This window comes from Barbus barbus (assembly GCF_936440315.1).
Source record: "Barbus barbus genome assembly, chromosome: 5".
NCBI classification, from domain to species: Eukaryota; Metazoa; Chordata; class Actinopteri; order Cypriniformes; family Cyprinidae; genus Barbus; species Barbus barbus.
The window spans coordinates 8,052,852-8,113,799 of NC_136733.1; the positions used below are offsets into that span (position 1 = coordinate 8,052,852).

The following is a 60,948-nucleotide window of genomic DNA, read 5'->3' on the forward strand; positions in this document are numbered from 1 at the left end:
GGTGGAGGGTGGTATTTTTATGAGGGGCAATAAATCTAATTTTGGACACATAGTGCACTACTTCCTCTCTAATATCATATGACGTTCACCAACTCCTCCCATCCAACACCCCCATTTAGTGGCAAAAAAAATACATTTGGCTCCTACAAAGCAAGCTAACATGCAGTACTATCTGTTTCTTCCATTCTATCTAAATATAAAATGCATTTTAATTATGTATTTTTGTAATCGCCATTTTTGAAAAGTGCGCATGTATACCCCGGAGTATGACGTAAGAGGGAACTCGCGATGAATCAAACATCAAATAAAGCAAAATGACAGGGAACAAAAAATAGTAAATTAGTCAGTAGGTGCCATGTTCAATACAGCAGCCTCTTAGAGATCTCTAATCAGTTAAATAGCAAAAGTTATTCCTCCACCACATGAGTGTGACGTCATTAACAATGGTCCTATGCTGTTGAACTAATGTGGTTCAAACGACGGAGATGCGACCGTGTTCGGGAAACAGTCGAGACTAGCTAGTTTGTTTCCACAACAATGCATCGTACTATTGTGGTTAAGCAGTGAGTTACGGCGTTGTTCAGGAAACGCACCCCAGATAACAACCATTGCCATAAGAGCACCAAATAACAAACCACTCATTTGGGTATTTTAGGCTGGTGCTTCATTCACATCCCTCATATCACACGGACACTGCCACACTATATCTAGTTTCATTCAAATGCAACTGCTATCATCTTGTGCCTCAGTTATTGGCTGCTGTAAAATGAAACCAGAGGACTTGTTGCCAGAGTGACTGTTTTGTACACTGTAATAAATTTAAGATAATAAACAGGTAAGATTTTAAAACACTTTCTTCTCATAACGTCATCGTCTTAATGTGTTGAATGTGTAATTAGTGATACAACTGTGCATTATTCATTAAATGTCTGTCTTGTATGAACTTCATTAAGGCTCAAAGCCATTTGTTGGGAGCTGTTTTTCTTTCTGCAACTTTGCATTTAAAGAGCTAATATTTTAACTCAAATCAATATTTTTTATGTAATTATTTACTAATGTGGCAAGTAGCCATGTAATAAGCAGGATAATGTCCAGTTGGTTGTTATTGCAGAATAAAACCCCTTCAGGGTGATGCAATGAGCCCTCTGTTTTGTGCTGGGGTCCTGATTACCCTGTTGGGGTTTATTCTGCTATAACAACCGGCTGGATGTACATTATCCCTTACAAAAAACCAGTCTATAACTCTTGAGTCTATACCTGCTATTTCTTTGAAACTAAAGAGCAGCAAGATCATTTAAGACCTTCCCCTTTATTTGATTGCATAACTTTTGCATGTGCAGGCAGCAGTAGCTCCTCCTCCACATGCTTGTTCAGTCTTACAATGAGTGTTGCTCACTGCCGCCATGAGTCCCAGAGGAAGCGTCTGTCTTTTCCTGTTTCTTCTGTTGAACCTGAACCTCCAGTGTGTGTCAGGAGGTAATGTCATCGTCTGGCCTTCAGAATTCAGCCACTGGCTCAATATAAAAGTCATCCTAGATGCATTGATCGCAAGAGGACACAATATCACAGTGGTGACCCACACAGCTACTCCGTCTGTCAAAACCACCCCATCCGTGGGCTACAATGTGGATATTCTACAGGTGCCTCACACAAAGCAGGACATCCTGGAGAATATGGAAAGAATGCTAAAATACTGGACTCATGATCTACCCAATGACAACATCATCAAGGCTTCAATGAAGGTCAAGGAGATGATTGACTTTGGCACAGAACAGAATCAGGCTGTGTGCCGGGAAGTCTTTGCCAGAAAAGACCTGCTGGAGAAGTGGAGAAAAGAGAAGTTTGACGTCTTACTTGCAGACCCCCTTTTCATGTGCGGGGAGCTGCTGGCACAGAAGCTAAACCTACCGTTAATCTTCAGTCTCAGGTTTACCTTTGGTAACACTGTTGAGAGACTCTGCGGCCAACTGCCGGCACCACCATCCTACGTCCCTGCCGTCGTCTCTGAGAATACAGATGAAATGAATTTCTTGCAGAGACTGAAAAACTTTCTCTTTTATGGCACACAGGATGTCCTGTTTTATCTAGTGGCTAAATCAAAGTGGGATCACTTTTATACAGAAGTCATGGGTATGTAGACATAAACTTCATTTATGTGTCAGCATTACATTGCTGCAATGACAAAGGCCTTTTTCTGTGTTAGATATAATAGATCATAATGTATTATCTGGTATACATAAACATATTACATAAATAAGGGCTAGTTGTTACACATTTTTTGAACACAAATGAACACACTCAAAAATAATGCTTAGGCTCAAATGTGTTTGAAATGCATATAAAATTAATTCAGTTTGGAATAAGTGGTTTTACATTTACATTACATTTACATTTAATTTAGCAGACGCTTTTATCCAAAGCGACTTACAAATGAAGCAATCAAAATCAACAAAAGAGCAATGGTATGCAAGTGCTATAACAAGTCTCAGTTAGCTTAATGCATTACACGTAGCAAGGATTATTTTATTTTTACATATATAACAGATAAAAAGAAAAAGAATAGAGCAATCTAGTGTTAGAGTTTTCTTTATATTTATTATACAATTATCAAAAGCAAAAAAGGCCTCTAACACTAGCTTGCTCTATTCTTTTTCTATTCTATCTGTTTTTCTTTTTATTTATTATAATTTACAAAAAAAAAAAAAAACTTGCTACGTGTACTGCGTTAAGCTAATTGAGATTTGTTATAGCACTTCCATATCATTGCTCTTTTGTTGATTTTGATTGCTTCCATTGTCCTCATTTGTAAGTCGCTTTGGATAAATGCGTCTGCTAAATGATTAAATGTAAATGTATAACCAGGTTTATATTTATCATCAATAAAACCAATTTGTTTTAATCTCATATATTTGAATAAATTCAATATTGTATTTTTCACAGCTAATCGTATTATAACCATATTCATACTTTTTTTAAATAAGTAAATGTAATTGTTTTTACCACCTAGTCTCATGGCATTTACGTACCTGGGTGCACTTTTTAGCGAGACACGAAATACGTACCAATAACTACATATTACTGCAGTTTCAGGTTCCTAAAGAAACAAACACTAGAGGCAGTAAAACTCCAACACCTTTTACTCCTTTTCACACAGAGCTTTCACATTTACAGAGATTTGATTAATAAAGTGTATTTTTCACACAATTACTTTAAGGATATCATGTTACGACTTCAAAACAATATAAATATGCTGAGAGATTTGAAAACTGATGCTTTTGAATGTTAGCATCGCACATATCCAGCCTCGTATCTATGGGTTTTCATGGATGGAAAGTTTGTTCGGTAGCTAACGGAGTACGGAGCCGTACTTAGAAGGCGAGGAGCTCTGGTTCGAATCCCGTGTAACTACGGTTCGACAAAACAGTTCAAAACTGCATAAAAGGAAGTTGAAATGGCACGGTTGCATCAACAAATACGTTTTTATGCCAGTTTTGCATTTGTTAACACTATCGGGTAGGTTTCGGGTTGGGTTTGGTGTAGAGTATATTTCCAACACGATAGAGCATTAACTTTTAGGGACAGACCCCAGATATTTGAATTCTGAACCGCCGCAGTACGTACCTGTAGCAACATAATAAAAATACAGCAATATGTACCTATATCTACGTAATAAAAACTTGCCAGGCTTCACGTATTTAACCTGTGTTTTAGTGCCACTCAGTGGACATTTCTCTTTGAAACTGTGGCGAAACGTGCAGTAAGGTACATAAAACGGTGTCACACAGAAAGTGCACAGAGGTACGTATTTTTATGAGACCAGGCTGGTTTTTACAATGAACAGACTTGTGCTGATTCTAAGGGATTTGAATATATGCATTTTAAAATAAATGATTATTGACTTAATCAAATAGCCATAAAACCTTATAATAAATTATGCCTTTTATCCAGAAATTCAGTTTAGAAGTTCAGAAATCTTAACTGTGTCTCACCTCACATTAATATATTACTGACAAATATGTATTACATTAATCTTTTAACTTTATGTTGTAACTGTGTAATCCAAATGGATGGAAATTTATATGCAGTTCAAAGTAATTTGCGTATATTAGACACACACCTTATAGACACACGAAAACTGTTGAATATTTCCACATTTCTGGCTTAATATAAATAAAATACATAAATTAAAATACAATTAATTACATGTTGACCAGTTGTGATCATATGCCCTTGTTGAGGTGCACTGATGAAGAAAAGCACACTTCTGATCCTTGCACTTCAAAAATATGCACTCCCTGCAAAGGCATGTCACCAAACCCATACAAAATGATTTATATTCTGTACTCTCTGATTGGTTAAGAAAGCTCAGGCCAGTTCTTGGACTCTTGATTTTCAGAAATATTCACATACTTACAAAGGATATAAATCTGTCACAAGGAAACTGTGTGTAAGCCTTTATCTAATGATGTGTGTGACGTACAGTATTTGTGCACATAAAAACACAAGCAAGATAAAACAAGCTCTTGGGTAATTGGACTTTTGACTCCTTTTAAACATTACAGTTCCTCAGATATAGTCCCTCTTAAGTCTCAATGTAACATAAAATTTTATGAATCCTTTTAAATTATCTTTATTCCTCTATGAAAGGCTATTTTTCACTTTAGTTCAAAATTTAACCAAGGTAATTTATAAAAAGAAAATCATATCTGCTATAAGAGCAGTCTGTGCAAGCATTAGGAAATATTGTGACCAAAACTCTATCAAGAGTATTTTCCCATTTTGAGCCACACCACTGTTTGCTTAATTCCTGTGTTCTGAGTCAGTGTCATGTTACACTTATACAAAGAACTAGATAATACAAAGCCTTCACAAATCGTCTTAAACATGAACAAACAAATTCTGGGTCACCAGATAAACTGACAGCTCTGGCAAGAACTTCTAACAGTATTTTACTGCAAACATAAATGTAGCCATATTCCATTGAAGAATATGATGTTTTATTTCTATAGTCAACATAAACAGTTCTGGCTAATAAAAAAAAAACAGAAAAAAAAAATGGTATGAAGGTTGTACAGAGTCCAAAACCACTTTGAATAGCTTCCCCGAGGTTATAACACATCATTGTGAATAGCCTCAATCTTTCCAAACAATACAAGAAACATAAAACCACTGATAAGGTGCACTTTGCCACGCAGTTATTTCACATTCAAGTGCACTGGAGCAGCACATCCTGCAAATTACATAATATTATCATGAGTTTTTGTTTTTTTCATAGTTATTCCTATTAGAAGGTTAAATGGGCCATTCCTACACTGTAAAAAACAAAAAATCTGTAAAATATACGGTAAAAAAATGGCAGCTGTGGTTGCCGGAATTTTTCCGTAAAAATTACGGTAGCAACATTTTAGGTTTTATGGTTTTAACTTAAATTTACATTTAAATACAGTAGTTTCATTAACTGACTTAATGTTAATATACCAACCTATTGAAGTATTGAAATCTGTTTTTTACCTTTGTAATACAATGATAACCACCAAAAGCAGGTGGTGATTAGAAAGTCACATGATAAACCAAAGCTCATCAATCTTGCTCATTCCACCAAAGCTCATTCCAATCTTGGAAACATGCTTTATAGGCTATGCATTGAAAGTGAAACTTAAAAAAACAGCACGTATAAGAAAGCGATTGCACGCGATCACAGATTACACGCTTCCCAGCCGAAACAACCCCCCACGTGAAACTGAAATAATAATCTCCGGTATTTTGGCCATATTGCCCATCTAATGGTGCGTTCACACCGGACGCGACTTGTGCGAATAAATCGCGCTATTCGTACGTAGTTGGACGCGTGAACATTTTGGGTTTAGTCGCTTCATTCGCGCGTGAAATTCGCTTCATTCGCGCGTGAAATTCACTGCACAACAGACGCGAATTCGCAAACACGCAAAACACTCGAAACGCTCAATTCGCGCCGTCATTCACGCGAATCGCGTCATTCACGCGAATCGCGTCATTCGCGCCGCCTCATTCGCGCGAATCGCGCCGCAGGATGTCTATTCGCGTCTTTGCATTGACTTAACATGTAAATCACTCGCGCTTAACGCTTCATTCGCATCTGGTATTCGCGCGTAGTTGGACGCGTGGACATTTTGGGTTTACTCGCTTCATTCGCGCGTGAAATTTGCTTCATTCGCGCGTGAAATTCACTGCACAACAGACGCGAATTCGCGTCATGGGCGGGGCTTCTGCCAGGGGGCACAATGACTGCCACAGAGAGGATATGTATAGAATTTGGCAAATAAAATCAGCCCTTTATGTGCTATGGAAACACTGGACGCGTGTATTTCAGCCGAGAATGTAGTTGTTTAAAACTCAAATCTGCGGTTTATTTATAAAAACAGCCCCTATTTGAAAATGTGCTTCGCCGATTTCGGAGCCGTGAGCTCCAGGCGATCACCGGGCGCTCGTGCTCATGTATCCCGAAGAGAGGAGCATAACCTCGGCTAGTCCTTCTGACATTTGCCGCTGGCTCTGATGTCTCTGTAGTGGATAAACATAAGATATAATTTGTTTTGGGTAAATCTAACAGGTAATCTTTGGTCTATAGTACAGCTCCGGATACAGCTACGATGATTTAGTCCTCTATTGTTGTTTTGATTTCTGCCTCGCTCGTAACACGTCACTACTAGAGCAAGCTCCTGATTGGTTAGCGCGGCTCGAATATCCGCCAAAGTTCACGCGTCAAACGCTCGAAACGCTCAATTCGCGCTGCGTCATTCGCGCGAATCGCGCCGCAAGATGTCTATTCGCGTCTTTGCATTGACTTAACATGTAAATCACTCGCACTTAACGCTTCATTCGCGTCTGGTGTGAACGCACCATTATGGTGCGTTCACACCGGACGCGACTTGTGCGAATAAATCGCGCTATTCGCGCGTAGTTGGACGCGTGAACATTTTGGGTTTACTCGCTTCATTCGCGCGTGAAATTCGCTTCATTCGCGCGTGAAATTCACTGCACAACAGACGCGAATTCGCGTCATGGGCGGGGCTTCTGCCAGGGGGCACAATGACTGCCACAGAGAGCATATGTATAGAATTTGGCAAATAAAATCAGCCCTTTATGTGCTATGGAAACACTGGACGCGTGTATTTCAGCCGAGAATGTAGTTGTTTAAAACTCAAATCTGCGGTTTATTTATAAAAACAGCCCCTATTTGAAAATGTGCTTCGCCGATTTCGGAGCCGTGAGCTCCAGGCGATCACCGGGCGCTCGTGCTCATGTATCCCGAAGAGAGGAGCATAACCTCGGCTAGTCCTTCTGACATTTGCCGCTGGCTCTGATGTCTCTGTAGTGGATAAACATAAGATATCATTTGTTTTGGGTAAATATGGCAGGATTGGCATTCCATATAAACCTGATTATTTTGTGAAATGGATTTAAAAAATACCTTTTATTTACAGTTTTCTTCAGTATTCATGAAGGCTGCTGTAAATAAAGTAAAAGAAAGCAAAAATATTAAATAGTTGACAGGCTGTATCAACAAGTACAGTGAGGGAAAAAAAATTTGATCCCCTGCTGATTTTGTACGTTCTCCCACTGACAAAGAAATTATGAGTCTATCATTTTAATGGTAGGTTTATTTCAACAGTGAGAGACAGAATTATAACACAAAAATCCAGAAAAACACATTTAAAAAAAATTATAAATTGATTTGCATTTTCATGAGTGAAATAAGTATTTGATCCCCTATCTTTCAGCTAAATTTCTGGCTCCCAGGTGTCTTTTATACAGGTAAGGAGCTTTGATTAGGAGCACTCTCTTAAAGGGAGTGCTCCTAATCTCAGTTTGTTACCTGTATAAAAGACACCTGTCCACAGAAGCAATCAATCAGATTCCAAACTCTCCACCATGGCCAAGACCAAAGAGCTGTTCAAGGATGTCAGGGACAAGATTGTAGCCCTACACAAGGCTGGAATGGGCTACAAGACCATCACCAAGCAGCTTGGCGAGAAGGTGACAACAGTTGGTGCAATTATTCGCAAATGGAAGAAACACATAATAACTGTCAATCTCCCTCGGACTGGGGCTCCATGCAAGATCTCACCTCGTGGAGTTTCAATGATCATGAGAACATGAGGAATCAGCCCAGAACGTACACGGGAGGATCTTGTCAATGATCTCAAGATAGCTGGGACCATAGTCACCAAGAAAATGATTGGTAACACACTATGCCGTGAAGGACTGAAATCCTGCAGCGCCCGTAAGGTCCCCCTACTCAAGAAAGCACATGTACAGGCCCATCTGAAGTTTGCCAATGAACATTTGAATGATTCAGAGGAGAACTGGCTGAAAGTGTTGTGGTCAGATGAGACCAAAATCGAGCTCTTTGTCATCAACTCGACTCGCCGTGTTTGGAGGAGGAGGAATGCTGCCTATGACCCCAAGAACACCATCCTCACTGTCAAACATGGAGGTGGAAACATTATGCTTTTGGGGGTGTTTTTCTGCTAAGGGAACAGGACAACTGCACCGCATCAAAGGGATGATGGATGGGGCCATCAAGGCCAGGACATTGAAGCCGGCCAGGGCAATGAAAATGGGTCGTGGATTGGTATTCCAGCATGATAATGGCCTACAATACACGGCCAAGGCAAAAAAGGAGTGGCTCAAAAATAAGCACTTTAAGGTCCTGGAGTGGCCTAGCCAGTCTCCAAGGCCCGGTAGCATGAAAGTCCTTAAATAATTTGACTTAGAGGTATCCCTGAGGGGAAAAAAATTCCCTGAGGTAAGGGATTTCTTTAAGAGCGTTGCAACAAACGTCTCAACTGTCACCCTTACCTAAGTGTTTATACTAAGCGTTTCACGGTAGTCCCTGGTAGAGGTCTGCACGGGCTTTAAACTGAAGCCCGAACCCGGCCCGTACCCGCGATCATTTAACCCGACCCGACCCGACCCGACAAATACATTTACATGTTAAGCCCGAACCCGAGGTCCACTCTATTTCTCACAGCAAATAAATACCATTTTTGCAATATGTTATATTTTCTCACGGCAAATAAATAATGTCGTCTCTCAGTTGTTGAATTTCGCGCAGACGTTGCCACAACGTAAATGTGTTTGCTCAGTCCGATCTCATGAAAGTGCGAATACCACGAATTGTATCTGTAGTGCTTATGATACGCAGTTTTCGTGTGCATATGATACGCACTTTATGGGGTGTAATACGCACTCCGCACCCCTAATCCTAACCAAGGGGTTTACAGTACGTAGCATATGCATGCAAAAAAAAATTTTGGTGTATAAATGGCACTAGAAATTAATTTGTGGTATAGATACGCACTTTCATGAGATCGTGTTTCATAATCTGCTACTGGGCCGGCCCTCTGTCAAATTTTAAAACCCAGTGTAGCCCTTGAGCCAAAAAGTTTGCCCACCCCTGGGCTACACAGACCACAGACACACAGGTAGAGCCTGTGTGTCTGTGTAGCAGATGCACATTGCACATCTGCGCACGCAACTTTCTCTCTCGCGCGTGCCGGTCACCACAACACAGCAAGCAGGCAAAGCACACGGCACGCAAACTATATATAGCCCATTTAGTTTTTCTTAGTTACAAACCCGAACCCGACCCGAACCCGACGCTGTTCAATAAACATTAACCCGAACCCGACCCGAAACCCGCACATTTTTCGGGACCCGTCGGGCTCGGGTCGGGTAGCAGACTTCTAGTCCCTGGCAACATATGGCAATGGGCGCCGCGGTTGCTATAGTTACTACATCGCACAATAAATATAGATATGTATATCTCTGACAATAAATGGAACATAACGAAATACAAACCTAACAAACCAAAACACGAACAAATAAACGAGCGCTGCCTGTCACTGTGCTGTTTTGTGAACAGTTGTTACCAAGGAAACCGCTTTGTATCTGCAGTTAAAGTGCCTCCTGCTGACCAATGACATAAAATTTACCAAATGTGAAAATTAACCCATGTTTTGATGCTGCAAACACGTAGAGTTGTAAATGAGAACAGGTGGATCGCCAAGAAGATAATGCATTATAAAAATCTAAAGAGTTAAGGCACACAGTATATTGTATTTATATTGTTATTTAATTAATGTAGGCTAATAATTGATTAATAGTAATTGTATAAATGAATATAATAATTGAAATAATTAAAAACATTATATAAAACTTTGGGTAACACTTTATAATAACGTCCAGTTATAAGTAATTTATAAGTGATTAGTTAATGATTAACAAATCGTTTACAAAACATTCATAAGCAATTAATAAGTGATATGCTAACAATTTGTGTATGTTTTGTTAATTCATTTAAAAGTCATTTACAAGTAATTAGCTAATGATGAACTAATCGTTTACAAAACATGACTATGCATTCATAGATGATTAATAATTGATATGTTAATATTTTTATCTATGTTTTGTAGAATAAGTTTTGAATCATTTACAAGTGATTAGATGATGATGAACTAATCATTTACAAAACATAACTATACATTCACAAATGATTAAGTATATGCTAACAATTTATAAATCTGTCATAAGTTATCTTTAAATATAGCATCATGAAATAATCAAACAGATCCTTAATGGTTAATAGTTAATAGTTAATATATTATTAATCACTTATAAATCATTGAAATGTCAACATTGTACTATTATCTCAATAATCATTATAAATCATTTACAAATCTTTCTGCATCCCCTAATCTAAAGTGTAAACTAATCATCAGTTGTAAATGTTTTACAAACTTTATTGTTTCCAGTCGTGTGTGCGTAAATATATATATATATATATATATATATATATATTCACAAACAACCTGTAACCTGGAAGGTTTGTAAAACATTTACAACTGATGATTAGTTTACACTTTAGATTAGGGGATGCAGAAAGCTTTGTAAATTATTTATAATGTTTATTGAGATAATAGTACAATGTTGACATTTCAATGATTTATAAGTGATTAATAATATATTAACTAGTAACTATTAACCATTAAGGATGTGTTTAATTATTTCATGATGCTATTTATAAAGATAACTTATGACAGATTTATAAATCGTTAGCATATTACTTAATCATTTGTGAATGTATAGTTATGTTTTGTAAATGATTAGTTCATCATTAGCTAATTACTTGTAAATTACTTTTAAATGAATTAACAAAACATACACAAATTGTTAGCATATCACTTATCACTAATCGCTTATGAATGTTTTGTAAATGATTAGTTAATCATTAACTAATCACTTATAAATGACTTATAACTGGACGTTATTATAAAGTGTTACCGCTGGAATACACTACACGACTTTTAAAATCTGAACAGATTTTTAAAACATTAGGCATCATACACTTACCGACTTTGTAAATAGTGACAAAGGGAAAAGTACTCGGTTACTATCGTACTATCCCTGAGATATGGGAACGAGTACTGAGTCGTAAGACGCTTGTATGGGAAAAACTCTTTTTTTCCTCTTCAACTGAAGCCTTTTCAATCACGCAGTGAAACTGCACGTCCATTGGTTCGTGCAGTGCTATAAAATCGAACCAATGGCTCGGCGGCGGCGCTGAGCGAGCCTATGGCTATGCAGCCCGCCATAGCCTGCCAGAATGGGCGGGGCCTCTGGCTATATAATCGCCCGCTTCGCTGCCGCATCTCAGATTTCTTTGAATGAAGCAACTGAGGCGTGCAGCTCATAGCACATCCAGGAACGCAGTACTCATTCCCATATCTCAGGGAACGTTCCCTTTCGATATTCCACTCGTACTGCATCGTAAGACGCTTGTATGGGAACCAGTCCAATCACGCCGTGCTATGATGGGGAACGACTCAAACCATGACTCACGTGGGAGTAAGACCCAGGGGAGTTAATAAAATACACCAAGCACAGGCTGAGCCATCAGGGTCATCCGTGGCCTTGGTGTCGTCCCGTAAGGTTGATACTTGGTGTCTATATAATATGGACCGCCCAAGTGAAGGAGGGACTTGAACAATGTTGGTCAAGTGCATCCATGAGACTGCTTAACTAGCCGGAGGTGGCGAACTAAGCAGAAAGGACTCTGGCCTGCAAGGCAGGGATGTCCAGGTTGTAAAGCCTTACAAATGTGGACGACCAGGACCAGCCGGCCGCCTCACAAATTTCCGAAATGGACACCCCGCTGGACCATGCCCAGGAAGAGGCAATGCCTCTGGTGGAATGGGTTCTGACTCCAATGGGGCACTGCAAGCCCAAGGAGGAGTATGCTAGGGTGATAGCATCCACTAACCACCTGGAAATTCTTTGCTTCGTAACAGGGCGATCTTTAGCGCGGTTACCAAAGCTGACAAAAAGCTGTTCTGATCTCCTGTATGAGGCGGAGCGCTCGATGTATACCCCCAGGGCCCTGACGGGGCCAGCCTTGGTTTCAGGACGACCTTGAAGGGCAAGCAGGGTTGATGGAAAGGGCCTGTAGGTCTCCTACTCGCTTAATTGACGCCACTGCTAACAGCAGGACGGTTTTAAACGAGAGTGTTCTGAGGCTTGGATTGCAATGGTTCCAATGAGGGGGCCTTCAAGGCCTTCAGTACGGATGGTAAGTCCCAAGGTGGAACTGTACGAGGATACGGGGATAATTCACCTGGCGCCTCATAAAAACTGGACCACCGCACTATTCCTGCCCACTGATTGGCCAGCAATAGGGGCATGAAAAGCCGCTATGGTTGCTGCGTAAACTTCGATGGTGGATGAAACGCTGTTTATCCAGCATCTCCTGCAGAAATGAAGAACCACTGATACATAGGATACATTGGAGGTACTTTCCGCCTCTTTCATCTCCATCAACGTGAGCCAAAGTTGGCGTTCCAATACTACCCTGGACATCAACCGACCGATGGCCTGGGCTTTGGTGGCGCGCAGGGCCAGGTCCGTCGTGCTCCTCAGGTCCCTGAGCGAAGCTGCATCAAGACCGGCCTCCTCGCTGGCGAGCATCTTGGCCTGGAAGATCTGGAGCACAGCCATAGAGTGCAGTGCCGAAGCCGCTTGTCCAGTCACCAAGTAGGCGTGTCCAGCAAGTGCAGACGTGGCTCTGCACGGCTTGGACAGATGGTTCCCTCACCTTCCATCCGATAGCTGTGGGCGGGCAGAGATGCGCGGCCACGGACTCATCCAGAAGGGGCAGGTGTTTGTATCCCTTTTCTTCAGCGCCGTCAATGGACGTAGCAGAAGGTCGGATGCAAGACGAGTAGGGGGCACGCCATGATTTAGTGAGCTCATCGTGGACTTCAGGAAAGAAGGGGGACGAGTGTTGGCGGGGGGCTTGCTGGCGCCCCGGGAGAAACTACTCGTTCAGCCTGCTGCGAGATGGCTCCTCAGGCGGAGACCACTCGAGCCCGAGCTCACTGACGGCCTTTGGGTCTGGCGCTGCGTGAAGAGGATGGCGGCAAGAGGGCAGGCTCAGTCACCGAGCCCGATAACTCCTCCGCGTATGAAGCCACCAGAGAAAGGCTGTCCAACTCGTGGACCCCCCACCGAACGAGATCATGTCGCTCGCAGCTGCAGAGCTCGCAGCCATTGGTTCGATTTTATAGCTCTGCATGAACCAATGGACGTGCAGTTTCACTGCATGATTGAAAAGGCTTCAATTGAAGAGGAAAAAATAGTTTTTCCCATACAAGCATCTTACGACACCGTACGAGTGGAATATCGAAAGGGCATCATACATTACGTGACTGAAGATCATACACTACCAGGCTTTAAAGTTGTTCCGATCACAATGAACTCACGCAGAAACGTGCGCCTTGTTGCTAGGAGACGCATGACAAATGAAAACATATGCGTTCCAAAATTGGCTGAAAATATCAAACATGTTTGATATCCTCCGACTGGATAGAATCAAAGACTGAAGCTAAAACGTCGGAGTCTGTGACCATGATACACTACACTATTTTCTCTGGAATCTGTCAGCTGTAATCTGCAGACTGTCTCTGACTTTCCTCAGCTATCGTCAACTTTTTCATACTGTAAAATCGGGGGGAAATCGGGGCAAAAATCGCGTAGTGTATTCCAGGCTTAAGATGACTTAAGGGAGCTGTTTTGGTCTCTTAAATTTAGCAAGGTGAAATAGTTAATAAGGACTTTGTAGCAACGCTTAAGGGAACACTTAGATAATTAAGGGGAATACTTAATGACTGCCTTAAGGTTCCTTAAATTGACCCTTAGGATTTTTCTTGCAACCCAAGTTTCACTAAGGGTTCCCTTAACCTTATAACTAAGGGATTTCTTAGTTTAAGGGCTTTCATGCAACCGGGCTCAGACCTTAATCCCATAGAAAATCTGTGGAGGGAGCAGAAGGTTCGAGTTGCCAAACATCAGCATCGAAACCTTAATGACTTGGAGAGGATCTGCAGAGGAGTGGGACAAAATCCCTCCTGAGTGTTTTGTGAAGGGGTCAAATACTTATTTCACTCATTAAAATGCAAATCGATTTATAACTTTTTTGAAATGCGTTTTTCTGGATTTTTTTTTTTTATTATTCTGTCTCTCACTGTTCAAATAAACCTACCATTAAAATTATAGCCTGATCATTTCTTCGTCAGTGGGCAGACATACAAAATCAAAAAAAAAAATCCCTCACTGTAGCATTTTTCTTTTTCAAAGTTTTTTTTTAAATAAATAATATTTATTATATGGTCCAACATCTCTGGGATTTTGCACTCTTTAAACTCTTGTAGAAATCTGTATACCTGGAATAAAATCTTTATTGAAGTATAGCATAGGCGCACTCATGGGCCGAAGTATGTATCGAAAGAGATCAGGACATGGAGGCTGTAGATAAAGCAGAAGAAAGCCAAATTTTTGAACACTTGATCTACTGTACATCAACTGAGTGGCACTGTATCTCTGTATATCTCAGGAAAACCCACAACAATGTGTGAGACCATGGGAAAAGCCGACATCTGGTTGATTAGAACTTACTGGGATTTTGAGTATCCACGACCACTCCTGCCTAATTTTAAATTTGTTGGAGGACTACACTGCAAACCCGCCAAGCCTCTGCCAAAGGTAAGGACTTTGTTTTGCTTTTTTGAAATATCTGCTCTTCTGAAATTTTCTTAATGCCTTTATATTTTTTATATATTATATAAAAAAACTGCCAAACCCCCCTCACTGGAAACTATATTCCGTCTAATCAGTAAACTGATGCTGGACATGTCATCACGCTCACTTTGAATGCCCAATACAATATAGTTCACCTTAGTTTTTCATGTGCTGTTATATCAGGATGTTGGATCAGCAGATCTTAAATTCTTAAATTTGTAATCCCACGCTACTTTGACCTCAAAAGATACTGTGGATTTGCAGTGTCAGTCCCATTTTGTAAACTGCACGTGGCACACTTTGACCATTATACCTTATTTCCAGGGCTTAATTTGTGCCGGAACAAAAAAATCCGAAAATCCTCCGAAATCCAATCCGGCACCTCATTTTGTCGGATCCCCCTCCTCATGCACCAATGAAAGACGTTTGTGCTGACCTATAATGTGCATAATATGAAAAATCCTCTATAATGACCGCGCTTGTGGCACATCTACATTTGAAACAAAGAACCTGTGCATGCAAAAGACACGACATGTGAACTGCTCTGCTCTCACAAGACATTATGCACGGATCCATAGCCTATACACATGCGTTTTCTTTCTCAGCTGTTCACATTTACTTAAGAAAAAACCTGGATACTGGCCAGGACGGCCATTTTAGCGTAATTTTGTGTGTATTTGACCACTTAAACTCAACAACAAACTACTAAAAATTACTCAATATGATACTCGCTAGGCGGCTTTGGATGTGACTGTGAGCACTCAGCCTTGAAACAGCCTCTGGAGCACGCCAGTACCGATTGGCTTAAAAACACGTGCAAATTACACATTTTTGTGACGATGCAACAACGACACGATTAAGCAAGTGACAATTTTGACATCTGTCCTGAAATGGGAGTGCAAGCCTTGGATCAACAACAGCGTGCAGCAGCTCGTATTGCAGACGAGATGCGCTGCTGTGAAGCCGCTTTGAGAGCGTGAAAGAGAGAAGACGCGGTCCATACAGGGCTCTAGACTCATTTTTCCCCACTGGTCGCACTTTTGCGACTAACTTTCTCAGTTTGTCGCACAAGCACATAATTTGGTCGCATTTTTTATTTATTTTTTTTTGCTACGACATTTGATTAATCAATGCATGCAGATGAACTTTTAACAGTTTATATTATAGTTATATGGTAACGAAAGTGTTCAACATTCAACCCGTTCTTTTTCATCGGTAGCCTATATTATCTGTGATTTAAATTTTGTGAACAGGAATTCCTTTTTTCATGCGCTTTCACTTTCAAATTCGTGATCTTGGTGTCACGTTTTACAAGAAAAGATAATTGTCTGTTTTGCTTGTATCTATACACCTTTCATTTTAAGACTAAAACAAAGATGGATTCATTGTTATTCTTAATTAAAAAGCACAACTACAAGAAAACAGTAGGTTACAATGACAAACTAGCTTACATAACATTTTTTAACAAAAAGGAATAAGAAGAGGCATAGGACACATCACAGGTTGTATTATTTACCGACTAATAGCCTAAATTACAGAATGTTTAGCAAACACTGAGGAATCAAATAAATAATAATACAAAAAAAATAAGGAAAGCCTCTATAGCATAATGTGAGGTAAACAGCAAAGATAACAAGCTTTTCAAAACTAACTGGCTGTCGCTGACAGGACTTGCATGTTTTTTTTCTACAAGAATATCAACATGTTAACCTTCTCTGGTTTAAAAAGCGGTCTTTTACTTTAGTTTGAAAACCAAATTCTCCATTTCAGCTCGCGCTGAAAGCGCCCCTCTTCATGTGATCAGTGAAATCTGACTCCTGCTACAATGTGCCGTGGCTCTGCAGCGCACGCTGTATGAAGCAGATGCTTTGGAGCAGCGCAGACCATGCACACGCACAAGTGTGACCACGTCAAATTTTAACTCACACATTCTCAAAAAAAGGTTGCAGAGCCCTGCCATACTTGCTATATTGAATAAATGTTTGCAGGAATGTCCCTTGTTATAAACTTGAAAGCTGCGGGGTTGAGTAAAACTGTACACACAATCCCCCACAAAATTCTAGACAGGATTTATTATAACTCTATTACAGAGATTTGTGAAATAAAATTCCATTATTTTTTAGTAGCCTACCCATAAACAGTTTTATTAAGTCACTAATGAAAAGTTAGATATAGGGGAAAAAACATGTCAGGGCAATAATTTAACTGAATTTTTACATTACATTTGTAATTGTAATGTTTGAAGCACAGATGGCACAGACACGGAATATCCCACACGTCCTGTGGCTGCGCTTGACATTTGCGTATACTTTCTGCAGCCACTTTGCACCTCACCGACCATGACGGACAAGATGGCGCTGCTGATGGCAGCTATTGTGCGTTGCTCTCCAGTGTTTGTACTGTTTTTGTTTATTTTTCCTGTTTTTTGTTTTTCAAATAAGATCAGTTTTACCAGGGATTACCTGCTGAACATTTGGCAGAACACACCACAAAATCTTTTACCGGATTTAGATTTTTCGGACGTTTTGTTGATCATTGTAGTTGGCGGAGCCGTAGCTCCGAATCAACGAATCAACGGGGAAAATTGTGCGGCGGCGGGGAGTTCTGCTCGTTCATTCTCGTGAGTGTCTACATTCCACCGCAAGCGCACGTGAGCACAGCTTTACAGAAACTCGCTGATCTGATCACAGAGAGTGAGCAACAACACCCGGACTCTGTTTTAATCATTCTCGGGGACTTTAATAAAGCAAATCTCTCCCGTGAACTGCCAAAATACAGACAGCACATCACATGTCCCACCAGAGACAGTAATATATTGGATCACTGTTACACAGCGATAAAGGAGCTCCTCAGGGCTGCGTACTCTCGCCACTGCGCTTCTCCCTCTACACCAACGACTGCACATCTAAAGACCCCTCTGTCAAGCTCCTGAAGTTTGCAGACGACACCACACTGATCGGCCTCATCCGGGGCGGTGACGAGTCTGCTTACAGACAGGAGGTTAAGGAGCTGGCTGTCTGGTGCAGTCTTAACAACCTGGAGCTTAATATGCTCAAAACTGTGGAGATGATCATGGACTTCAGGAGAATCCCCCCTGCTTTCCCCCCACTCACCATCATGAACAGCACTGTGACTGCAGTGGAGTCATTCAGATTCCTGCGCACCACCATCTCTCAGGACCTGAAGTGGGATATTCACATAGACTCCATTGTCAGAAAGGCCCAGCAGAGGTTGTACTTTCTTCGCCAGCTGAGGAAGTTCAATCTGCCACAGGAGCTGCTGATACAGTTCTACTCCGCCATCATTGAATCCATCCTCTGCACTCCAATAACTGTCTGGTTAAGCTCAGCTACCAAATCTGACCTCAGAAGGCTACGGAGGGTAGTCCGGACTGCTGAGCGAATCATTGGTACAACCCTCCCCACTCTCCAAGAACTGTACTTATCCAGAGTGAGCAAAAGGGCTGGCAAAATCACTCTGGACCCCTCACATCCAGCACACTCCCTCTTTGAACTGTTACCGTCTGGTCGACGCTACAGAGCTCTGAGCACCAGAACGACCAGACACAGGAACAGTTTCTTCCCTCAGGCAATCCATCTCATGAACACTCAACAATAAACATGGAACACACAACTATAATACATTATCCATTCACCACACTCACTTATTTTATTTTTATTTTCTCATTTCTAATTTGCACATACTTGACCTGTACATAGTTGTCTATATTATATATTGTGTTTTTGCTGCTTCGTACATTGCCTATTTGGATATTTGTATATTATTCTTTTATTATCTGTGTCCTGTCCTGTTGCTGTCTTTTGTTGCACTGTGGAGCTTCTGTCACTACAACAAACTCCTTGTATGTATAAACATACTTGGCCAATAAAGCTCATTCTGATTGTGATTCTGATGTGAGCTTCACAGAGAGATTTTTTGTGTAACAGTATGTGCTCATTTGTATGTCTTTTAGGAACTGGAGGAGTTTGTTCAGAGCTCAGGTGATCATGGCATCATTGTGTTCTCATTGGGTTCCATGATCAGCAACCTGACTATGGAAAGAGCAAAAACCATTGCTTCTGCTCTTGGTCAGATTCCACAAAAGGTGTGCAACTTTTTATCTTTTTATAGCAATAGAACAGCTGCCTTCTGGAAATATTTTTTTCATTAATTTTGTCTGTAGGGATTTCAATCCCAAAAACCAAAAGGTACAAGACTGTGTACTAATGTCTTTAATGAGGCAAAACTCATTGTGAATTACGGACAGTTCAGCCAAAAACAAAAATTCTCTTATCAATTACTCAACACCACATTGTTTCAAGTCATATGAATTAAGCACTTAATCCAAGTCTTCTGAGAAGACACAATCGCGTTACATGATCAAGCAAGCACATTTGAGCTTCTCTGTTTGCCATATTTGAGGTTATCTATATATATTTTTATATGCAAATTAAAGTATAAATTAATCTGCTCATCATACAAAGCAATTATGTACTCTCTTAACAACCTCAGTTATTTAGGTGTTTTAAAAGGGTTACCAGTATACTTTTTGTTTTTAAATCTATGTAGGAAAAATAAATACTTTTACTTTAAAAAAGTAAAGTTTTTTTGTTTTTTTTTATACAGAACTCAACTTTTCTATTCATATGCTCAGTGTCGTATAGCAACTGTTAATAAATCCACCATATGTGTATTTGCACAGGTTGTTTGGCGTTATCATGGGGAAACACCAGAAACTATTGCCCCCAATACAAAAATCTATGACTGGATCCCACAGAATGATTTGCTTGGTAAGGAAAGTGTTGTCATTTTGACGCATTATACATGAAGAATATTAATTGATGTCATATAGATACAGACTTTATTTTATCTGATAGGTCATCCAAAAACTAAGGCCTTCATTACCCATGGTGGGACAAATGGACTGTATGAGGCTATTTATCATGGTGTCCCAATGGTGGGCTTGCCACTGTTTGCTGACCAGCCTGATAACCTAATGCACATGAAAACCAAAAGAGCTGCTGTTGTTCTTGACATAAACAAAATGCAGTCTGAAGACCTGGTGGATGCTCTCAAGACTGTCTTAAATAATCCATCGTGAGTTAAGTCTAAAGGACTTTTCCAGTTAGTTTCCTTACTTTAGAAATAACGCTGAATTGTTTTTTAGTCAGAAGGCTAGAAACAGGGTGGAAAATGTTTGTGTATTACTACATTTATATTGGATTATGAACAAAAATGTTAAATAATTTCCATTTCTTCCATTTCTAATCAGATACAAGGAGAGCATCATGAGACTATCCAGAATCCACCACGATCAGCCAATGAAGCCTTTGGACCAGGCAGTTTACTGGATTGAATATGTGATGCGGAATAAAGGAGCTAAACATCTCAGAGTCCAGGCACATGATCTGAGCTGGTATCAGTACCACTGCCTGGATGTATTGGCCTTCTTACTCTCAGTTGCTGCAGTGATCACATTCCTCTTTATAAAAACATGCGGTTTCCTTTTCCGTAAATGTTTCAGCAAGACTCGTCCTGATACCAAAGCAAAAAAAGAGTAAAAGAGAGTGAATACAAAGTAGGTTACCATAGAAGCGTTGCCTTCAATTGACTGTGGTACGTGTCATCATCACATGTGTTTGATGGCCAGTGTGCATTTTGTGTACATTCCAAACTGTATGTTCTTATTGAAACGAATACATGTGAATGTTAATAATTATGTACAATAATTACATGACATAAATAAAAGCATTTCTTTAATATAATACATATTACTGTTTGCTGAGCTGTAAACTAAATGTAGGCTCGAACTGAGGGGTTCATTTACAGTCAGTGATGACAATGGTTTTAAATCAGTGAGGGAACTCTAGCTGGAGAGTCAGGGGCCATTTATTTACTTCATAATTTCCAGGACCTTTTCAGAGTCTGTTTAAATAGAAATATCTAAGATTATAGTAAAATTAGATTTTTTTATGACTCAAGTTATAAATATGGTGTATTGGAAAAACTATATTGGGTTCCAAGTTCAGCAAATCAGTCAGAGTCAGCTTTTAGATTAAATTTACAGATGCATCTCAAAAAATGTTGAATATGGTGATAAAGTTAATTTTTTCTTGTAACTTATTACTCATATATTTTGGATTCATTACATGTAAAGTAAAACAATATCTAATATCTATTTTTTGTTTTAATTTTGATGATTAGAGCTTACAGCTAATGAAAGTCAAAAATCAGTATCTCAAAATATTAGAATATTTACATTTGAGTTTCAATAAATGACCGTCCATACAGTATAAATTCTGAGTATCTCTTGTTCTTTGAAACCACAATAATGGGGAAGACTGCTGACTTGGCAATGGTCCAGAAGACAATCATTGACGCCCTCCACAAAGAGGGTAAGTCACAGAGGGTCATTACTGAAAGGGGTGGCTGCTCAAGGAGTGCTGTATCAAAGCATATTAAATGCAAAGTTGACTGGAAGGAAGAAATTGGGTAGGAAAATATGCACAAGCAACAGGGATGACCGCAAGCTTGAGAATACGGTCAAGCAAAGCCAATTCAAACACTTGGGAGAGCTTCACAAGGAGTGAACTAAAGCTGGATCAAGAGTCACCACGCTCAGACATCTTCAGGAAAAGAGCTACCAAGCCACTTCTGAAACAGAAACATCGTCAGAATCATCTTACCTGGGCTGTGGAGAAAAAGAACTGGACTGTTGCTCAGTGGTCCAAAGTCCTCTTTTCAGATAAAAGTAAATTTTGCTTTTCATTTGGAAATCAAGGTCTGGAGGAAGACTGGAGAGGCACAGAATCCAAGCTGCTCGAAATCCAGTGTGAAGTTTCCGAGGTCAGTGATGATTTGGGGTGCCGTGACGTCTGCTGGTGTTGGTCCATTGTGTTTTATAAAGTCAATGCAGCCGTCTACCAGGAGATTTTAGAGCACTTTATGCTTCCATCTGCTGACAAGCTTTATGGAGATGCTGATTTATTTTTCCAGCAGGACTTTAGCACCTGCCCACAGTGCCAAAACCACTTCCAAGTGCTTTGCTGACCATGATATGCCATATGACATGCATTAATGCAGCCTAACAATCCTTTAACGGATTTGAATTATAGAAATGCGATAGTGTATTATGTGTAAGCCAGGTTAAAGAGATGCGTCTTTAATCTAGATTTAAACTGACAGAGTGTGTCTGCTTCCTGAACAGTGTTAGGTAGATTGTTCCAGAGTTTGGGCGCTAAATAGGAAAATGATCTCCCGCCCGCTGATTTTGATATTCTAGGTATTATCAAATGGCCAGAGTTTTGAGATCGCAGCAGATGTGAAGGACTATAATGCGATAAGAGCTCACTCAAATACTGAGGTGCCAAACCATTCAGGGCCTTATAGGTAATGAGCAAGATCTTAAAATGTATACGATGTTTACAGACCTGCCAACCTTTGAAATTTTTTTTGAGTACCACTTGTGTGATGGCAATGGGGGGGAATATGACATATCCTGATATTTTGTGAGGAACTGCTGTGAGGCATGGACTTGGTTTCTTTTTAGGTCTGCTGCTCTCTCTCTCTCTCTCTCCCTGTCAGTGTCCTCATCTGATGTCATGTTTTTTTGTTTTTTTTAGCTGCAACTCATGAACACACACACACTTTTCTGTCACCGAGCACATAACTTTACACTACTTTGCCAACTTAAATGCCAGGTGAATAGGCAAACTAGCTTGAAAATGATGTAGTGTTAGGATAACGTTATTCATGTTAGATATTTCCCAAAGGTCTGCACTCAGTCACATACGACAGCTGGATAAATTCAATCACAATTTTTTTTGTCTCAAACAGAGATCACGATTCTCCCACGAAACAAAATAATGTGTGACAAAATACCATTGCTGCAGTCTGTTTAATTTGAACGATTAAACATTTAAATCAGAATCAGAATCAGAATGAGCTTTATTGGCCAAGTATGTTTACACATACAAGGAATTTGTTGTAGTGACAGAAGCTCCACAGTGCAACAGAAAGACAGTAACAGGACAGGACACAGGTAATAAAAACAAAATAACAAGAAATAGCCAATAACTAATGTACAAAGCAGCAAAAAAAAAATAAAAAAAATACACAATATATAATATATAATATAGGCGACTATGTATGTACAGGTCAAGTATGTGCAAATTAGAAATGAGAAAAATAAAAATAAAATAAGTGAGTGTGGTGAATGGATAATGTATTATAGTTGTGTGTTCCACATTTATTTATTGAGTGTTCATGAGATGTATTGACTGAGAGAAGAAACTGTTCCTGTGTCTGGTCGTTCTGGTGCTCAGAGCTCTGTAGCGTCGACCAGATGGTAACAGTTCAAAGAGGTTGTGTGCTGGATGTGAGGGGTCCAGAGTGATTTTGCCAGCCCTTTTGCTCACTCTGGATAAGAACAGTTCTTGGAGAGTGGGGAGGGTTGTACCAATGATTCGCTCAGCAGTCCGGACTACCCTCCGTAGTCTTCTGAGGTCAGATTTGGTAGCTGAGCTGAACCAGACAGTTATTGAGGTGCAGAGGATGGATTCAATGATGGCAGAGTAGAACTGTTTCAGTAAGTCCTGTGGCAGGTTGAACTTCCTCAGCTGGCGAAGAAAGTACAACCTCTGCTGGGCCTTCCTGACAATGGAGTCAATGTGAATGTCCCACTTCAGGTCCTGAGAGATGGTGGTGCCCAGGAATCTGAATGACTCCACTGCAGTCACAGTGCTGTTCATGATGGTGAGTGGGGGGAGAGCAGGGGGGTTTCTCCTGAAGTCCACGATCATCTCCGCAGTTTTGAGCGTGTTAAGCTCCAGGATGTTGAGACTGCACCAGACAGCCAGCTCCTTAACCTCCTGTATGTAAGCAGACTCGTCACCGTCCTGGATGAGGTCGATCAGTGTGGTGTCGTCTGCGAACTTCAGGAGCTTGACAGAGGGGTCTTTAGATGTGCAGTCGTTGGTGTAGCGGGAGAAGAGCAGTGGGGAGAGAACGCAGCCCTGAGGAGCTCCAGTGCTGATGGTTCGAGTGCTGGATGTGAATTTGCCAAGCTTTACTAACTGCTGTCTGTCTGTCAGGAAGCTGTTGATCCACTGGCAGACGGAGGTGGGGACGGAGAGCTGAGTTAGTTTATTTTGAAGGGTTTCTGTGATAATGGTGTTAAAAGCGGAGCTGAAGTCCACAAACAGGATCCTCACATAAGTCCCTGGTCTGTCCAGATGCTGCAGGATGAAGTGCAGTCCTATGTTGACTGCATCATCCACAGACCTTTTTGCTCTGGAGGCAAACTGCAGGGGGTCCAGTAAGGGTCCAGTGATGTCCTTCAGATAAGCCAATACCAGTCTTTCAAATGATTTCATGGCTACAGACGTTAGGGCCACAGGTCTGTAGTCATTAAGTCCAGTACCGAACGTTATCAGGAAGGCTATTCCAGAGTTTGGGAGCCAAGTGTGAAAAAGCTCTACCTCCTTTAGTGGACTTTGCTATCCTAGGTACTACCAAAAGTCCAGAGTTTAGGAGGAAATTATTGGTCATCCAATCTTTTTACTTAGTTTAGAAGTTTCATCTGGTCTTGTTAAGATATATAGTTGAGTATCATCAGCATAACACTGAAAACTAATCCTGTATTTTCTAATAATATTACCAAGGGGCAACATGTATATTGCAAATTGCAGAGGACCTACGACAGATCCTTGTGGTACTCCATACTTTACTGGTGATAATTGAGATGACTCCCCATTTAAATGAACAAAGTGGTAGCGATCGGACAGGTAGGATCTAAACCATCTTAAAGCCTGCCCTTGAATACCAGTATAGGTTTGTAATCGATCTATGAGTATGTCATGGTCTATAGTGTCGAACGCAGCACTAAGATCAAGTAATACTAGCAATGAGATGCAGCCTTGGTCTGAAGCAAGAAGCAAGTCATTTGTAATTTTAACAAGTGCAGTTTCCGTACTATGGTGAGGCCTAAAACCTGACTGAAATCATTCATAGAGATTTTTAATTTTTTTTTGCAAGAAGGAGCACAATTGAGCAGACAACTTTTAAAAAATTTTTTGACATAAACGGAAGATTTGAAATGGTTCTGTAATTTGCCAGTTCATTAGAATCTAGTTGTGGTTTCTTAATAAGAGGCTTAATAACCGCCAGCTTTTCACACTTATACTTTAAAATGTAATTGCTTCAACTTCAGGATGATACAGTTCTAAACAGAACTGCTACTGTGTGCAGGGACGGATTATGACACAGAGGTGCCCTGGGCATGGACTGATTATAGGCCCCTCTCGGTTGAAATTGCGGTCATTTTTCTTAAATTCAAATAGCTATAGATTATATTTACACTATGTTAAAATAGCAGGATTTTCTACTATTTATACTACTTGTTGCAAAATAGTGGCTATTGTATTACATTATAAAACAGTATGCAATAATAACATATTGAGTGTAAATTATAATTTTAATTCAGATTATTAATGGATGCCACCTTATTGATACAATAAAGCCCTCCCTACACCTACCCTAACCCTACCTGATTAATTTTCAACTTTTTGGTTATTTCTTTAATTTTTATTAAAAATAAATGCCTTTACGATGTGATATGAGATTTGAAAAGGGAGAAAAAAAAGTTCGGAAAAGGCGGGTTTGAACCCAGGTCGATCTTGTCAAAAATACCACAGTACAAGCTTTACCATCTGTGCTGCTGAAGCAGTTAATTTATAGCAGCTTTTTATAATCATGACAGTCCCAATCACACTTGGTGGGCGGAATTATTGTAAATAGCCTCTGCCAAAAGGTGGGCTATTTGCACTAAGTGTAAGACGCTCCGTTTACATTATCAAAGAACATTATCATTGACTTAGATGTTAGAATTAAAGCACTCTCAAAAACTCCCATTAATCACTGAAGGTGCTTGCATTGTGAAATTAATATATTGCTTACATCGTACGCACTTTTGCACTTTGTTGTTTCTGATGAGAGAAATTGGCAGAGAGCAGAATTCATTCATGGAGCTCACGCACTGAACAAAACAGCTGTTTCAGCGATGACTCATCTGGACGACTCTTATTGGCCATTGTACTCATGAGCTCAACAGAATCATGTGTGATTGGTTACAGGGTGCTGTAGAAAAACGCGGATGTCTCTGGCTCCGTGCCAGCCAGCAACAAGTTGAGCTAATGCAGATTTTAATTTAGCAGCTGACCATGTGCTGCACTGAATGATCTAATCACACCAGTGTGATTGTTTAGTAAATATAAAAAATATTCTTCGGCTATTTTTGTTTTTTGTCTTTTGGAAGCTGCATTCAAAATCCACTTGCCTCAAAAATCTGAGGGGGCGTGGTTGAAATCGCGTTCTGGGAGTAGAGGTATTCGGCTGGGCCCCCCTCTGGTCCAGTGCCCTGGGCACGTGCCCAGTAGGCCCGTGCGTTAATCCGGCCCTGACTGTGTGTAGTGTTTACTTGAACAATATCTGTTATCAGGTACAAAAAACAGGAAATGTTGGTGTGTGCATATTTATACCAGACACACAATATCGCTGGGTTTACAACTAGTGGAGGAAGTCAAACCAGAGTTGTTTCACTCAGACAGAGCAGCAACATTACATATCGTTAATAGACTAGAGACAACATTTTAGTAGAAATGGAAAAAAAAACACATTTACATGTTCATTTTACTAACACAGGAGTTCAATAAAATGAAATAGCTGACAAATTAGCAAAAACACTACAAAATGCCAAAAAGTAAAGATTTCCCTTTGGAAAAAATAAGGTAAATTAATTAAAAAGCAACACTGACAAACTGGCATTCAGATATTAAAGGCAGATAACATTATTAACAATATTAAAAAGATTTATTACGTTTAAAGCATTTAGAATTGAAACAAGGGAATAAATTATTTATACAAGGCTATGGTTGAGATGCATGAGACTTAATAACACATTATGTTAAGACTTTGTTACAGTCCTATTCCACATGTATACATACTATGTACTTGTTATAGTAATTACAACAATAACAACTAGGCAATACTAACCCTGAACCTGTAACCTAACCTAACAGATGCAATTACCTTATATTTTCCAGTACGTTCTTAGGTAAGTACACTGTAAGTACATGTAAGAGCATACTGTAAAATAAAGTGCAACCCACATTATTTCTAATGAATAGGTAAAATACAGAAAAAAGTGAGATATGTAAATGCAAAGAAAATGTAGGATATTTAGGGCAAAAAAAAAGAATTTCAAGAAAATATTATCAAAACATTAAGGAAATTGGATATTAAATGTATTTAAAAAAAATAATAATAATCAGTAATGATTTATTTATTTTTTTGCATGCAACTGGCCTTACACTCCAGTGTGGCGGTATGCAGCTTTAACGATGGTCTGTAACCAGACGTGAAACTAACTTGAAGAAGATGAAAAGGCAGCTTTTGCTGATTGTTTACAGTTTAACGGCGGTTACTCTTGTGCAAAGCGTCATGGGGTGTAGTAAAAAGCTGGACTGAGGACAAAGAAACGTGATCTATAGAAACGTGACCTTTGCCCAAATCCTGTTGTGCACATAGCCTATGTACATTTGGATCCTCGTTCACCAGATCGCACTGCACATTTCCAGAAGCAGAAATTATTTACAATGCTTTCTGGAACTTTGGTTGTGTTTGCACTGCTGTGTGGAGTAGAAACTGGTCATGCTGGCAAGGTTTTGGTGATGCCAGGCGAGTACAGCCACTGGCACAACATGCGTGCGATCATTGACGAGCTGGTCGATCGTAACCACAGTGTGACGGTTCTGGTCAGTTCTGCATCACCTACTGTACCACACACACGGAAGGAGCGGTTCGATTTCAATGTGTATAAAGTCAATACGAAGAAAGAAGAGGCCAATGCTGTGTTGAGAGATATGATTCATCTCGGGACGAATGACACAGCCAACAAATACAAGGCGGACTTCATGATCTGGCGAGTGATTTCCAACTTTATGACGTTCCTTGCTGATATATCCAAGGGCATGTTTCATGCGGATCTTTTACACACGCTTCAGGAATCCCATTATGATGTACTTTTATCTGATCCAATGATGCCATTCCCTGACTTGATGGCACAGAAGCTGAATATCCCGCACGTCCTCTCGATGCGCGCAACGTTCGCGTATACAGTAGAGCGGCTTTGCGGTCAGATGCCTGCGCCGCCGTCCTACGTTCCTGCGGTCGCTTTGCATGATCACCTCACCGACCATATGAGCTTCACAGAGAGAGTTGAAAACATGCTCCATTATATCATACATACGACTATATTTCCATTGAGCATGACGTTTACTTTAGATCGGCTCTACACTGAAATATTGGGTTGGTTATAATTCATTCACAGAAGGCTATTTATTTATTTGCAGTAGTTTGTCTTGTTCTAGAGGCTGTTTACTCAGAAACTATATGTATGTATGTATATATATATATATATATATATATATATATATATATATATATAATTTATTTTTTTATTTTTTTTCATCTAGCTGCTTTCATAATTCAGTGAAAACCTAAGCAAAGTTTTTAATAAATAATATTTATTATACGATCCAGCTTTGGAGAAGTCTGTAAATGAAGCAGAAGAAAGCAAAATCTTTGAACACTTGATCTACTGTACGTCAACTAAGTAGCACCGGATATCTCTATGTCTCAGGAAAACCCACAACTGCGTGTGAAACCATTGGAAAAACCGACATTGTGTTGATTAGAACTTACTGGGATTTTGAGTATCCGCGCCCACTCCTGCCTAATTTTAAATTTGTTGGAGGACTACACTGCAAACCTGCCAAGCCTCTGCCAAAGGTAGTGACTTTGCCATATATTATTTTGAAATTTATGCTTTTCTGGAATAGTCCTCCTGATACCTTTTGCATGTTTTTTTTTTTTTTAAACATGCATCATTCATCATTTTTAAACGTTAAGGAATCCTTACTAGAACAGATCATGTAACATTGTAACTTCATGTCCATGAATGTATGAATGGAGAGGGATCTGATTTGACTCCGTTGACCTCAAAAGATACAATGGATTTGCAGTGTCAGTCCCATTTTGTGAGATGCATGGCACACTTGGACATTACATTTCTGATAGAAAATCATTTCCGTTTTAAGTCACTAAAAACTGCTGGTTCATTTTTTTGTGTAACAGTATGTGCTCATTTGTATGTCATTTAGGAAATGGAGGAGTTTGTTCAGAGTTCAGGAGATCATGGCATCGTTGTGTTCTCATTGGGTTCCATGATCGGCAACCTGACTATGGAAAGAGCAAACACTATTGCTTCTGCTCTTCGTCAGATCCCACAAAAGGTGTGTGACTATCTTTTTATAACTATGGAACAGCTACCACAGTTCTGGAATTTTTTTTTTCACCAGTTTTGTGTATAAAGATTTAAATCACAAATTCTAAAACCACATGTACTTAATATATTTTATTAAGGCAATAAACAGTTCTAATCATTATGATTTACAAAAAGTTCACCCAAAAAATGTACTCACCCTCATGTCCCTCCAAAGCCAATCCCATAAGATTTTTTTTTTCATCTTTGAAACAGATGGTAATTTTTTCTCATGGGGACATAAGCAATTTTCACCATTTACAGAGATGAGTGTGTGATTTTATTGCCACCCAAATCTAGAAGGCCAGTGTTTTTCGCCAACCACCCGTGTAAAAGTCCCTGGCCAAATTACCTACTGTTTTTGACAAACACCAAGATCGTGTGGTAATTTAATTGTCGTCCAAATCCACATCTCTGAGTTTACAAGAAGAAACTGATTCAAAATTCAATTTTTAATCATTTTTGACCGCTGCCAAACACTGTAAAGTATTTACAAGAACAATATTTCATAACTGCTCCACCACAGCAACAGCGAGCTGTTGAGAACAAAAAAAGAAAAGCACGTAAACATTTGAAATGGGACATTATTATGTCAGCAACAGGTATGCAATACAATTTTAAAATATATATTATATAGGCATACATTGACATACATAAAATTATAAACCAAGCAATTTTATGTTTACATTTTGTAAATAAGAGGTTGCATTAACTTATTCCTGCTAATCTCAATTTTAATGAGATCCATCATTTTGAGAGATAAAATGCAAGACAGAACTCAACTATAGTGCATCTATTTTCCTTTTTTTAAACAGGAGATATAAATAATCAAATAATAAATAGGATATTATTAAATATGAATTTATTCTTATTATTCTAAGCATATGACATTGTATTTACAGTGGACAATCACGTGACTGGCCCATGTTCATAGGATCACAGAACACGCTTCTCCGCTACGAATAAATCACTATCTGAATCCATGAGTTTTATCACTGTGGTGCCATGTAAATTTATTTTTACAGATGTCCACATGAGAAACAGTTACCAATTAATTACCAGTTAATTATTATTATTATTTATTTTTTCCAATGCTTTTCTATAAACCTGTTGTAGTGTTTTATGCTCAGGGTCCTTGAGCAACTGTTAATAAATTCTATTTGCGCAGGTTGTTTGGCGCTATCATGGGACAACACCAGAAACTCTCGCCGCCAATACAAGACTTTATGACTGGATCCCACAGAATGATTTGCTTGGTAAGGAAAATGTTGTCATGTGTGCTCATTAAACATGAAGACCATTAATTGATGTCTGATAGATACAAACTTTATTCCATCTGGTAGGTCATCCAAAAACAAAGGCCTTCATTACCCATGGTGGGACAAATGGACTGTATGAGGGTATTTATCATGGTGTCCCAATGGTGGGTTTGCCACTATGGGGTGACCAGCCTGATAACCTATTGCACATGAAAACCAAAGGAGCTGCTGTTGTTCTTGATATCGAAACAATGCAGTCCAAAAACCTGGTGGATGCTCTCAAGGCAGTCATAAATAATCCATTGTGAGTTAAGACATACATTTCATAAATCTGAAATAAGCTTAGTTTTCTATTTAACAAGAGATAAGCTCCAGAAACAAGCTTAGCTCTCTTAATGTGTTTTTTCATTGAGAGGACTACAGACAGGGTTGACACCTTTGGCCATCTCATCAGGAACATGCCTAGACATTGTCTGTAGTGTATATAGGCACATGGGGTCCATATACACACTACTGACTTATATTTTGAATTGCTTTGATGAAATGAACACACATTTGATCAGCCTGTAATTAAAATCCTTTACTTTGATTTTGAATCCAGCCCTTAATGGGTTTCCACTTAGCATTGTGACATAATTTTGCTCTCAACAAAGTACACAATGTATATAAATGAAGTAATTCAGCTTGAATATTTAGTTCGAGATCCTATGTGTGATTTAAATGTTCCCTTAATTTATTTGAGCAGTGTACATTAAAGTATATAAATGTTTTCTTTTTGGTAATTGTAAAAGAACGACCACAGTCAGTACTCACTTTAATCCTGATGCCATAGAAAAGGTCTCTAGTTCAAAGCATGGCTTGTCACATAATATATTTAGAAATGTGTGCACTTTTATACACCTTGTCTTGTGTTAAGCAGCACTTCCTTTTCGTCTCTATTCAGGTACAAGGAGAGCATCATGAGACTGTCCAAAATCCACCATGATCAGCCAATGAAGCCTCTTGACCAGGCAGTTTACTGGATTGAATTTGTGATGCGGCATAAAGGAGCTAAACATCTCCGAGTTCAGGCACATGATCTGAGCTGGTATCAGTACCACTGCCTGGATGTATTGGCCTTCTTACTCTCAGTTGCTGCACTGATCACATTCCTCTTTATTAAAACATGCTGTTTCCGTTTCCATAAATATTTCAGAAGGATTCATCCTGATAGAAAAGAGCAAAAGAGTAAAAAAGAGTGAATGCAAAGTAGGTTACCATGTATAGGTGGAGCTTGTGTAAGACTGGGCAAGGTTTAGCCTTCCACTGGCCATGGTTCGGAAATTAACTGGGGCTTAGGGGAAAAATACCCCTGCACAATTAAACTAAATCCATTACAGCTATGAATTAAATGAAAATGAAAAGTAACTATTGAGGCATTAAATTTGGATTTGCTGATGTAGCATCAAATTTCTTTTTATGCATATTTACAGGGTTGCGCATTATAACCAATCACATGATTCTGTTGCATTTATGAATGCAATGGTCAGTCACAGGTGTTCAGATTAGATCTCGCTGAAATGCTGGTGTTTTGTACGGTGCACAAGCTCACGGACTGAATTCGGGTGACTCTCACGAATTCTCTCATCATAAGATGTACGTACAATGTAGATAAGAGATTTATTCATCAAACATTGAATATTTTCACTGATTATAACTAATATTTATTTGAAGTCAATGGTCATGTTTTTTTGTAAATAATAATAGGCTATAATTATAATAATGTATAATGTTCTTTCTCTGTATAATGTATTCGCTGTTTGAATAACCATTGGAAATGAAAGCATTATAATTAGTAACTTACATGGTTTTTATTAAATTGTGATCAAGATAAATGCAAATGCAGTCCTATTAAACATAATTTTCAAGATTCTTTATTGTCACTGTACGAGTACAGCGAAATTAGGGAAATCCTTACAGTGCCGTGACATATAGCTTAGTGGAACTAAACATCTACATCTGCAATACAGACAACAATAAAAAACCATACCATTAACGATATGATACAGGAGTGGTTCTCAAACCTGTCCTGGAGAACCCCCAGTTTTGTATGTTTTTTTGTAAATAAAGCCTTGTCTGCAATGCAAACAACAATACAATACAAAGACAAGCAACACACAAAAACCAGTACAGGGCGATTAAAAATTAAGCCTTATCAAATATTGTATTGCACACATTATTGCACAATTGGCATGTAGTAAAAAAAAGATTCTGTTTGGGATAAACCCGTATGCATTTGTGAAAAAAATACATTGTCAACACAGTTCAGCAGAGTACTATTGATGTATACACCTCCAGATCCTGATACTGATTCGAAGCAGTCTTGGAGCTGAGAGGAGGCTCCCTCTGGCCATTTATTCACAATCTTTGTAGTGGTGGGAACTTTCTTTCTTCAAGAGGTGTAAGCTAACTAAAGTCAGAAACCTCTTACCATGTCATTTTTCATGACTACTTAACAGCTAAGAGCAAAAAGAAGGGTGGCATCCATCCATTTTCTGTGTCCCATGTGAGTGCAATAGATGCGCGTAAAAGCCCAATACTTGTTTCATACTTATTGTGGGGTGCTGATCACAAAATTAGTACTTTTGCTCTATAGCAGTCATAGTTTCTCACAAAATATTATGATGCATTTAGTAGCATTTTTCATGTGTAAGGTGAAAAAGCCTTGTATTATCCCTTAGTCACCAGAAAAACTGCCACAAAGGCACGATTCTTGTCTTCCTCTGAGAGATTACAACTATTTGTTCAATTCTCAGTTGATTTTCATGTATAAATGATTCTGAAGACCTAACTTTATGCCTAATCCTGATTTCCACTTTTTGATAGATTTTGTTAATTTTATCAAAAATTTTATAATTTTATATTGCTTTTATAAAACGATTATTCCATAGTAAGGTTTCACAAAACAAAGCAGAGCAAATAAAGTGTAATGATAATATAAAAACCGTATTCTTCCACCAAACAATGTAGTTCCTCAGGAACAGTTGTGGTTGGAACCTATGGAACCAAACAACACAAAGTAAACAAAGGTGTATGTTTGTAGAGTCATTTACATCGGCTTCGATTGCAGCTCAACCAATCAGAATGAAGGACCGGAACTATCCGTTTTATAATTCACATTTTGATACACGTCCACTTTTTGATACACAAAACGATACATTTTAAATAATTATTTTGATGTTTGACTGCTTTTGTTATTTTGATAAGTGCATTAAAGCTGATACATACAGTACAAACAGCTGATACACATATGTAAATCTTCATTTTTATTTACTGAAAAACTGTGTTTTTTTTACTCAGCAATGCATCATCAAATTAGTAAATATGCAGTGGCGAGCAGTAACTTCTTTAACTGGTATGCTGAGTGACTGGACTTGTTATTTTCATGTCCATTGATATGTCCATATTAAATATACAACAGTTATTTTTTTAAGTTTGAATGGAAAACTTGAGGCTAATGGTGTTGTGGACTCTTATAATTGCTGCATCTATGTTTTTCATTTGTATTATTCATTATTATTGAATGAATTATTTCTTATTTACAAGTGCTGTGATAGAGATATTGTTTTTGGATAGCTAAGATCTTTAACCATTTGCTGGAGAGTTAACTGAAACAATAATAAACATGAGTCAATCAAGGCTAAAGACCCCTGCCCAGAACTGGACTTAAATTTGTCCAATCTCCTGTTTTTCTCCCCAAATCCTCAACACTCTTTCCGGGTTTGTTTTCACATTTAAATGTCTCCCCTTTTCACATCTAATCCCTGTTAGCAGTGTTTAATGTTTCTAAAACTTAGAGTAGAATCTCACCTCATTAACCTTATGTGAATATCGTATTATGTGCATACATAGAGCGAAACTTTGTTGACATTTTAATTTTTTTTATTTTTTTTGACGGAAGTTACTCCCCTAATTCACGCAAATCGTCATGGGGCTGTTCTGCAGTGAGGGGCTACTGGAGGACAACACCAAAATACAATGAAGTGAAGTGAAGTGACATACTGCCAAGTATGGTGACCCATACTCGGAATTCGTGCTCTGCATTTAACCCATCCAACGTGCACACACACAGCAGTGAACACACACCCGGAGCAGTGGGCAGCCATTTTGGGCGCCCGGGGAGCAGTTGGGGGCGTTCAATGCGACCTTTGCCCAAATTCTTTTGAGCACACCATATGAAAATTGAACCAATGGCTCGATCAGCGGCGGCGATGAGCGAACCTATGGCTATGCAGCCCGCCAAAAAGTTGTAAATGTTAATCGTTTGATGGAAAATTATCTAATGTTGTAAAAATCAGATAAAATTATATAATCATTTATCATTTTAACATGTTGTGTTGTAGTCATCCAACCAATATTTTTTGTTTATTTAAAAACAAACAATGAGCAAGTGCTTGCTCCAGATTTGCTTATTTCACACCACATTTTTATCAGTGCTGTGTTTTTAATGTACTAACTTTACAATTTTCTCACACACACAAAAAAAAGAATTATATTTCATTCTTTGTCTAGTAATAATTAATTGTTTATTTTGATTTCTTTCCACACCCTAAGACGAAATGGTCTGAAACAATGCTAAAAACAATAAGGCGTAATATACCTTTGAATATTTGGCAACCCTCATTCACTGCGCTGCGGGAGGAAGAGATCCGCCATTTTAGAGCAGACACATACACACTGAAGTCACAAATCATTTAATGGTGTGTAAGATTTTCTAAAAGAACAGGGCATTAATAGAGTTATTAACAACAAATCTAGAGAGAGAGGAGGGCCTTCAAAGTGTGTTTAATCCACGGGGACTGAAGATGTCTGCCGACAGGAGAGAAGAGAAAGGTAAACGGTGATATGTTTGCCTGTAATGGCCAAAAATTTGTTTTAATTTATTTTTTACAAGGATTTGTGTTTTTATTGCCAGTTATTTAATACAGAATTCCTTTTGCTTATTAATTATGTTTTCACTAAATTATTTTACATTCTCCCTAGACACACTCATTATGGCTTGAAAAGCATTTGTTGAGGAAACATAACAGCGATCGTTAGCTTAGCATGATGCTATCTCATGTCATCATGGAGGACTTTGTTTATATTGAATGGTTTTGGAAAGAAATTTGATTGTTTGATTTTTTTTTTAAGATATTGTATGTTACTTGTCCAGTTTGTTTTTAGGAAATCATCTATCAAACATAGGCCTCTTATATTTATATGTAATATAAAGCACATTATGTAACTTCAGTATTTTCAAATTAACAATGGATGAATGTTTGCTCACGTAGATTTACAGCGTTTACACTTCTTTACATTAATATGTTCATGAGAACAGCTTAATAATAAACATCACTTTGGTAAATACTTTATCTTCTGTTGTATTAGTTAGTATATTCATTTTGACGTGTATACCATATAGTGATGGACATGTTATTGTTTATTGTGTTAATACTACATGACATTGTGTTTCATGTTGGTGTGAGTGAGCTGAGTATGCCAATATACTTAGACTAACATGCATTATTTGTAATAGTTTTACGAATTGTGCATTAATTTTTAGATGGGGAACTGAATGTGCTGGAAGACATTTTGACTGATGCTCCTGACCAGGATGATGAGCTCTACAACCCTGAAAGTGAACACAATATTAATGAGAAAAAAGGTACATGTGCAAAACACCATTTTAAATCATTTCCAGATTGGATTTTATTCACACTGCATAACATTTTGGCAGACAAATTACACTTGAAGTCATTTTGCAAGTGTTTAGATTTATTTGTTCAGAGTCTAGTCAAAAATTGCTTGATTAAAATAGACTCAGCTGAACAATAACATGGCATGCTTTACATTTTAAAGAATGGAAAAAGCTAAGGAGCCTTTAAAAGGACGTATATGCACATATAATAACAACATTTACAGGATAAAAGAAATGGAACAATGTGTTACTGTGTTCATATCCGACAGAACATGTACTGAGAATTTGACTGCTACTGTCGGTGTTCCTGTAAAACTTACCACATTAACTGATTGTTTACCTCATGTCTCAGGGTCTAAAAGAAAGCACGAACGAGTAGATGGCCAGGATTCAAAGCGGCTCAGAGCATCAGGACGCACTACCAGACAGCCATTAAAGAGAACTGCCCCTTCTTCTGGGTCAAAAAAGACAAGCAATCTCAGAGGAAGACATGCACCAGAAGACCTCTACGAAGACAGAAAGAACCATGCTGGAAGAGGTGGTGCATCTCGGGCTGATTTATCTAAAGCATATGGTGAAAAAGGCCAGTCCCGCAGCAGAGACTCCCAGAGACGGATCAAGCCCCTACTGCCTGAGCTGACAGAGGTAAGAGAGGACGATTATAACATGGATGTAGTTTTTGCATTAAAAAAAAACAATTTGCTGACCATTAATGTTTTCTTACATTTGACTGATTTTTAAAATGTTCACATTTAATTAAGTCAAGTCAAAAATGTCATGTGGTGAAGCCATCAAGTAAATAAGCATATGTGTTATTGCTGGATATCAGCATGGCTGAAACAGGTATTTCTTGCGTGGATCTACATTACGCCACAGATTCAGGTTATGCCGTTGCTTGTTCAAAATATGTCTCTTTCAACCAAAAAAACAAAACGATGACAGGTAATGCAAAACTTTCAAGTTTGTTGGTAAAAATGTGCCCTTTTGTACCTTAATAATAAATGAAATGATCCAGACTAGAGAATTGTATCAGTATCTGAGGAATTTCAACGAATGAAGAAAGGTTGAATGTTGACTGTGCATAGGCAACCTGTAATCATATACATGCATGTATTGTGTTGATATGAGTCTTACAATATGAGTAATTTTTAATTTTATTTAATATTTTTATTTCACAGTGACTAACCCACACACATCCTTCTTTATACTACTTTCTGGGGTCCTTTAGTTGGACCCTGCAAAGTCAACATCCAACGTCTTAAAAATAATAAAGAATGTTTAAACCTTAACCTAGCCGGGGGGTGCAAACTTTCTGAATTTGAATATCAGAGTACATTTAACTGTTGTCTTCTGGGAAACATGTAACTACCTTCTGTAGCCTCTGAAGGACAGTACTAAATGAAAAAATATGATATTTAGGCAAAATAAGAAAAATGTACATATCTCCATTATGTTCAAAGTTTTCACACCCCGGCTCTTAATGCATCATTTTTCCCTTCCCTCTGGAGCATCAGTGAGCGTTTGAACCTTCTGTAATAGTCAGTTGTCCTCACTGAAAAGATGGATCTCAAAATCATACAGTCATTGTTGGAAAGGGTTCAAATAAACAAAAATGCTGGAAGAATTTGTGGGACCTGAGGGATTTTTTTGAAGAATAGCAGACAGTTTAACAGAAAAACAAGGTACTCGTGATCAACACAAAACAAAAAAACACAGCTGTGGATCATTCAGATGACAACACAGTATTAAGAATCAAGGGGATGTAAACTTTTGAACGAGGTAAATTTTGTAAATTCAACCAGTATTTTCTCTATATTGACTACATGTAAACATCTTTTATGTAAAATGCCTTATTCAGGTCAGTTCTAAATAAACAGTAATATGCATTTTGTATGACCCTCTTTTTTGGTAAAATAACATTTTGCAGATTCTGAAAGGGGGGTGTGAACTTTTGTCCTCAACAATATTAAAAAGATTTTTCAAAATTAACTAATTAATCGCACATTTTCACAAGTTTTTAAATATAATTTTATATTGCAATAATTTCACATTCAATCTTCAAATTAATGTGCAAACAACATTAAAAATGTTTAATGGCATCTTTTTTTATGACTGAAGGCCATTATACTGATTTCCCTATAAAAAAAAATTCCCCTAATATTTAACCATTGACTATAGCCATTAAAAATTACATTATAATTAAGAGCTATCAATTTTAACATTTATTAGGCTTTAAAAATAACTTCTAATTTAAGTGAACTTTAAACAATCTTCACATAAACCCATTATAACGTCATATTTAGCTACCTGTGCCCCTCAGCAGAAACATACAGCAATTGAATAAAGTTATCAAACCCTAAATTCTAAAATAAATATATAAATACTTACATCTATATAAAAGTTAATGATTTCCTCTCTTTTTTTCTTGATGAACAGACATCGCAGCTGGTTTAGGTTGTTTTTGGCTGCTATTTCTTTAGGAGATGTCGCTGCTGAACTTGAAGCGGATCTGACACGCATCGTATTTTCTCTCAACTCTCATCACCTTTTCTGACCCATTTCAGTTTCTACTAATGAACTGACGAGTTGAATCGGGTGTGTTGGATGAGGAGACAGTGCTGGGCTGCTCCAGGACCGTTTTGAAAACCATTTCAGAGACGCGTTCATAATGTAACTCGTATATAACACATTACATGCACGCACAGTTTTAAGGCAGCTTTAATCACCTTCTTGATAACTTCATGCCTTAACTGACCACGACAATGCATGCACGTAGTTTATTTTCCGCTTTGATATGAATTGATACAGGCTATAGCGCGCGCTGGTTTCCGTGCTTTTTTGACTCGCGCCTGCCGCTGAAGTGAAGCTGGAACGCGCATCTGAAACGTTTCCGGATTGATGTGATCATAAAGACGTTCTACGACTGAATAAATGCACTTGTCAAGAAAAAAAGAGACCGAATGAGTGGGGTGGCCAACCCTAGGCTCCGCCTCTGCGTTAACGGCGTTAAATCATTTTAAAGCGTTAAACTGAAAAAATGAATCGCCTGCATTAACGCGCTAATTTTGACAGCACAAATATATATATATATATATATATATATATATATATACACAAGTTATGATAGAATTTTAGAAACAAGTGAAATTTCCCACTTCTCAATACCAATTTTTATTCCATTGCTAATGCTAAACTAATGTAAGTAAAATGTCATCAAACTGTTTTTGTTAGTAATAAAAAAAAAAATCTAACTAAAAATATAAGGCAAAAGAATACAACACAACAAAGATACAAATTAAATAAAACATTTCGGATGGGTTTAACAGTTGTCAGAAATACTACAGAAATTGAAAAAAGTGACCAAATGTAAAATTAAACGGTGTAGTTTTGACTGAATCAATTGAAAAAAAAAAAAATAATAATAGAATACAGAATTTAAAGGTACATGTAATTAAAATGGAGTTTATTCAATTGTTAAATTTTAATTTAAAAACTATTTATAGCTATGATTACGGAATCTAGAAAAATAAAAAACTGGGAAAAATAAAAATTTAGCAAGTCAGAAGTGAAAAGGAGAATTTCTTTCTTGGGGGAAGAAATTAGATTGAGTGCATAATCTAGTTTAATAATTTACTAATTAGATATTGTTGCATTTACTGTCTGATCCTTTTTCACCTCCTTTTCATATGTTGCAATACATAGATAGATGGTGTGTAATACAAATCCTTGTTTTCAGAAAATGCGGAGGACTAGTGAGGACAGTACAGGCAGGGCAAGTCACTCCTCCAGAGAGGAAGAGGCTCATTCAGAAGAATATGCAACTGGCAGCTCTGTGGCTTCCTCTGAGGGCAACTGCTCGGATGTCGAAGAGGAAGGAGCCATGCAGGAGGAAGGGGAAGAGAAGGAAGCAGAAGAAGAGGAAGAGGAGGAAGAAGAGGAAGGGGATGAAGAAGAGGAGGAATATGAACTGGAGGAGGAGGACCCACGGGAGGGAAATGAACAGAACGACTATGATACTCGCAGTGAGGCCAGTGATTCCCAGTCTGAGTCTGTGACCTTCTCGGAGGGAGAGTCTGTGCATTCAGCCTCAGGCTCAGAGGCGTCAGGTATGAGCTACTGAGGATCACAGTTTGGTGATAAGTAGAAAATGTGTTTTGTGTAGCATTCCCACAGTTTGAGAACATGCTAATCATAATCCTCATGCTCATGTTGTTGATGCGCTCTTATAAGTTGCTAAATACTAGGGATGTAACGATATGAAAATATCTAATCCCGATTATAGTGACCAAAATTATCACAGTTATCAGTATTATCACGGTATTGTTAAAATGTGCTGGAAATGTTCAAAAAGTACCAACACATGAATCACTTCAAGTTTCATATTTAAAAATCAGCAAACAACAAATACAATGACTTTTTGTTTGCATAATCACTAAAACAATAACATTACCAATGAGGTCTGGATTTTAAATGACAACTTGACTGACACCAGTTTAATAGCATGTACAAATAAATAATGTAAATGTTCAAATAAAGCTTTTAAAAAGTTTCATATAAAGGTAAACCTCACATTTCAGCCTTTAAATAAAGAAAAGGGTTAAGTCAAAATGATAATTGATTATTAAATGATTATATGTATTGTATCTGCTCCATAAATAATTCAAGATTTTATTTGTCACATACACAATTATACAGAGTATAACCAGCAGTGAAATGTAAGTCAGGTCCGCTCCAAGGACAGTGCAATTGTATAGAATACAAAAAAAAAACACAGAGTACATAAATATTAAGAAAAATAAAATATTAAAACAATATATAAATATAAATGTGCAGGTCAGTATGTTTGTTGACTTAAATAGTAATATAAGAAGGAATGTGCAAAAAGTTGTAAAGGGTATTCATAGCAGCAATACGAGGTAGAAAAAATTATGAATAGCTTATTGATATGGTCATATTTACATGGAGTCAAGTGATGTTATGACACAGAGTTAGAGTTTAGGAGCCTGATGGCCTGCGGGAAGAAGCTCCCCCTAAGTCTCTCAGTTTTTGCCATCAGGCTACGAAAGCGCTTACCAAATGGTAGCAAAGTGAATAGTCGGTTACCAGGGTGATTTGAGTCCTTGATGATTTTGACAGCTCTATTTTTGCAGCGTTTGAGGTAGATGTCCTGCAGAGAGGGGAGAGCAGACCCTGAGATGCGCTCAGCTAAGCGCACAACTCTCTGTAGTGCTTTGCAGTCCTGATTGGAGCTGTTTCCATACCACACTGAGATGCACTGAGTCAATACACTTTCTATGGTCCCTGAATAGAAAGTTTTCAGGATTGCTGGTGAGACCCTGAATTTCCTCAGCTGTCGCAGATACAGTCTTTGCCTGGCTTTCTTAACCTGTGTTTGGATGTGTGTAGTCCAAGTCAGGTTCTCGGAGATGTTTACACCGAGGTACTTGAAGCTACTCACCCTCTCCACAGGGGTCCCACTGATCATAAGAGGAGTGTAGGGCTGCTGCTGTCTCTTCCTAAAGTCCATGATCAGCTCTTTAGTTTTCCTCACATTCAGAGAGAGATCGTTGTCCTGGCACCATGATGTGAGTCTCTCTACCTCGTCCAAGTATGCGGTCTCATCGTTGTTGGAGATGAGGGCCAGAACCACAGTATCATCAGCGAATTTGATAATGGATGTGGAGCTGTGAGAGGACACACAGTCATGCGTGTAGAGAGAGTAGAGCAGGGGACTCAGGACACAGCCCTGTGGGGCTCCTACATTCAGGGTGATGGAGTTTGAGGTGAACTGACCAACTTTCACCACTTGAGGTCTGCCGGTAAGGAAGTCTTGAATCCAGTCACAGAGTGAGGAGTTTAGGCCGAGGTCTGTGAGTTTAGAAGCCAGCTTGATGGGGACTATAGTATTGAAAGCTGAGCTATAGTCAATGAATAGCAGCCTTACATAATTCCCATTGCTGCTGTCCGTGTGTGAGGGAAGAGTGGAGGACGTGAGAGATGGCATCGTCAGTGGATCTATTTGGGCGATAGGCAAACTGAAGAGGGTCCAAAGTAACAGGGATGGAGGAGCAGATGTGGCTCTTTACAAGTCTCTCAAAAACCTTCATGACTATTGATGTGAGGGCAACTGGGCAATAGTCATTCAGGCAAGAGGGTTTATTGTTCTTTGGCACAGGGATTATGACAGATTTTTTAAATGAGTTGGGAACCACAGAGGTAGCAAGGGACTCATTAAAGATGGAAGTGAACAAACCAGCGAGCTGATCAGCGCAGGACCTCAGAACATGGCCAGTTATCCCATCAGGTCCGGCTGCTTTCCTGACGTTCACTTTCTTTAGCGCCCTCCGAACCTCATCCTCCGACACGGTGATTACAGGATTATCGCTGCTCTACCTGCTGCTTCCTGATGCGCTGTTCGACAGAGTCACGCTGCCGCCATTGCAATTGAAGCGGCCGTAGAAGGTGTTTAACTTGTCGACCAGCAACGGATCTACTCTCACCTCTGCAAAGGATTTGTTGCCGAAGGCACAGATGGTCCTCAGTCCCTGCCACATGCGTCGAGAGTCATTGAGCTGAAAATGAGACTAAATTCTCTCTCTATATCTGTGTTTGGCGGCTCTTGCTGCGCGTCGGAGAGCATAGCACAATGCTTTGTACTCGCTCATATTCCCGGTCAGAAGAGCCTCACAGTGCGTTTGTTAACCACAGCACAGATTGTTCTGTCCACCCACGGTTTCTGATTGGAGAATGTCCTTATAGTTATTCTATATAGTTTATCTGAATTGTTTAAATCTGTATAATCCACATAAGATTGTTTTTCCTCAACTGGTCAATATTTACAGCAGGGCATGCAAATTCGTTTCGTTTTTGGCCAGACAGAAACTGCACACAGGCTGTAAACTGTCTGTAAATCCACTCTCTGACACTAGGTGGCGCTTATAGAAAAGCTTAATTACAGGTGTTTCCCGTAACCTCTGTGGACAAAGCAGCATTGCGATTTAAGAACACTTCTTTTAGGTATTACATGGAGCAAAGATGAAAACAAAATGCCATTGAATCGTTTCTGAAGACAGTCAGAACCTTCAGAGGTACATTCATATAATTAATTTATTCATATATTAATTTGTATAATTCCCTCAGCAGTCTTAAAACCTCCCAGCTTTTCCGCCCTATTTTCACTCAAAACAAAACTACGCTGTGCACACGAGGGACTTGTTACTTAAACTGTGCTTTATGCTGGACAGTATTTGTTTATCGTGAGTTGTTCAAATTGTGGTAATTGAATATGGTTTTAATGATAATTAAAATATGAAACCGTAATACTAACCGTGGGGAATTTTATCATGATATATCGTCAAACCGGTAATCGTTACATCCCTACTAAATACTCTGTTCCAAACCCTAGTGAGTTGCCTCATAGTCTGATGTCCACATGGACAGCTACCTGGAAGCATTGTAATCAAAATCTCACCATTTTGAAACAGTTTTCAAGTATAATATGTCAGTCAATACAACTGACTTTTTTTGAAAAGTACAAGATTGCGTACTTAACAGCTTAAGTGTTTTTTGACATGGCGAGACCAACTTGATTTCATTGTTTGCAGTGCATCGTGGGAGTAGGCGTTCCCTACAAGCTGTTTTGCTGCACATTTTCTGTACAGCATCTTGGGTAATGTAGTTTTCCACCATGACCAGCTGTTAAAATGAGTTGAAATTATATGAATGGATGGGTAAAAAAAAAAAGCATAAACCAATTAAAACCTCTAAACTCACAGTAGGCTGTTAAAAGTTATTTTTAAAAGTCAATTTCCTTTTGGGAAAAAATGGAGATTTTACTTCTGGAACCCAACTGTTGCATTCTGTAAGATTGAAGTGTTTGTTGGAAAGAATTTTGGGATTTCATTTTGCAAGTCGTTTGCAGCCACCTTCATATAAGGAGAGCCTCTGTGCTGCGTAGGTTGGCAATTCACTGGGTTTTAGAGCAGAGCTGTAGATTAAAGAACATAATTTTTTTATTGCATTTTCATAAGAACTATGCAACTTGCGTTACTACTGTATTCTTACCTGTGATTAGTTTATCTCATGTTGTTAGAAGTTTTCACTACGGGTCGCTGCCTGGCTGTGTTCATCAAAGGAAAGAAAAACTATTTGGCTAGAAATTGGAGCCCAAGAGATCTCAAATAATCCTTGATATTCTAACATAAGGGACATGTTCTCCCATTTACTGTTCAGATGAGGAAAGCAAAGCCAAGAAGCACGCTAGAGGGATATCACCAATCGTTTTTGATAGAAGTGGAAGTTCAGCTTCTGAATCCTATACAGGTATTAAATAATCCCTTAACAATACTAATAAAACTTTGAAATAAAAGTCACCGTAACGATTTCAAATTAGGTTTTCGTCATTTCAGTTCATTCAGCAGTGTAAGCTGACTTGCCTCCGCCCTGGTGGCTTTCAAAGAAAAAGCTAAATTGTTAATTGTAAAATTAAGTATCTGGAAGGGCTTATGTATAGTCTGTAGGGCTAGGCGATATGACCTAAAATCAAAACCTCGATTAACTGAACACTTTACCTTGATTACAATTGAGCGATTATTTTATTTTTTTCCCCTCATTGTTCAATAAAGGTTTGTACTGTAAATATACTCAACTATTAAAGTTGGGATATTTTTTTCTAATGAAAGAGTGCATTTCTTATCTTAAATTTTTTGCAAACAAAACAAATGACTATTGCCATGTCAAAAGTAGAAAATAACCAGCATCTCTTGCAAACAAAATACATTTTAAATATTGTCATGTGAAAAAGTAGAAAATAACTTGTATCGCTTGTAAATTAATATTATTTTAAATAATGCAATGTGAAAAGTAAATAATAACTTGCATCTCCTGTAAACAAATGTTTTAAATAATGAATGTAAATAGAACACTGCTGATTAAGAGAAAGAGCAGGGCACTATCTCAGTGATTTTGTCCTGTCACTCTAAGTATTTACTCTATTTTTTAAGCACAGCTAGGGCTGGGCGATAAATCGATAACGATAATTATCACAATATAATTTTCCTCGATAAAATTATATGAAGAGTTCGGTATAATGTTTATGCACCAAAAGAGCGCTAGTCATTTGAGCGCGCCCCACGGACCGTTTATCCGCTCGGATCAAAGTTCAAAGTGCCGCACAGCGTGAGATCATTAGAGCAGGTGTGTTTACTTGCCCACGTGAGCACTGTGAAGCGCTTGAATTCAGCAAAGAACACAAACAGCTCATTGATTTAAACGAGTTTACAGTTTTACGAGTTTCAATCTCCATAATTTACCATGGATTTACTGTAGTAACACTCACTGCACCGTGGTATTGTGGCAGAAATGTGGTTATTTGTATCAAATTGTATTATATTAATGTAGACATTTAAAGGCGGTGTATGTAAGTTAAATGTATTAAGAGTTATGGAATATAATTACAGTACTTTTGTGATTAAGCTATAGCATGTGTGCATTTAGCCTATACTAAGTTTTTAGACTATTGTTTCTCATACAGATACCTAAAAACCATATAGTTATATTTTTACCATGGTATTGAAGTGTGCTATATGTGTGGTTCATCTGATCATCATAATTTGTTACTGATTTTGATAATTAAAAATTTACATCTGCATCCTAACTCAAACTACTACTACTGCTACTACTACTATCAAATGTGCATTTCTAAAGAGACAAAAAAGTTATATTATTATTAATATTATAAGGCAACACAAACCCGTTTCTTGATTTGAAACACTATCACATGCAGAAATTAATTTTTCTATTAAGATATTTATTCTGTTAAGGAAAATCAATGGTCTGGTTTCTACAACTTCCATTTTGGAGGTAAAATCTGGCTTTAAACTTGAAAGAAATAAAGATTTGACACTTATCGTGATAATTATCGATATAGACTGTTATGAAAAAAATATTGTGATAAATTGTTTTGGCCATATAGCCCAGCCCTAAGCACAGCGCAGAATGCCTACTCCGCCATGTTGCCATCAAATACAAAAGTTGCCATGCCAACTTGCTTCTGTAAACAAAAACTTGCAATGCTTTCCCTGCCTCCGAGGTCTTCTGATTGGTCCACTGTTTTGGAATTGACATTGATGAGCGGCGCTACGTGTAAAAGTTTAAATTCTTTTAACATGCCACTCGCGTCTGAGACGCTGCAAAAGACGCGAGTGCAACGGTCACGTCCGTATAGTGCCTACTATAGTGTTTTTAATGACAAAGTATTAATAGGATTAAAAAAACTAAATAACCGACATGGGTAAATTAGGTCGGTTAGAGGTTCTGAATTTCGGTTTCGATTCCTTTTACGATTAATCGTCCAGCCCTAAAGCCGGTCACACACCGTACGAGAAACGCCACATCATGCTACGTCTGTAAAATTCTAACACAGTATCGTTTTCTATGAGCGTATGCACTCAGGCGGTGCCATTCGGTGTCTGTCCGAGGCACCTAGCAATGACTCAAAAATAATAATTTAAAGACGTGGCGCGGCGCTTCTTGGCTGATGTGCGACCGGCTTAATAGTCAGCTGACTCTGTTGAGTTGAAGTTACGCAAGAGGAGAATGAAAGTTGCTCAGCTGAGACAGCGTTCAGTCCTGCAGTTTAAATGTTTGAGATTTGCAGAGAGCCGTGTGATAGTTTGATCAAAGATCTGTTTCTTAGAGCAGTAAAAATACTTAATTGTTGTAATAGTAATACAAAGGTAAAACTAAGATAAAATTGATCGTAAGTGTCAATTGGCTGAAATGTAGATTGACTGATTCTTGGTGGAGCAGGTCAGATTACAAATAGTCATAATTGTATTTATACACACCTGATGGCAACCTGAAATAGTGTAAATTTCCAACAACTACATTTTGTCTCTCTAATCTTATATCATTATCTTAAGCTTGTGGGAGTGTTCTTTGTTAAAGCCAGTTGTACAGTGTTGGGCTCTTTCATGTTGGGACCAGTCGAATGGCTAGCCAGCAGCTGCACATGTTTTTATCTGTATTTTAAATGTTAAAGCATAGTGTGTCTCTGACTTTTAGGGTCTGAAAAGAAACATGAGAAACTGTCCTCTTCTGTCAGAGCTGTGAGGAAGGGTAAGAAAAGCACACTCTCGTTTAGATGATGTTTGCGCATTTAATTGCATTGTCATGTCAGTAACTATTTAAATTTATTGTGATATTTTATTTTATAATTTATCATCAATATTATCAGTTCAGCCATGTACTGACTACTTTTACTGCTTTTGTGACACGTTTTCCCTTTTGTCTTTTGAAGATCAAACCAGCAAGCTGAAGTATATCCTGAGAGAGACAAGGTTTTTTCTAATTAAGAGCAACAATCATGAGAATGTTTCCCTGGCTAAAGCAAAGGTTTGCCACTTACAGCACTGTTTACTGTTTGAAGAGACTTTTTTGAGTTTAGTAGAAGCTTTACTCTGTTAACATGGTGTGCATGATCTCTCCACAGGGTGTTTGGTCCACTTTGCCCGTCAACGAGAAAAAACTCAATGCAGCTTTTCGCTCTGCTCGAAGTGTTGTGCTAATCTTTTCTGTTAGGGAGAGTGGAAAGTTTCAAGGTATGTCTTAAAAATATTGTTTTAAATTTGGTTTAATGTAACTATGATTTGAAACTTAAAACTTATTTTGTGTGGCTTTATGTTGATGCACATAAGGATGTGTGTTTGTGTTTTAGGTTTTGCTCGGCTCTCGTCTGAATCTCATCATGGAGGTTCTCCCATACACTGGGTTCTACCTGCAGGCATGAATGCCAAGATGCTTGGAGGAGTCTTCAAGATTGACTGGATTTGCAGGTGAAAACCATGAAAAAGTTTCAAGATTTTTTTTTTTTTTTTTTTTTTTTTTTTTTTTTTATGTAGTTGTTTGCAATTATGAGCTATTGAGTTTTTTCTTTCTACTTGAAGGCGGGAATTACCTTTCACAAAAACAGCTCACCTCTCCAACCCATGGAATGAGCACAAGCCTGTGAAGATTGGACGTGATGGACAGGTTAGTCAATTTAACATGAAACTCCTTCCATAACCCATTTTACTTTTTTTAACCAATTTTTTAATCTGGGATTAGAATGTAACAAGTTTATCAGACGCAGTTATCAGACAAATATATGAGTTTTCTAATACATGCATATATTTTGGAATAATGGCTAGAAATTTCACAGCTATAACTCTGACAGCTATACATTCATGTACAGTTTTGCTGGAAAACTTTACTACAGTGAATGGGTCAGTCTAGTAAAAGTGGGGCAAAGTCATCTTTCAAAATAAATATTGGTTATTGATTCATTACTAGCCAATAACTGTGTTAGAATTATTGGCCTCAGAATTTCCTGCTGGTGCACCACAACAACAAGGCAAGTGACAGGTCTACTTACATTCTCTATATATTCTATATACATTAGTCCTGTGGTTGGAGGGGTGGTATTGCAAAAGTAGTATGGATTTTTAATGTCAGTCTAAAGTATAATTTATGTAAGTTATAATAATTTTTTTAGGGATGACAACAAAAATGACAATTTTTGTTTGAAATACACCAATGAATTGTGTACAATAAGACCAGGAACACACACTAAAAAAAACACAAATAGTCAGTTTTAGTTTTCTGTTGACTTCTAGAGTCTCGTCTCATGCCTTTTTAGCCTCACAGACAAATAGTCCAATAACTGTTCATATAAACAAATGTTTAATTAATTTTCTTTCTTTTCACTGTCTCGCATGATCTCTTGGACCTCTCTAAACGGCGGCCTGCAGGAGATCGAACCAGACTGCGGAACACAGCTGTGCATGCTCTTCCCACCTGATGAGAGCATTGACTTGTATCAAGTCATTCACAAAATGCGCCACAAGAGGAGGATGCACTCAGAGCCTCGATCTCGGGGCCGACTACCCCACAGAGAGCCCGTCCCTCGGGACATGGGAAGGTTAGAAATGTTCTTTGGACTGATAGTGCGCACTTGTGTCCCTGTCACCTGATGCGAAGGGAGCAAGTGTGTGTTTTTGTTATTTTTCCACCTTCGTCTTCATCGTCACTTGAGCGAGGGTCAGAGAAGAGCCACGAACCAAGCCAACCAGAGCAGAGTGGACCGGCTACGGCTTTGTGGGAAAGTCCCAGCATAAATCATCCGTGCTGTTGTTAATTTTGATGGTTAATTGGGAGTTAAATGGTGTAACAATTGACCTGATATGCTTCTGTTAACTGTTAACAACTTAAGCCTCAGAATGGTCTAGTTAACTTTGTAGTTGCAGCACTGAGGTTTGTTTTTTTATGTAGATGAGACTGTGTTTAAATTTGTTCCCAAAGCCTTTTCTTGCAGGAGTGTCCATGGGGGATAGAGCCAGTCAATTTTGGGACTCTTTTAAAAGGAGCCTTAATAATTAAACAGAAGATGGCACATCGATTTGAGGGGCAGAAAGCAGTCGTTGTTTTAAAAAAAAAGAAAGCGTTCAAGAGGAGCGTATTTTGGGACTTCTTTGCTGGTTTCCTTTCCAGAAAAAGCTCCAGAGTGTGCTTATGAATATAGATAGTTGAAGTGTGCGGGGTGTAGCGTCAAACGGTGAAGGGAAGAATGAAAACAGAGAGGGAGAGACAGGGAGGAAGGGAAAAAAAGAGCATGTTCTTCTGCAAAGCTGCCGGAGTGGGTAGTCGCCCCGTTTGCAGTGCTTATGGACTCAAATCACACCAGGGACTGTCCCTATAGAGCACTGCTTTACATGAACTCTGTTCCATACCACAGTGCTCAAAAAAGGCCCAAAAAGAAAAAAAAATGGCCCCAAAAAAGGACTTAAACGCATCCTTACTTTCTCCAGACAAACATTGAGGAAGTTTGTTGGTTTGCATTGTCTGGCCCCCAGCCCCAACTGATGGACTCCAGTTTGGATGCGTTACATGTGTACACGTCCCTCCCCTTTCCCCACCCTCTTTGTTACAAAAAGCCCCTTCCTCAAAATCAATGGGATGTTCCAGCTGGTGGTAGGTAGGCGGTTTGGTTTCCCTCCTCTGGACTAAAGATGGTGTAAAATGATGCCTCCACCCTTCCCTTCTTCTGTGTTTCTCTGAGCCCTCCATGGACTGAGTACCCCAAGAGAAGGGTTATTTCCAGATGTCTGGATCTTCTCTTGGTCTTTTTTGGTTTGCTTTGCAATGGACTGCACCACTCCTTATCACTCCCCCTTCTTCTGCTTTACCAAGCCCTCCCATTTAAAATGTGTTAAAGCATAAGATGGACTTTTAAATGAACTTTTACTCTTTAAAGTATTTGCCAACGTTAACAGTCACAAAACTACAAGAATGCGGTATGTCACACTCTCAACCAGATTTTATTGTTTTCCACTGTAGATACTGTTTTTTGACATATTGGGTTTCTTACCATATGTTAGAATAACATTTTCACTAAGGGCACCCATTTGAGTATGTGTTCAAGTAGTTGAGTTTAGGAATAATCTTTCTATAAAAAGCCTCATGGCACAGTTGAAGGCATGTGGGTTTTTTGGCTTTAGGACACATAGCAAAAGCTACTCAAACTATGCAATTCTGAGCAGGGCTCTACGGTAACATTTGGGTAAAGCTCAGGGTTTTTATTTTTTTTAATGACTAACATTAATGCTAACATACATGCTTTGTACTTGGAAAAAGATGTTATCAGCAAACTTTTCTGGGGTCTTTGTCAATACATATTTATACAAAATAGAAGTTATCTTTTACTGCCTAAGAACATAATTATAACCTGTCATAAACGCAATGAAACTTTCAAATATATTAATCATGCTTTCTTGAAATTCACAAATCCTTTTCCAATTGTTAGTGTTTGAATGGCTGGGGAAGGGAAGTCAACAGAGAAATGCATTCACAAATAATGTGTTCTTGCATTAAAAAAACAGCTAGACGAAGTGTAATGGAACAGAGCCTGGAAACACATTTTGATGAATAAATATGTGAAACTAGTATTACCAGACCCTCAAAAATAACAATACATCATGCACACCAGAATGCAAAAGCACATCCTCTTTGAATGTATATTAAATATCTTTAACAAAAAAAAATTCTCTGTTGACTTGAATGGAAGACAACAAAATTCAATCAAATGCATTGTGAAACATTATTTTTGTAAATTAGGGTAAAGGGTATCATTTGAGTTCACGATTTGTGATTTAGTGTCAGATTTCACTTGTACTGGTGTCAATATAAGTTTTCACATTTGAACACCGTGAAAAGCTCGCACTGTAGAGCTCTGCTGAGGATTGAGCATTCAAAAAAGAACCACATCAATGTGGCTTTAATATTAAAGGAATGTTCTGGGTTCAGTACAAGTTTTAGATATCCTTGCATGTATTATACAAAAGTTATCTGCTTTACATGCTCATGACCTTTGATATACAAAAATGTATAGAACATGGACAAATTTAGTTAGCCTTTCCATCAGTCTTGAGTGTCTTTCTGTAACCGTGATTTAAAAACAACCATCCACCTGACCCCAATTACAGTATTTTTTGATGCATAACATGTGTTTTGGGTTTTAAAAGCAGTCAGTGTGCAGTGAAATGTAACAATGCAGTGGTCTTGAGATGCATTTTTTTAACTTCCTCCTAAAACATCCTTTTAAAAACGCAACATGGCATGACATGTTTTTTTATCTGCATGGCTGTGGTGAAAGCTGTAAAGAAGATGAAGTGAAACACTTTTCAGAAGGGATTTTGCCAGCCAAAGCACCACCGCTGCTACAAATATAAAAAAAAATGAAACGCACTAAAAACAATTAGATGAACTAGCCAACTTCACCAACTAGTCAGTTGTTGGATGACTATTTGATCATCTATTTTGACCTAGCTCAAATCAGCATTATGCCACATGCTGTCAGTGGATAACTTATTACTTGTGTTGAACCCTGAATATTTTATGCAGGACATTGAGATCTTAATATGCAAAGAAAGTTTGTTCGTTAGGTTTGTGCTTACAGCCGTGCTTTACTTGGTGTCATGCAGGTTAAGTATTTATTTAGTTGCTCACCAATGAATGTTATACTATTCACTAAAGTATTTTACTATTAACTAAAATGTGAAGAAAGAAATCTGATCATATATGTAATCCTGTACCCACACACTGATAACTGGAGGTTATTTTGTTTGTATGGTTCATGTCTGTCTGTTGTTTTTTTTTTTTTTCAAATCAGTGCCATCTTTCACATTAATGTACCTGGTTTACGTAGGCGTCGTCCAGAGGAATATGACATGCACAACCGGAAGCGGCCCAGGATTGATTACACGCCAGAATTCCCCCAGAGACCAGGTTAATATCTGCGACATGTAGATCTCTCTTTCTTCTAACTGTTCAGTGGTCTGCTTTCTGAAAGAGCACCACGGTAATATGCCACAAAAAGGTTTTCTTCTCTCCTTGTTATGGCTCTTTATCGAGACAAGTGACTTGTGTTTTAAGGATGGTACCTTAGGTGAGAATTGTATTTATGCATAATAAGTATGAAAGCTGAACTGCACCCTGATCATCTTGAGTTTTTAAATTTGCTTTTTGGTCAAGATTGTTGTAGCATTTGTTTGGGTTTTTAAATGAGATGATTAATTCTGGACTTTTGGTTGTATTGTTTGTGCTGTGCCTTTCTGTAATTTGTGAAATTCGTCTCGTTTTTGCTGTCTGTTTAGGTTTTATGCAAGACCCTCGCAATCCACCTGTGGACAGGTTGGTATTGTTGTCTTTCCCTCTTCAAGCTTCCAGTTGTAAATGGGAGTTGTATTATAACTTTATTCATTACTTAACTTTACTTATAACCTATTGTCTCTTCACAGGCGCTTCACTGGTGTTAGGAGAGATGTGTTTCTCAATGGAGTAAGTTTTAAATCTTTAAATCAACATGAAATAGCATTCATAACCCAAGTGTGTCTGAAACAGAAAAATGCATTTGTTTTAATATTTGGGTGGAAGAGCTGTTCACCATCCGTATTGCCAACTTAACTTTGATGCTAGATGTAGCAACATTTCAGACCCCAGACACTTTTTTTTCTCCGATTGATTGGGTGCAGTCATAAAGTTATACGTTGTACTTTATAAACACTATTAACACTCATTTTCTTATGTCTAGTCCTACAATGACTATATGAGAGAATTCCACCACAACATTGGGCCTCCACCACCATGGCAAGGAATGGTAAGACTGACCATATTCACTGCGTTTTTCTGTATCTGTTGTTCTGGTTATCTATATGTTTCAATCCTGACACTGTTTTATCTGAAGGCCCCATACCCTGGAATGGAACATCCTCCCCAGCACCCGTACTACCAGCATCATCATCCTCCTCCACCCCAGGCCCACCCTCCTTACTCCGGACACCATCCCATGCCCCACGATGCCCGCTTCAGGGAAAAGAGGGTCGTTCGCTCTTTCGCCTCCAGTTTGGTAAAGTTTAGCCATTAAAACGGGTCAAATACTACCATAGCATAGAACTGGGTGATATGACCTCAAATCAAAACCTCGATTAATCGATTACTTTACCTTCGGTTACGATTATTGAATGAGTATATGAAATATACTCAACTATTAAAGGTGGGGTTTAATTTTTTCTAATGAAAGAGTGCATTGAAAGAAGCAAACTATTTATGGTTATTTGTTGAATCTCACATTTCAGTTTTGTTGTAAAAAGCAAGTTTCCTAAAAAATAGAAAATAACTTTCATTTTTTGCAAACAAAATAAATAAATTTTGTCATGTCTTAAGTAGAAAATCAATTTTATTTTATAGAGCACATTTAAAAACGACAGCACCAGATAATAACCAGCATCTCTTGCAAACAAAATACATTTTAAATATTGTCATGCAAAAAGTAGAAAATAACTTGCATCTCCTGTAAACAAATGTTTTAAATAATGAATGTAAATAGAACACTCCTGATGAGAAAGTGCCCTGCTCTTTCTCTATCTCAGTGATTTTTGTCCTGTCACTCTAAGTATTTACTCTAGATTCTTACTGGCCAACCTACTGTAAACAAAAACGCTTGCTCCGCCTGTGGGGTCTTCTGATTGGTCCACTGTTTTGGAGTGTAAAAGTTTAAATTCTTTTAGTGCACCGCTCACGTGCGAGATGCTGCAAAAGGCATGAGTGCAACAGTCATACACATCCATATACCGCTGACTACTGATGCAGTGGTATGTTGTTAAGGAGAAAGTATTAATAGGATTAAAAAACCGACATGGAAAAATGACATTGGTTAGAATTTCGATATTTCTGTTTCGATTTGTTTTCTATTAATTGTCCAGCCCTACCATAGCGTTGATTAGCAAAACAAAACTCCAGAAATGTGTTTCTTGATGCTAAGTGTCTGATTACTCATTCAATCTTTAAAACGTTTGTTTGGTAGCATGACTACGACATGCGAGTGGATGATTTCCTGAGACGAACGCAGGCGGTGGTGAGTGGACGTAGGAGCCGACCACGTGAGCGTGACCGACAGAGAGAGCGTGACCGGCCACGGGACGGGCGCCGTGACCGAGAACGAGAGCGTGGCAGAGAACGGGACCGTGAGAGAGAGCGAATTCGAGACCGTGAGAGGGAGAAGGAGAGGGGCAGATACCGGAGATAGGGGAAAATAGTTTTAAACTTTTTTCCATTTGTTTTTTCCCCACTTTTCATTTTGTAGATATTGTTAGATTTCTTTTTCTTTCTCTTTTATTTAATACAGTTGAAGTTCATCATAAAGCTGAACTGAATCTTTCTGGGCATTTTTTTTAAAAGAAAGTTTTCTCAATCTCATGCCGTTATTAGCATCATGCATGCAGTGCATTTAAAATTTAACTGTGAAAACCAAAAAGCATTTTTACCCTCAATTCTTTTCCTTTTTTCTATTTTTAATCATTGGTTCTGTAGCTGGTCCTGCAATTGTTGAGAAGGAGCTGCTTTTCCCTGTGTATGTTTTTTCTCTTCCCCCCTCCCTCTCAGATTGTGAGCCAGACTGTTCGTTCTTTATATGACTGTCGCAGCTTTTAGGTGTTTGCTAACTCTGCGCTTGTCTTTGTGATTTCTGTTGTACATTTAAATAAGGTCATAGTTGCCAGTATTCCAAGGCAATGCTAAATATGACTGTTGTATCAAGTATGTTTCTATAGCTTTGTCTGCAGCCAGGCTTGTTTTTCTAGAGATTTGATTGAGACGTGGGTAAATATTCCCATATTTGCTTCTTGTCCAGTAAAAGGATAAATGTCATGAAGGTTTGTAAATTGACTTAAGCCATTTGTTGTTGGAGTATCTGTTGGATACTATATGGATACATTTTGTACAAAACAAAAATAAAAGAAAATGAATTGCTGGTGTTGTATTTGTGAAGTGCATTCACTTTAAATAATCCAGTCATCTTTAAATACTTATCCTAATTAATACTAATTCCTAATTAATACTTAAAAACAGTACATTTGTTCAGAAAAGGGAATCAGCTCCAAGGCTGCTTTTGACCAAATTTTACTGGCATTTAAAAGTGACACCACAAAATGTATATGCTCTCCCCATTCTAATTAGAATTTATTTATTTATTCCTAACTTAATGGATGAAACATTTTGCCCTTTTATGTAGTGATTTTTATATATATATATATATATATATATATATATATATATTTTTTTTTTTTTTTTTTTTTTTTTTTGTAAAAACATGGTATTCTACAGATCCTACAAGATTTGTAAATGGATAATGGTTTAACCAACAAAAGAGCAATTCAATGCATCTTTAGTGTGTTTTGGAGGCATCAGATTGTTTCATTTAAAAGTATGTATCATACATCCAGATGAGTGGCATGCGGTGGCTTTGTTCTTTAGCTTACACCAGAAGCCTCATAGTGTTGCATAGAAACAGTCCTGTTTCTCAAATGTGCACTTGTAATTCAAAGAAACTAACACGCACAAATAAGTGAATACTTCTCCCAGAAGTGAAAACTTTAAATCGCAAATGGTCTGGAAATTGTGCGCAGTTAAATGGTTTCAGATTTCTGTCTTGTAAATGCCCTCTAACTAATTCCAATAGCATATGAAACCGCACCAGTCAAAGTCCAAATCCTTTACTTGAGAATGGAGAGCAAAAAGAATTGCTTAGATTTCTAAATACCCTCAGACATCCAACTCTCTATCACAAGGAAAATTGCATTCATCTGCTTAGACCCTGGTGTGACTACTCGGGAAAACCTGAGACTGAGTTCAGCTTCTGTGCCAGGAACGCACCTCATATGAAAAGTTTTTGCTAGTAAGACATCATACTTCTCTCTACTTCTCCAGCAGGTCTTCCCAGGCACACGACCTGATTCTATACTACAATGTATCAGTCATCTTTATAATCATTGATGATTTAATGATGTTGTACCATGACTACATTACTGCTGTCACTGTACCAATTTACCTATGAACCTCATATTTAGTCCTACCCTCGCTTGTTAACAACACCTTGAGATAAAGTTAACTCTATACAAAAAGAGTACAATACAGGTGATATCCATTGCTCTCAGATTTGGAGGTGCCGACCCTTATCACCATCCCTTGACACTTAGCCTCGAACCATCCCAGTAATCACTGAAGGCCACAGCCCGATGAGGCCATCAAGACAACATCATCTGCAAAGAGCAGCAGTGCCACCCTAAGACCCCCTGAAACCTCTACGCTCCTCACCAGTACTTTGAGATCCTGTCCATGAACACCACAGACAGAATCGGTAAAAAATAAAAAAAGAGGGGCCAAGCTTGGCGGAGTCCAATACTCACTAGGAACTTGAGATAGCTGAACTTCGATCTCCATTTGACAAAGCAATCCATCCTGTACCCAAAAAATACAATCCACCTTTTTCCAGGTGATATCCATACCCTCAGATTTGTAGGTGCTGACCCTTATTCCTATTGATAGTTTTCAGTCACGTGACTGAAAACTATCAAAGCCTCGTTCTCTTTCATAGGTTCACTCAACGCTGCGTAGCTTTACGCAATGGGAACACCCCCAGGTGTGACGATTGTCTGAAGCCCATATAGAATCATGCCAATTCATTGGCTGATGGCGCAAGATACCGCCCCTACGTCATATGTGATTGAAATAGACCCGCGCTCGCTCAGATTTTCCTCTCTTCAGAAGAATTAGCTTCTAGCTGTTTTTCTGGCCCATTTCTCGACAATGTTTTAGTGTGGGATTCTTTCCACTTTCAGCGACCACATCTGTGGAATTTTTATTCTCATAGCGGTGAGTGGAATGGACTTTAGTCGGTGCCAACCACCATGCTCTCGCATCATCGCGAGTGACGACCAGCACGGTAAATGCGTCAGATGTGTGGGCCTGGCCCATGCGCGAGACGCTATCTAACTGCAAGTACTGCGAGAAGTTTACACTTAAAACCTTGTGCGCTAGATTCGCAGTTTTTGTTCGTGAATCTGCCGTTCTCCCCCGCCGCGCCACTCCGGAGGCCTCCTCCCTCCGCGAAGCCACGGCCTGGAGTTCGGATGCGGAGCTCGAGGCTATTCTCTCCCTCCATCGCCTGGGCGTCACCGCACAAATTCTCCGGTCCAGTTTTCTGGTTTCTGGGTTTTCTGGCTTATTCGGTCCAGTTTTTCTCTGAGGACTATGGAGCCGCGTCACTCGACATTCTACCGCCTAGCGGCCAGGAGGCGTGGCCTTCTGCAGCCTGTACTGAACTCGTGGACGTTTTGGTGCGCGTCACTGAGAAGTTGAGCTTAGATTGGCCGGACGAGTCTCAGTCATCTAAGCTCGAGGAGTGTTTCCTCAGTGGCTCTGGTTCGCGTCCAGCGAGGAGAAAGCTGCCTTTCTTCCCTGACCTGCATCACGAGATTTCCAGGTCTTGGAAGCAGCCCTTCTCCTCCCGCATCACTAATGCGGCAGCTGCTGACTTCTCCAACCTCGTTGGTTCTGTGGAGCAGGGGTACGCCGCAGTCCCGGCGATCGAGGACACGCTCGCTGCGTACCTCTCGCCGACTTCCGCTTCGTGGAAGTCCCGCCCTCTCCTTCCGTCCAAGCTGTGTAGAACCACTTCTGCTTTGATCGGTAAGTCCTACATGGCAGCGGGACAGGCAGGGCGGCTCTCCACACTATGGCCATACTTAAAGTGATTCAGGTCTACCAAGCAGAGGTACTGAAGGAGATGGATGAGGGGGACGGTGTGACCCCCGAAGCGGTTAAGATGCTTCGCTCCTGAAACGCGAATCAGGAAGTGGAGAGCTTCCCCTGCCTCGTTGGATCACGACGGGCCGCTAAAACGTATCTGTCCATCTCTGAGATGCTCTCCTCCACCAACTGCGCCATCCTTGTCACTAGGGACGTCTCGAGGAGCGCAGGCCACTTCCCCTCTTCGGCGACCGTTGAAGGTAAGAGACACTCCAGGTTTTCTCCCCTCAGAATTGCTGCAGGTTAGAAAGCATCCAATTATGCTTTGCCCGCTTCAGGCTAGGTCGTCGCGTGTCAGTGGGCCTGTGTCACATTTGCGACTGAAAACTACTGCGTGCGACTATGAAAAAATATATAGGAGCACCAGTGCGACTGACCCGATCAGCATATTTGTGTTTGTGCTGAGGGAGCTTTAAAGGTTTCTAACGTACTTGTGTGTTTTTGCAGCGTTGAGTAATGTATCTCAGACGCATCATCTCATTATAACAAAAAAAAGTGTAGACAGTGTAAATAAGAGATTAATTGTGCAGTGTAAGGAGCTTCGTTGATTATAATAGAGTTTCGTGAGATCGCGATAAACTAAGATGAGTGACAGCTTTTAATGATTATTAAGGGAGTTTGCAAATGTGATATTGATTTAATACAACAGTTCATTAAACAAGAATTAGATATTAAGTGACTTATATTGTCTGACGACAACACTATTGCCTTATTTTGCTCTAAAATAGTTTCAAACAAAGTCCCAGCCAAGCCACTGCGCATCTCCATTCAAAAACAGCGGTGTTTCGTTTATGAATGAACTGCGTTTTTAAACGAATCTAGTGAGTCAATGATTCAATTACCCATTCATAAAGACAGTCATGTACTTCCTTCCTGATTGAATCAGCCGTTCGAACGAATCAATTAAATTAATGATTCAGTGATAAAATCAGTGACTTACCGCCACCTACTGGCAGTTGTAGTTTAATTTTTAAAGTATCTTTTTTTGTTATTTAAATCATTTAATATTTCTACATTCAAAATTGTATATTTAAAACATTAACATGAATTTATGAATTGAATTGCACTTATGCAACCTCTGAGCCTCATTAAACATCTGAAAATACACCTACAAGCCACTTGTGTGTTCTTCTGTGCAACCTCTGTAGTACAAATTTATTTTTTGAATACTGATTTCATTTGATTGGTAACTTATTCTACTTGTTTTTATTCTGTTGTTTTAGAAATTATAAAAAACTTATAAATATATATTTTTTGAATTTGACTTAAAGATTACATACTTTTAATGAAGTTAGAAAAATGTCATTACAAAGGTAAAACCAAAATACCCTGTAAATCACTTTGAGTCAAATATCACCTCATAATGGGAAGGTTCATTTTTGATCAGAATTTTTGCTTATTAATTTGAAGGCGCTCCTAAATTTTTGACAAGCACTCCTAAAAAGAAAAGTAAGCGTAGAGCCCTGCCATATGAGACCGTTCCTCTGGTGGATGAAGTCCCTGGGTATTCTCCCCTCTTGGCCGTCCCTCTGCCTACTAAGAGTGTCAGGCGCCTGTCTCCACGCCCTCTTAGTGTGGCGGGACTCCAATTTTCTCCGGAGAAGAGTGAGTATGGGGGTAGTCTGTTATCACCAAATGATAACGACGGATGCTTCCCTCTCAGGGCGGTGGGCGGTCTTTGAGGGAAGGCCGGCTTGCGGTTTCTGGTCAGGCAAGTACCTCGGCTGGCACATAAACGGCCTGGAGTTAAGAGCGGTTCATCTAGCTCTCACTCACTTTCTTCTGTTCCTGGCACACTCTCATGTCATCGTCAGGACGGACAACATGGCGGTGGTGTCTAACATTAATCGCCTGGTGGGCTCCCGGTCGTGCACCCTAAACAGGCATGCGCGCCAGCTTCTTCTTTGGGCACATGTCCCAGGAGTCCTGAACCTAGCGGCGGACTTTCTGTCGAGACAGAAACTTAGGTCAGGGGAATGGATGCTGAATTGTCGGACGGTGGATAAGATTTGGGAACGATTTGGCGTGGCAGAGGTGGTCCTCTTTGCATCTCAGGAGTCGACCCAATGCTCCCTTTGGTTCTCCCTCTCTCACCCTACCTCTCTGGGGATAGATACACTAGCGCATCCCTGGCCGGACATGAATCTGTATGCATTCCCTCCAGTCAAGCTCATCCCAGCAGCCTTGTGCAGGGTGAAGACATGTGGAGTCCGCCTTCTCCTAGTAGCCCCACTCTGGCCTTCCCAGACGTAGTTCTTGGAGTTGGTCTCCCTTCTGGAGGGCGATCGGTGGGAGAT

The 60,948-nt window shown here is 39.0% G+C and overlaps 3 protein-coding genes across 4 annotated transcripts; all 3 read left to right on the forward strand.

Annotated features, from left to right (window-relative positions):
* The first annotated feature begins 1,364 nt into the window (after positions 1–1,364).
* Positions 1,365–21,408, forward strand: LOC306870325 (UDP-glucuronosyltransferase 2C1-like). The gene is made up of 6 exons (XM_079417535.1): positions 1,365–2,130; positions 14,930–15,078; positions 19,088–19,219; positions 19,817–19,904; positions 19,992–20,211; positions 20,387–21,408. The coding sequence occupies exons 1-6, from the start codon at positions 1,404–1,406 to the stop codon at positions 20,673–20,675; spliced, it is 1,605 nt and encodes a 534-aa protein (XP_079273661.1). The 5' UTR covers positions 1,365–1,403; the 3' UTR covers positions 20,676–21,408.
* A 6,111-nt stretch (positions 21,409–27,519) lies between these two features.
* Positions 27,520–32,665, forward strand: LOC306870326 (UDP-glucuronosyltransferase 2A1-like). Its single transcript, XM_079417536.1, has 6 exons — positions 27,520–28,479; positions 28,814–28,962; positions 29,334–29,465; positions 30,663–30,750; positions 30,838–31,057; positions 31,697–32,665. The coding sequence occupies exons 1-6, from the start codon at positions 27,768–27,770 to the stop codon at positions 31,992–31,994; spliced, it is 1,599 nt and encodes a 532-aa protein (XP_079273662.1). The 5' UTR covers positions 27,520–27,767; the 3' UTR covers positions 31,995–32,665.
* Positions 32,666–35,414: 2,749 nt separating this feature from the next.
* On the forward strand, positions 35,415–55,814 carry LOC306870304 (YTH domain-containing protein 1-like). Of its 2 annotated transcripts, none has more exons than XM_079417493.1 (16): positions 35,415–35,625; positions 36,338–36,439; positions 36,825–37,117; positions 40,209–40,578; positions 47,537–47,590; positions 47,772–47,866; positions 47,964–48,072; positions 48,189–48,306; positions 48,418–48,502; positions 49,261–49,430; positions 52,677–52,792; positions 53,161–53,197; positions 53,305–53,344; positions 53,598–53,663; positions 53,751–53,912; positions 54,870–55,814. In XM_079417493.1, exons 1-16 carry the CDS (start codon positions 35,598–35,600, stop codon positions 55,089–55,091), a joined length of 2,067 nt encoding a protein of 688 aa, XP_079273619.1. In that variant the 5' UTR covers positions 35,415–35,597; the 3' UTR covers positions 55,092–55,814. The 2 variants fall into 2 exon arrangements, with proteins under 2 accessions (XP_079273619.1, XP_079273620.1); XM_079417494.1 differs by having other exon boundaries at positions 52,713–52,792.
* Positions 55,815–60,948: the final 5,134 nt, after the last annotated feature.

Excerpts from the sequence above, each read along its gene's own strand:
- LOC306870304 (XM_079417493.1), top strand. The coding sequence starts at position 35,598 with ATGTCTGCCGACAGGAGAGAAGAGAAAG. Across the intron at positions 40,579-47,536 it reads CTCAGGCTCAGAGGCGTCAG|GGTCTGAAAAGAAACATGAG; the intron begins GTATGAGCTACT and ends TCTGACTTTTAG. Across the intron at positions 47,591-47,771 it reads TGTCAGAGCTGTGAGGAAGG|ATCAAACCAGCAAGCTGAAG; the intron begins GTAAGAAAAGCA and ends TGTCTTTTGAAG.
- LOC306870326 (XM_079417536.1), top strand. The coding sequence starts at position 27,768 with ATGCTTTCTGGAACTTTGGTTGTGTTTGCACTGCTGTGTGGAGTAGAA. Across the intron at positions 30,751-30,837 it reads CCCACAGAATGATTTGCTTG|GTCATCCAAAAACAAAGGCC; the intron begins GTAAGGAAAATG and ends TCCATCTGGTAG. Across the intron at positions 31,058-31,696 it reads GCAGTCATAAATAATCCATT|GTACAAGGAGAGCATCATGA; the intron begins GTGAGTTAAGAC and ends GTCTCTATTCAG.
- LOC306870325 (XM_079417535.1), top strand. The coding sequence starts at position 1,404 with ATGAGTCCCAGAGGAAGCGTCTGTCTTTTCCTGTTTCTTCTGTTGAAC. Across the intron at positions 19,220-19,816 it reads TTGGTCAGATTCCACAAAAG|GTTGTTTGGCGTTATCATGG; the intron begins GTGTGCAACTTT and ends GTATTTGCACAG. Across the intron at positions 19,905-19,991 it reads CCCACAGAATGATTTGCTTG|GTCATCCAAAAACTAAGGCC; the intron begins GTAAGGAAAGTG and ends TTTATCTGATAG.